Source organism: Arachis stenosperma, chromosome 2 (genome assembly GCF_014773155.1).
Source record: "Arachis stenosperma cultivar V10309 chromosome 2, arast.V10309.gnm1.PFL2, whole genome shotgun sequence".
NCBI lineage: Eukaryota > Viridiplantae > Streptophyta > Magnoliopsida > Fabales > Fabaceae > Arachis > Arachis stenosperma.
The window spans coordinates 88,769,703-88,841,791 of record NC_080378.1 but is presented as its reverse complement, the minus strand read 5'-3'; the positions used below and the strand labels follow the sequence as shown (position 1 = coordinate 88,841,791).

Sequence of the window (72,089 nt, the reverse complement as noted above, 5' to 3'; positions counted from 1 at the left end):
CTGTTGCTATGTGATGAACCAGATTTGCTTGACTCTGATTCAGTTCCTCATTCTGGCAGAATGCTCCTTTGATAGAAAGCATTGTCCAAGTTGATGAACTCTCTCAGATAAGACTTCTCAGCAAACCCTGGTTCTTTCTCCTTACCTATGTATTAAAAAAAAATTTGTTTTTGTCTATCCTTGCATGTTTCTGAGATACTCTCATCTAAGTCAACTTTTTCGAGCTGTGTGCTTCACCAACTTACCTTTCACATTCTTCCATTAATCCTCAAATTAGAGATTTCAAAGCTGGTTCTTTTTTCTTGACCAAAGACATCAAATCATCAAAGAAAAATTGTTTCTATGGTAAACCCAAATTTGAACCATTAATAATGTGCTTTAGCTCCAAGAAACTTTGTGAACCATTCATTTACAGCAGCAGAGATCAAAGACTTCTTTCTTCATTTAACCAAAAATGGTATCGCAGAAAGTTGGAGAAGGAGTGAAGAAATTAACATACATACAAATGGAAATTAATCACTTTTATCTTTTGACTTAGCTTGAAATGGTTTGATTGGGTGAATAGACCTTTGCTTTTTGGATTAGCTTTCTCTTTCTTTCTTCTATGGTGAAAAGAGCAACTGAACGAAGCTCTCTCTCTTTTGTTCTGATGCTGACCGAAGCAAGTGGAGAGAGGTAAGTTTTCAATCTTGGATAAGAAGCTTGAAGTAGTCAACTTGAATTTGGGTTGAATATGTTTTCATTCAGCCCGGCTGATTTTTGCAATATTTTTTTGGGCTTTGAGTGTTTGAGAGCCCACTAAGAGACTTGGTTATTTTTCTATCTGTTTGGGCTACTGCAACTATTTTATTTCTATGGCATGCATCACTTTATCAATCACAATTAAAAACTAATTGAATGATTAACCCAATAAAATAATGTTTGTCATCATTAATCAAAATTAGTTAATTTCTCAACTCAACAAATCAAATAACCAATTCTCATAAATAATTATCGGTTTTCATTCATTTGTTCATCATTCACAGATTCTCATTCTTTTTCTTTGTCATACCTTAACATCACCAAATAATCAATCATACCTCCACATCACCACATAATCATTCATACCTTCACATCACCATATAATCATTCACACCTCCACATCACCAAAAGGTACACTTTTAGCCATTTATCAATCATAATATCAAAACGTTTAGTTTATAAGTATTCAAACATTTTTAACGTTTAATCATGATAAATTTTCTTTTCTTAATAAATCGAACTCAAAACAAAATCTCTTTTTCAATGGATTAAATTCAAAACATAATATTTTTCTTAAAAACAAACTGAAAACTTGAATCTTTTTTAATAAATCAAAATCAAATAATATGATTCTTAAATCAAATTTTCTATTAAATAACGTTTCAAACAAAGTCTCAGAGTTTTATAAAAGTTTCGGAAGCATCTCCTCTAAAATTCGGACTTTGCCATCTTTCAAAGGTCCTAACCAAATCATTTCCAAATAGCAAATCCTTTTCAATAATCAAACAGTTTTCAAAAATCAAATCTTTTTCACTAATCAAACTGTTTTCAAATATCAAATAATTTTCAATAATCAAATCATTTTCTTTGAAGTTAAGCCACTTTCTATTTCAATAAAAATTAGCCCCATTCAAATCTTTTATTATTGAAACCAAAGGAAAATCCCTCATTCATTCAAAATTTACATGACCCTCCGACCATATTCGTTTAACATTTAATATTAACTAAAACCACCTTTTCGTATATGATTCACCCGAAAACTGTCTCTCAACAATTTTCTACCGGCAAGTGCACTGGATTATCGTCAAGTAAAAACTCACAATAGAGTGAGGTCAAATCCCACAGGGATTGGTTGGTTGAGCAAATTTAATTGGAAAATTGTTCTAGTTGAGTGAAATAAGAAATGGAATTGATGTTGTAGAATGTAAATTGGCAGGAAGCTTTGACGTTAGGATTTTTGCTAGTAAAGAATTTTATAAAAATATATTTGCGTTGTAAGTATAGATTCTAAACGAACAGAAAATCCCTTCGTACAAACATTTGGTTGTCACAAGTAACAAACCCAATAAAAATAATTAACCGAAGTATTCAAACGGGTCGTCTTCTCAAGGAATTGCAGGGAGGTGTGTTTTATTATTGGTTATGGAAAATAGTGTTTTGAGTTTTGAAAAGGGTTTTGTAGCAGAAGAATTAGATTGCAAGAATTAATAAATTAATAACTAATAAAACTCTTAGCAAGGTATGAAAATTAGAAGTCTTATCCCAGTTATCCTTATCAATGGTGATGAGAATTATATTTTTACTCCTACTTAGTTAACCTTTACTAAAGAAAGGAAGGTCAAGTGGACTAATCAGTTTTATCCTCAGGTCCTAGTCAATTCCTAAGGAAAGACTAGAGTTATTGGAATGCGATTCGATTAGTGAAAATAACAATTATCAATCACGATGAGTTTGATAACTCAAGAGTCTCTAATTAATTAACCAAAGTCAAAAGGAAAAAATAAATCATAAATAGAGCAAAACAATCCTGGGTCTGAAATACTTCAAATTATATTAAATAGAAAATTAGATTGAACATAGAATTCCATAAACCAAATTGGCAACATCAAATAATCAACTAAAGTAATAAATAAAAGTAGAAGATAAATTAAAGGAACATTAAACCTGTTGTTTGAAAAAATATTCCTAATTTCTAAAAATCCTAATCCTAATCCTAAGAGAGAGGAGAGAACCTCTCTCCCTAAAAACTACATATAATCCTCAAGCTATGTATGAATGAATCGTCCTTATGATTGGATGGACTCCTCCATTTATAATCCTTTAATCTGTGTTCTCTGGGCTTGGATCTAGGTCAAAAGGGGCTCATAAATCGCTGGAAACGAGATCTGCAAATTCTGCAGATCGCGCACGTCACGCGTCTACGTGGGTTACGCGGTCGCGTTAGTCATGCATCCGAGTCAGTTGTATTTCGCAAGTCACGCGTTTGCCTCATCCATGCGCTCGCGTTGATTCCCTTTTGCGCGAACCACACGTTCGCGTCGCCCATGTGGACGCGTCACTGCCAGTTTCTCTAAAATTCCAATTTATGCTTTCCTTCCATTTTTGTATGATTCCTTTCCATCCTTTAAGTCATTCTTGCCCTATAAAACCTGAAAGTACTCAACACACAAATCACGGCATCAAATGGTAATAAAGGGTAATTAAAATAATTACTTTTAAAGCATAGAAAACATGTATTTCACATATATCACATAATAAGGAAGGAAAAGCAAAACTCTGCAATTTCCATATGAATAAGTAGGTGAAAAGTTGATAAATCATTCAATTTAGGCACAAGATTTATCATAAAATAGTGGTTTATCAAGCTTAAATTGTAAGAAATTAAATGAACAAAAATTAAACGGCGGAATATAAAGAGCAGAAACTTAAATTGCAAGAAAGTAAATGGGAATGGGGATTGAGCATGAAATTAAAGAACAGAATATAAAGAGAATGGGGAGTTCATTGGGGTCAGGAGATGTCATAATTCTCCAAATCAAGTTTATTTTCATCTCTTCCTCAATCAATGCATTCATTGATCTCCTTGGCAATCTTAGGTAATTAGATTCCAATTCCTTGGCAATCTAATCTCTCTAAGCATGAACAAATTCCCAATTCCTTGGCAATCTAATCTCTCTAAGCATGAACAAATTCCCAATTCCTTGATTTAAGTGCTCATGGGAAGAGATGAAGTATGGTCACTGATTATACCACACATATTCATATATCAAAGTGTTGGTAGGATTACATGTCACGATATCCATCCAAACCCCAATCTAATCTAATGTGAGAAAGCATTTCTAGCATGATCTCCTCATTCCTCTTCCAAGGTTCAGAGGAGATCCAATTATTAATAGCTTCTTTCCCAAGATAACTATCCAATTGGATGAAGACCGAAAGCTTTCTAGCAAAATCAAGAGAAAAGAAAGAAGAAGATGAATGAAAACTAATATTGAACCATTGAATTACACAGAGCTCCCTAACCCAATGAAAGGAGTTTAGTTGTTCATAACTCTAAGAATAGAAAATGGAATTGAAAGATACATTGCAGAAGTGAAATTACAGAGAAAATGGAAATTGGCAGAGTTTCAAGATGAATCTCCGTCCAAGTGATCCCAAAAAATAAAAAGTAAAAGTCCCCCAAAACTTGAATTCTAAGCTATTTATACACTTTCTTTCATTCATTCTTCAGTATCTGTATTGGGCTTTTGGCCTTAATTGAATTGGGTTGAAGATGCTCTAATGGGTTTCCTTGCTGTTGAGAAGAGCTCTGCTTTGAATGTGCCAAGTCCTGATGCTTCACGTTGGAGTCCACGTTTGATGGCCAACGTTGAATCAAACGTTTCTTTTAAAATTCAGTTCTGCTTGCTGTCATCAACGTTTGACTCAACGTTGGAGTGCCAACGTTCTTCTATCCACGCGTACGCGTGCTTTGCGCATCCGCGCACTTGGGGTAAAAATGCTCATCCACGCGTGCGCGTGATGTACGCGTGCGCGTGGATGCTCAAAAGCTAACTTGCGCGTACGCGCCAAGGACGCGTGCGCGTCGTTGCGCATTTTCAAAATCAAAATTTTGAGCTCATAATCGCTTACGTTGGCCACTACGTTGGAGGTAGCGTTGTTGGTCCAACGTTACCCATCCACGCGTATGCGTCAGCTGCGCGTGCGCGTGGATTGTTAGAATTTCCAATCCACGCGTGCGCGTACAGCATGCGTGCGCGTCGCTACAAATTTTCAAAATCTCCAAAAAGCACAATTTATTACGATGTTGGAGGTAACGTTGGCTTGCCAACATTGCCTCCAACGTGTGTATCAGCAAATTATGCAAAGTATTGCTCTGCTCCTCTTTCAACGTTGGAGGCAACGTTGGTGGTCCAACTTGGCCACCAACATTGATTCTTCTTCCTCCTCTTCATGACCCTTTTTTAACCTCCTTCCTTGCATTTCTTTACCTGTCATCAACCAACATATGCATCAAAGCCTTGCTAAATCAATGAGAATTATCATCCTTCTTAGTACCCAAGTAATTATAGCATAATTCTCATGAAATTGCATCAAATTAACCATGGTTGGATGAATCTAAGCATGTATGAGTTTCTAACCCAATTGCTTACTTATAATGCAAGAAAATGCATAAAACCTACTAAAAACAAAGAAAAAGGCTAGTGAAACTAGCCTAAGATGCCTTGGCATCAGTATATTCTTACAAAAATTCGGACAGAACCTCCCCTTAAAATTAGACTTTACCACTCTTACAGGCTCCTTCATTTTCATAATTTCTTAATTTATTTTGATCTAAACCAGCACTCAATCCAGAATTAACCAAATCAATTAGTAAATCAATCAAGCAAACAATTTCATCCATCCCATACAACTGAGACCCATATACTATTCAAAATTCATACATCATTTAACCAAAGCATAAACATAATGTATTCACAGCCAAAATTCAAACAATTCTCATTATCACAACTAGCTAAGAATAAGAATTTTCAGCATTCTCGAATAATTAGAAAATTAAACACATATTCATCAAATTTAGTCCATACAATCATGAATTATTTACAATTATTCAATAGACCTTGTAGACATTCTTAAATTAAAACTGTTAATTTTAAAAACAAAACTCCCTAACTCAGTTAGTTGAAACCCACAAAGCCAAACGCGTCTAAAAATCCTTTTCTCTTGGCCCAAAATCAGCGGCATCGTGTAAAATCCGGTTAATTAATGATTAATTAGCCCATAAATGAGAATTTATTCTAGAAAGCCAAAAATGTGATTTTTATGGCTTAATATGATAGAGGATATTGAGACAAGAATTTTGATACCAATTTTATAGAAATCGGACCAATATTGAACCAAACGGGCCAACCGAACCCAAATTGGGCCCTTGTCCCAAACTATCTAAACTTAAAACCCTCATTTCAGCACTCTCTCTCCTCACTAACACTAAGAATACGCTGAAAATGGTGAAAGGAAAGGGAAGAACTCTCTCTCAAGTTCTAACCCTTGGTTGATCTTCAAACCACCATAACTTTTGATCTAGAGCTCCGATTGCCACACCGTTTGCGGCCATCTGTTCACCGCGAAGAGCTCTACAAAATCTACTACTTTATTCTTGAGGTAAGTCACGATTTTGGTTCAGTTTTTCATTCCTTAATTTCGAATTTTATGGAGAAAAGTGTTGAGATTTTGGGCTCTTTGATGTTATAGGACCCAACTCTCTTGAAAGAGAAGATTAATCTTGTGTCCTTGAACCTTGGGTGTGGTAAGATTCTCAATCCTAGTAAAATTTGTTGTTCTATGATGTTTGGGTATTGAGTTGTTGTGTTTGGGTATGATAATTGTGGCTTAGGTAGTGTGTATGTGAATATTGAAGCTTGATTGAGATTTTGAAAACCTTGGAAAAGGGCTTTGGTGTGATAAAAATATGTTCTTGGAGGTGTTGAAACCTTGAGAGCTTGTGGAAAAGTGATTTAGAAGTGCTCCGATTGAGCGAGAGAAATCGGCTAAGGTATGGTCTTAGTTTCCTGTGTCTAAAATGTAATGTGGTGTGAAAAATTAGGCTAGAGGCTTTAAGATAGGCATTGAATTATTGAAGTTGTTGAATGGTTGAGATATATTATGTGGTCATATATGTGATTATGATTATTGATGCCTTGATGGTATGATGCATGAGAGATATGCATGTTGTGATATATGCTTGATGATTGATTGAGGTTGAATTGTGGGTGAAACCATGTTGATGGTGAGTATGATATTGGTTATGTGTAATGATGGTTGATTGGAAATGGTGTTATTGAAAATTGGGATGAGGAAGGATGTATGACATGTTAATGTGTTTGTAATTTGGCCATTTGATTGAGATGGGTTAAAATGGTGGGATGGTGGTTGTGGATTTGATGAAAATGTTAATGTATGAGTTGAGGAGGCTTGAGGTTGATTTTTGGTATGTTTTGGGTTGATTTCAGAAAAGGTTAAAATTGGTATGTTTTGGTTGATTTTGAAAAGGGTTGAAATTGGTTTGTTTTGAAAATGGCACTTTGTGTTTTTTTTTTTTTAAATATAGTTTTTGGGCATACTTTGACGGAGTATAACTTAGACTCCGGATTCCTGTTTTGTGCCAAACTTATTTAGAAATAAAATTAGATCCGGGATGTTCATCCCATTCGAAGAACGGGCGAAAAATTATTTGAAACGAAAAAGTTATGTCCGTCGGAAGATTGGGGTTTGAAACTGTAAATTTTACAGCTTTTAACTTAGTAAAATTTTTGGCAGAAGGCACCCCTACGCGTAAGCGTGACTGACGCGTACGCGTTGTTTCCGCTATCTACGCGTGCGCATGGCCGACGCGTACACGTCGATGCGCTGCACCAATTGCCCAGCCTAATTCCCAAGAGTTGTGTGAGAATTGTTCCAATTCTGTGCGTGGGGCACAAACCACACCCACGCGTACGCGTGGCTGACGCGTCGCCGTCACTTGGTTGTTTTCCCATCCACGCGTGCGCGTAGGCGACGCATACGCATCGATGAACCTTTTGGCGTTCCACGCGTGTGCGTGGGCGACGCACACGCATGACCCTGTTTTCATCCCAAAGTTGATTTTTTTGTTTTAAAAGCCAAATTTCATACTTCTAAGCCTTCGATCTCACCCCTTATATCTTAAATTATTATGATATGCCTAGCAATGGAAAAGGAGCTAGGGCATGTGGTAACTTGTGAAAGAAGAAAGGAGAGAATTAATGATCAATGATGATCAAAGATAATTGTATGAGATACGGAGGATAGCGGTGGAAGTGCTTTATGTGCCATGAGCCGAAGGGTTGCATTTGTTAATGAATTGGCTAGATATGGATTGAATTATGAGCCGAATGGCTGAGTTATTTCCGAGTTACGGTGGAGCCATTATTGAATTATGACCGAGTATAATTGCATATATGCTATTGAATGAAATGTGAATATTGCACTTCCACTATCTGAGATACGAGTTTTCTTGGATGAAAGCAGTGGCTAGCCACCACGTGCTCCAGGTGGAGACTCGATACTCTACTGACCCTATGTTGTAAGTGTGGCTGGACACTGTGAAAGTTTCAGATGAGCTCGCCCCCATGGATAAACACCAGTGTGGGTGTTGTTTGATTATGATTATGATCATGATGATGATCGAGAATAACTCGAGTTGGGGATGTACGACAGAGGGACAGTCCAATTGTTAGCTACCAGGACTTGTCGGATTGACTATATAACCGACAGATGATATCATCAGCCATTAGATAGGCATTCATCATATGCATACTATGTGAATTGTTTGGAATTACCTAATTGACTGCATATTACTTGTTAATTGTCTAAATGCCGTATCTGTTTCCTATTTGTATATTTCTTGTCTGATATAACTGTGTTTGCCATATTATACTCCTGCCGGTGGTTAGGAGGTCTGAAGGATTTGGAAAGGGAAGTATTAGTTAGACTGAAGATCTTTAGTCAGTTGCCATTTATGATTTAGCCTGTTTATAAGCTTTGAATTATCTGTTGGAAGTTCTAGGATTGCCTTTGGCTTTCCCAGGACATTACATGTTAGATATGTGGACACTGTACCATACTGAGAACCTCTGGTTCTCACCTATGCAGATTTTGTGGTTTTCATATGCAGGACGTGAGGCTTCTCGCTGAAGCATGTTGGAGACTTCTGGATTAGCGAAGATCTTTGGTTCTCGAGACTCTATTTTGGGTTTATATGTTTTACTTATATATTTTTATCTCCATTGAATAATACAAACTGTGATGACTCCTCTTAGAGGTGATTTTGGAAAATAGGTTTTCTGTATTTATGTCCCTTTGGGTTTCCTTGGGGTTTCTTATTTTACTTACATGTATATATTTCTATGCTCGGGCCGGTTATCTTCACAACCGGATTTTGAGTTTTGATATTCCTGTTTTTGGCACTCCTTTGTATATATATAATCTCGCTTTAACTCATTCCTCTACTCGTTACACTATCGATCAGAGTGTTGCGCTTTTCGAGTTACGATTTTGTTTTACCCCTTTTTCTTCAAAGGCTCCTAGTTATAATCATTTTTCACACTATTATACGTACTAAATTTTATTTTAGAGGTCGTAATACCTTTCCATCTCTGAATTATCACTTAAGTATAAGACTCTGTATGGTAGGGTATTACGCATCAAATCCGACCATTTTCCACAACAGCGACAGCCATAAAAGCACCATGCAACAGTAGTATATATATATATATATATATATATATATATATATATATATATATATATATATATTATTTTTAAATTTTTTTATTTATTATCTTTTTAATTTATATTTTTTTGTCATCCTTCAAATGTTCATTAGGTACTATTTGAAAAAAATATCAAACTGTGATTAGAATTAAGATTTATTTTAAAAAAAAAGTAGAGTTTGAGTTAATTTTATAGTTATAAAATTTTTTATAGTAATATAAAAAGAGAAAGGAAATATCATTTTTAAATAATAAATATAAAAATTAATTAATTTTATTTATATAATAACATATACATTTAATTTTTAATTTTTCGATGATAAATCTTAAAATTAATTATTAGTAGGAAGCTAAACTCTATTGCATGATAACAATTAAATAAGTTAATAAATTCTTATATAAAACTTATTACTTGCTCCTCCTTGATCAAATAGATTAGACAACTTTTAATTTTAGGTATTACATCACAAACATACTTATATTACACACTCACACATTCAATAATAAAAAGTTTTATTAATTGATCTATGTCAAATTTTGAACCCGGATGCATGCAGTGTATTAAGAGGTACAAAATTTTAGTAAAATGGTCTTCTCTTAACGATATAAATATTCTTAACTGTAATCCACGAGAGCTAGACCGAAACCAAACTCATTGTTTCTAAAATACTAATTATTTAAATAATTTTCATTTGAAAACAACTAAGATCTAGCTTGCCATTATCTTTTCAAAATTTGTTTGAGGCAGGGAGCTTTTAACTTTTTGAATCCTAAATTTTATATTCAACATTTTCTGATGTGCAATATATCATAAAAGTTCTTACAAAATTAAATTGGTTGCTTTATTATCTAATGTATATTTATGAAAATATGTTGGACTCAAGAGATATATTAAAGCTTACCTAGAATAATTAATTTCAAAACAACACTTTGCTACAACGAGAAATTTTAGTTTTGTTTATATATAGTATTTTGTAGCTCTTGGTATAAGGGGAGGACAGAAATAAGCAAGTAATATCTTATAAAATCATTTGTAGAAAAATACTTAAGAAAGATTCTAAGCTTATATAAAACGTGATCTACCATAAACTCTTGTTATTGCAAGACTAAAAGGAAGAGAAGCCAATGGATAAGAATGGTGCGATTCTTGCAATTACAATGTTAGTAATTTTAGCAAGTTTTTATGCAATTTCCTCTACTACTCTAGACGTTTGTATCGATGAGTGCAAGATGCGTTTTGATCAGGATGAGATAAAGAAGAAAAATTGCATTCTGGGATGTATTATCTACGCATGCTGCGAGCACTATCCAAAAAATATAAAAAAGAGGGCCAAAAGCATTGAGACGCTTAATTCTGAGCTCAACAAATAATACCCGTATGAATATTTTGTAGTTTTGGTATTTATTTTTTTATTTTAATTTAATATGATCATGTTTAAACCTTTTTCTTTTTATTGTTGAGACCATGATTCATTGAGGAACTTTCTAAGGCATATACGATTTGATATAAAACAAAACTATTAAAACAATTTAGAGTATAAACATAAGTACACACGAAAGAATTTGAGTATATAGACAAAATACACACTAAGATTCATAAGAATTAAAGCATATTATAAAGATTATTTTTTATGAACAAAAGTACACTTCAAAGATATATAAATATCAAACTTTTACTACACGAGCATGACACTTTTATGTGTAAAAAATAATCTCTAATATGTACTTTGATATTTACGAATTTTTTGTGTATATTTTTGTCTATTCAAAAATTTTTATATGTATTTTTTTAGTCTATTTAAGCAATAATTTAATACTTTAATTATACAAATGTGTGAGACAATAGTATCAATTACAATCATATGAAGTAAAATTTCACAAAATAATTTTGGACCTATGGTTCTTATGTAGTTATGCCTCTTTAGTTAGTCACCTACATGAAACATTTCAAAATTTTAGTTTTGGTTTTTCGTTTATGGTGCTTCAACATTTTGTTTTAATTTTGGTTTCTTTGCTTTAAATAATTTAATCTGGAAGCATTGTACTATCATTATCATCAAGTTAGCGGGACAGGGAAAATAACTCATCAAATAAGTTTGTTCTTGTTCTAATATATTATATATATGTATATATTTGTTAGTTGTTACAGGGTTTCACAATGTTTGAAGTTTTAATAAATTTTCCATTGGATGGAAGAATATTCGAGCACCTTTTGAATAATAGATCAGGAAATGATTCCCCCAGCTGGTTTTGTGAGGTGTTTTAATTATTTGTTTACAACGTTTACTTTCTTGTTTTGTGCTTAAATTATCCTTCTGTTTCCAAAATGTAAATGTACTTTCATTAAGGCAAAAATTAGGGGTGTTCATGAATTGAATTCGATTTGTATATTTATGATATTTATTTGACTGATCTAAAAATTATAGATATGGATCCAATCCGCACACTAATAAGATTGGATTGCAAATTTTATGCAGGTATTTATATATTTGTAGATCTGCAAAAATAAATAAATAAATAAATAATTTTTTTATATTTTATTTCAACTAATGATTATCATATATGTTGTATTATTTTAATTTTATTATTTAAAAAAAATATGTTTACTATTATTTTAAAAGTAAACATATTTAAAAGAGTAGAAAAAATTTTTTATTAAATATGTTTACTATTATTTTAAAAGTAAACATATTTAAAAGAGTAGAAAAAAAATTTTATTGATATTTTTTAATAAAAATAAGCTTTTAAAAATATTTTGTATTTTGCGGATATATCCGATATCGATATCCGATCTGATCCGCAAATGTGCAGATCGGATCGAATCCAAACTTACAAATGGCAGATATTGGATCCGATCTGATGATTTTAGTACAGATCGTATTGAGATTTTGACCATATCCGATCTAATCCGATCTGCGTTCACTTTTGCCAAAAATTTCTACAATCAAATGAACTAAAACCATCTAAATGAAAATTATTCTAGAAATTATTTACGAAAGGCTCATCCAAGTTAAAATTTAAATTAAAATTATTCTAAGTAATTAATTAGGGTATTAACCAACTAAAACCAATAAGATAATTCGGTTATAAACAAGCAAAAATAATATAAAATATAAAATATCCAAAATCACCCCAAACTAACTTCGCTCTCCCCCTTTTCTCGCAAGTGAAGGAAAATTCCGCTATAAGAGAAAGAATGCCTTGAGAATAGCCTTTGAGCGAAAATCTAGTCGTTTTTTTCTATTAGTTTAGTTGCGATGCGGACAGGCGTTTACTTATGATATGAGATTAGTTCCTGTTCAGGTTATCCTAGAAACTTTGGACTAGATATATTAAACATATTATTATGAACCTGTATCGCTTATCAAGATCAAGAGTTAGCCTGTATATAAGGTATAGAGTTAAGCAATTCAAAACATGCAACATATAAATATAAACAGAAAGCATGTAAGTGTCATATAACGCTTGTAAGCTCAGTTTAATACACCAAATAGTTTAAAGAATATATTGATAACTTATTTATACACAACAGATATATATGCAAACTCTATGACTTCGGCTCACACAAGAGCCATCTTATTACTAAACCTTATCTAGATTATATAATTATATATAAAAGATAGTAACCTTCTAAAAGTCTATACAAGATAAGGGCAAAAGACCACTATGCTACTAATAGATGCTAACTAGAAGAACTCGTTCACTAATGTAGAAAGTCACTCAAACATGCCTATAAAACCACTGTTAAAAAAATAAATCAACATTTTAATTTAAAAATCAAATATTTTTTTACAAAAAATATCGGTTAAAAGTTCAAAAGTATGTAATTTAAAGTGCATAATAATTAGTAAAAAAAATACATAACAATTTACTTAAGTCATTATAAGTTCTGTTGCATGATTGATATTTTAAAATTAAGGTATTTATTTCTTTTATTAGATTATAAAGATAATTTAATATAATAATTTAATTATGTCTAATAAAAGAGAAAAAAAAATCACGTTATTAAATTTAACATTACTCGTATAATATAAAAAAACACAAACCGACAACGTTGTAGATTTTATTGTCAAAGTCTGTACTTTATAAAAGATATGTTTTTATTTAGCACTATAAGTCTATAACTACGTTCATTTTTTTAGGTGCTGAAATTTTTTATCTTCACCATCATAGAATTTTTCTATATTTAATAGTTAAAAGGAGTATTTTAATTTTCTTTGGGATGTTCGTAATTGACATGTTTGTTTTGAACCATTCCAAAATCCGAAATGCACTATATTTGGATTTGAAAGATTTCATTTATTTACGTATTATTTTTTGAATTGATGATGGGATTTTGAGTTGTTAATTTTGTGCATTTTAGTTTGTGGAAATTCATTAGTATATTCGCTTATTAGTTCTTATTGCCAGAGGATGGGTACAAACAAATTAAATGGCACATCGAAATTAAATAATAGTTATCTTCGGCAGCAAGTCTTTTCTTTTTTCAAAAATAACTTATTTATTAATTATAAAAGAAATAACAAATGTCATCCAACTAAGGTTTAGAAATAGAAATAGGTATTGTAAAATAAATAAAGAACAGATAATAAAATAAAATATAAATAAAAAAATATTATTATTAGTATTTATTAATATTATTATATTATTATAAAGATAATATATTAATATTATATTAGTAGTATACGAAGAGAAAAAATAAAAAAATATTTTATATTATAGTATATATAAAAACAAAGAGAGAATATTTATTTATATTATTGTTGTAACTGTGTCTATTACTTCATATCTGATTTTTTATTTATAGACATACATAAATATCATTTTCAAACTTCATTAAATATAATTCCTTTTGAAAACTTAAGCCTTATAGAAAATGGACATCCACCTCATACTATCTTATGATAACAATAAGAATCTTCCAAAAGCCACTAAACGGGTAAAGGATAAAAAAAATTAATTAAAATAAAAAATCATTTATTACTCAAAATCATTCAGCTGTTTGAACTATTCTAGAGTTATTAAGCTAGTTTCGCTGAATCAACCACTACAATTGATGCCATTATCACTTCTTTCTCAAAGATAAATCGATTTTTTACTTTCCAACAATTCCAACAAAGAATAACTATTAAGAAAAGCTTTCACCAACCTTTGACATTAGTCACTAAAGTGGAACAAGCTCTCTCCCACCAATTGAAGAAGAAACTCGAGTCATGTCTCCAAATCTGGTCCTCGATGCCATTATTGGTCCAAACTGCAGCTGAGAGTGGACATCAAATCAAGCTATATATGGAAGATTGATTCTTCATCAGTGGAGCATCTTAAGCACACGCTCGACGTCTCTGGAAAGCGGGAGTGAAGCAATTGCAAAACAGGAATCATTTCATGCAAGCACTTCCAGAGAATTAAAGATTTGGATTTTATGAGGTATCTTCATCTCTCGTAACTCCCCTCAAATTTGGTGTTGATGCATATATTATGGCCCTGAAAAATTGGAGCATGGTAAAAAGTATAAGCTATCTTGTAACCCGAAGCTACTTCATAATTACCAGATTTGTTACACAGCCATATAATACTATCATCTTCATCTGTTGGTTCAATTGACAGGATACGAAAACTAATGCCATCTAAAAAAGCTTCTGTTATCAGTGCATGGTTCCAACTTTGGTCAGCATTCAACAAGTCTTTAACATAAAACAGGGTCTGTGTTAGAAGATTTGCGACTGCAGATACAAGAACATTGAACGGGTGCGGTGGTGCAAGTCATGGGTCCTGAAAATTTTGGATATTTCTACCCAAATCAACTCTCCAAACTAGGCCTTTTTTGATCATTTTACGCCCTTTCAGAATACTTCTCCAACCCCAAGATGGTACGTTGCCTATCTCAGCATTCATAATGTTACTATAGCGAAAATACATGCCTCTGAGTATCTGGAATAGAGTAAAATTACGTTGTTTAACGATTTACCAATATTTACCTAAAAATACCAAATTAGAGCTCGTAGGTCCTTTATCCCTAATCCCCTTCCTTCTTAGCTCTTGTCATGGTATCCTATTTGATCCATGTCATTTTTCGTTCGTCGCCATGCTGTCCCCATCAAAACTGGAAGAGAATGCTGTGAATTTTATTTAGTAGCATGTCTAGTAGCCAAAAAGATGATAGGGTGTATATAGGTACAGCTTCACCCACTGCTTTGATCAGAACTTGCTTGTCACCCGAGGAAAGCAAATTTCGTTTCCAGCTACGCACCTTCTTACGAACTTTATTTTTAATTGCTCTAAATATTCCTTTTTTGGAACGCTGAACAACTGAAGAAAGCCTGAGATACTTACTTGGGCTCCGATGTGGTTGATATTGAGGGCTCCTGCAATTTTCAGTCTCATATGTTGAGGCGTGTTTTGACTGAAAAATATAGCTGACTTTTTCAAATTAACCATCTGACCACTAAAACTTTCATAATTTACCAGAAGGTCCATAATGCTTTCAGTAGTCACCAATTCCTTGGTCCAGTTAATTCACTTTGAATCGAAATTCAATTTCTCCATAATATATCACAGGAAGTGTCATTCAATTCTATCGTACGTTTTACTCATGTCAAGCTTTATAGCCATTTCAAACTCAGAGCCTCTCTTCTTGCATTTTAAATAGTGTATACATTCATGTGCAATAAGAATGTTGTTAGAAACACTACAAAAAAAAGGCCTATGGCCACGGTAAAAAACCGTGACCATAGCTAGTAAAAAGGGTGACCATAGATCTATGGTCACGGTTTTGGACCTATGGTCACGGTTTTTTACCGTGGCCTATTCTCTCGTGGCCATAGGTCTATGGTTACGGTTTTTTGAGCTATGGTCACGGTTTTTATGGTCACTATTTCAATTTTCAAAATTTGACACTTTAGGCCACGTTTTTTTACCGTGACCATAGGTTAATCTATGGTCACGGTAAAAAATCGTGACCATAGCCTTATCTATGGTCACGGCTATGGTCACCCCTCCTTAAAACCGTGACCATAGATAAGGCTATGGTCACGGTTTTCACGGTGGCCATAGCCTTTATGGTCACCCTTTATTAAAACCGTGACCATAGCCCTATCTATGGTCACGGTTTTAACCGTGGCCATAGACTCTATGGTCACCCCACCTAAAACCGTGACCATAGCCCTATCTATGGTCACAGTTTTCACTGTGGCCATAGCCTCTATGGTCACCCCTCCTTAAAACCGTGACCATAGTCCTATCTATGGTCACGGTTTTTCACCGTGGCCATAGACTCTATGGTCACCCTCCTTAAAACCGTGACCATAGCCCTATCTATGGTCACGGTTTTTCACTGTGGCCATAGCCTCTATGGTCACCCCTCCTTAAAACCGTGACCATAGCCTACTTTATTTTATGAGATTTATTTTTTTAAAGCATAATAATCACATCCAAAATTTATGATAATCAAAATAAATCTAAAATAGAAACTCAAAAATCTAAATCATAAAATTTATATTATAAACTAAATATGTTTTTAGTCCAACAACACAAATAAAAATACAGTGTAATTTATTCATTACAAGTAAAATACATAACACATCAAATATATATTATATATATATATATATATATATATATATATATATATATATATATATATATATGAGACCCATCTCATCTCATATTACTATGGAAAATGTTTTCTTCATATCATCCCCACTGTGTTCAGCACTTTGTTTAGCACATCGCAGCTAGCCTCAAAACTAAATTTGGCATCCCCACTGTGTTCAGCATATCCAATGCTTTCCTATGAGCACTCTGCAGAAATTTAGTGTTAGCATTGCTAGAAACAAAATCTAAAGCAACATTTTAAATTTAGCTTTTCACCAAAGAAGGGATAGAAGTTACACTTGTTCAGAACCAACTTATTAGTCACAAATGAAATTTTGAAGAAAATGAACTATTTCTTCAAGAGTGCTATGTAAACAACAGTTTTGACAACTATATATATACAAAAAGTAAATGAGATGTCTGTTTCAAACTTGTTATGCCGTTCCATTAAACATCTTTCAAAAACTAGTTGTTTTCGTGAAAGTTCAAAAAATATACTAATACATATAATCTAACATTCATAACAGATAATAAAAAAAGGAGATTATAGCTAAATATAAACAATAGTTTTAATCTAAGTGTTTGTTGATCCTATCTTTTATATCTTTTTAGCCATCGATCAGGTATATCATCATCGTATTAAATGTATGAAAGGAAGGCAAGGAAAGAATGAAAATACCTTCAAGCGTTCCCTTTGCCCATGTATTGATGAAAGGGTGGTTTCCCCAAGTGCAGTAGAATTCTGCAGCTCAAGCTTTGAGTTTCGAACCAATTGCATAGCTTGTGCCGCCTCGTCAAAGATCCTCAAAACATGGCTGGAATCCCCATTCTGCCACATCAAATTAATTGATAAAAGGTTAGAAAAAATTATAACTTACAAGTCTATTAAAAAATTTAACAATCAAAGATGATAATTTTAAAAAGAAAGCTCAACTCAAAGGTTCAAGTGTTTCTAGTAACATTTGAGTGAAAACCATTTATCAGAAAAAGCATTTCAGCAAGTTATTGCCCTATAAATAAGTGTTTAATTTCAGATGATAATACATTGTGCAACATCATAGTGGATTACTGTACCATATAAAAAGAGAGGGCATTCAATTGTCTTGTCCTGTTCAGTATGATAACCCTTGTAAATGACTTTTGCTCTACCAAAACCTGTCAAATTAAAATGAAGTATCACGAGACAAACTAACATTTTGCAAGGCAGTTTTCCTAGGATAATTAATATGAGTAGCTACAAGGCACTTGTCTCTAACATGCACTCTCTAATCATCATTACATTTAATTTTATTCATTCAAAACTTAAGGCTATATGGCCACTTTGATTTGCACAAATTTCCATCACGTATGCTCATAGGAACTTGATTTTAGGCAAGCTTCAACTCAATGCAAACTAATATTATACAACCTGGAAATATGCTTTAAGTTGTAAATTTAATTTAATTTCTTTCTAATTTAATTTAACTCACCTATATCAAAATTCTCTCTGCTTCTGCAGCTGCTTTTTGGTTAAGTGGTAGGCCCAGTACTGGAGCAAGCACACTATGTAGAACAAATGGACCTAAAAGAAGAAGAGCAATAAATCAAAAAGTGAGGAAGCTGGAAAACTTTTGCATCAAATTGTGTAATTGTGTACTAACGATTTAAATTGAAGGCAATAATTTCAACAAAATCAATAATAAAATAGCTAAATGATAACAAAATCAATAATGATGGTTTCAGTGGCTAAGAGAAGGGGGGGTTGAATCTTAGCCCCCTTTTCGCTTGCTAACACTTGCTGGACTTAGAGGAAACTTTTCTGTTTTTGGCTCGTCCCTAGCCACGAGACATTTTCATTTTGTCTCGTCACTTGACACGAGACATTTTTTATTTTTCATCTGAATAGTAAAAACAGAGTTGAAGTAGGAAGAGAGAGAAGATAACACCCAGATATATCCTGGTTCAGCTGCTAAGTGCAGTGCAGCCTACATCCAGTCTCCATCACAACAATGATGGAATTTCACTATAATCATCCAGATTACAACTTGTAAAGTGCTAACCCAACTTACAAGGGGATTCCCAGAATCATGAAATACAACACAGATGTACAAAGGAACTCTAAGACATCTATGGCTTTTACTTTTAATTTTGCACTCTCTACCTTTTTTCGCTCTATGGCTTTTTCATACAAACCTCACTGTTTGCCTTTTTCCATGAGACTCAAGACATGACAAAATTAAACAGAAAAATTACAAAACAGAAAACATTGAAGGAGAAGAAGAACTGCTAGCTTAGGTAGCTCTAAGAACTCTGTGCCTTGCACTCTCAAATCTTACTCCTTGAATCAAACCATGACTGTTCACTTCTTTTATAGAGAAGTGAAGCCTTCACAGTTTAATACACAAACCCGAGCTCAGCTTCTTTTCCTTCACAACAAAAACAGTTCGGCCACAAAGAGAGAAGAGGTATCTCATGCAAAAACCAACATGCAAGTACCTCTAGTCCTTCCTTGGTCATCACTCTTCATCAATCCGAGCGCTCCATCCTTGGCTTCCTCTCCAAGATGGATTTCTGGCCCTTGATGCTTCATGATGATGATGACTTCATCTGCTTCAATCTCTGCCTCAACCATCACTTCGCCACTCCAGCTACTTCCTGTGGTGGTTGAGCAGAATCAAAGACAAGCCATGCCTCCAAAGATCTTCCTTGCTGGCCGAATCTTCATCCTTCTTTTTGAGTATGAAGGATCCGAGATTACCTCACCAAATCTTACCAGATTAGGTGATAATCTCAGCCACAGCATACTTTTCTTTTTCTTTTTCGTGCCATCAACTCGATGGTCTTTAGGCTTGCTTTCCTTTCCTTTCGGTAGCTCCAAGTAGCTTCCATGGCTTCCTGTGTAATAACCGAAGAAGAGAAGCAAAGATAAGAGAGAGGAGAGATAAGTTTGAACACAATCTAATGGGTAATAACAAAGTGAAATTAAAGTCCAACTTCCCTAGCTTAGAGTGGCGTGTAGCATTATGATCACCATCATGTCAATCACACTTTCTCTCTCATGTTCCCCATGCTAGTGAATTAAATTTCAAATCCTTCAAAATAATGAAATGGAATCCGTTGGAAGCATTTAGGCTTTTCATTTGCTTCATGGATTCGGATAAAGCATGGAAACATTCACCAACATTGGGCTTGGTAGCAATAGATTTCATTTTGGCCCAATATCATTTTCCTTTCGGACCATAGCATGCATAAAACACATTGGGCTATTGAATTTTGGCCCACTAAAAGCATTTGCTTTCCTGGTAAGTTTGGTTTCGGATCAAGCACAGGAAGCTTTCATCAAAAATAAATATGGGCTCAGTTGCAATAACATTTTGTTTTCCGGCCCAATTAAGAAACTGCATCACAAAATTATCAATTAACATATGATTAATGAAGATTGAACTAATAATTTTACAATTAAATATTTTAATAATGTTTGTTCATCACAAATATTAATTTGGAGTTTTCCAAACTCATCAAATAACTCTTGTCTTATTGTCAAAATTGGACCACCAAATTTTTCAAACTCAGAACTTAAATCCAAAACCACTGTTAAGTGACTAAAGTATTCAGTACTTTGACGAATCTGATATTAATTGTAGAACTCCATTTTATTGTAGGATCTAAGATGTGATAAGTATGCAATGAACAAGAAGCAAAATAGTAAAAAGTTAGCAACCTGCCTTGAAGACTACAGAGGTTGGCAATGTCAGTGAGGTGAGTCAAGGAGGAAATGGCGGAAGGAAGTTCTTCCAGAGAGACCCTTTCCTTGAAGACGCAGCGACGGCGAGCTCGAGAAATGACAAGTATGAACGGCGGCGCCCAAGAATTCCGGCGGCGACGACAACCCCCTTTCTCTCGCTCAATCGTGTTCTGTCTCATCACTCCTCTTCCACTCGCGTACAGTGGCAGTAGCATCGACCAAGGTTTGGTGGTGGAGACACCCAAAACGGCGGTGAAACGCGGCGGCTATGAAAGCTCGGCGACGGTGGTAGGACGCGGCGTAGGCGGCGGGACAGCTCCATCGCGACCTCTGTCTCCCTCTCGTGCGTCGTCCTCTCTTCGCGTCAGGTTCTCTCTCGACTCCTCCACTGCAAGCCTCTCCCTTCTCGTGCAACGATGGCAACGGCGACGGCGGTGAGGTCTCAACCGGCGCCATTCCTTCCTCCTCCCTCTCTTCTTTTCTCCCTCATCCCCTTCAAGCTTCCCCTGTTTCTCGTTTCTTCCCCCTTTCTTTTCTTCTGTATATGTGTATTCATAGGTTTAGGGCACAAATGGGGAAATTTGGGGATATTAAGGTTTTTATTAGAAATTTTAGGATTAGAGAAAAATATATACAAGTAATATAACAATTTTATAAAATATTTGAGATAAAATAATAATTCAGAAATTAAATATAATACTATAAAGATTGCTTTTAAAATGCACAAGATTTTATTTATCAAGATATTATTGAGTTCAAATAATTATTTTTAATTTAAATTATAAAGTAAACATACTAATTACATTTTATAAAATATGGTTAAATTTAAAATATCAATTACCTAAATTAAATTATATGACCTTTCATTATTTTTCTATTTAATTATTCTTAATAAATTAATCTCTAACTCTAAAAACTCAATTTAATAAATGAACCATAATTTATTCATAATAGAAATTTCTTAAATTTAATTATATAACACTTCCATTATTAAGTTATTAAATTATTTTTTATGTTATTAAGTTTTAAATCTTTTTTTAATTTAAAATTAATAGTATTCAACTTAATTTTTTATTTATAAAATTAAATTTAAAATTTTAATATTTAAAATAAATCATATAAATTATTATTAGTTTTTAATTATTAAAATCTTTAAAAGATAAAATATTTAAAATTATAAAAAATACATAAAAATCTTAATTAATTTAAACTCAAATGATTAAAACTGTGACCATAGACCACTTTAGGTCACTCCCCAAAATCGTGACCACAGACACTTTTCGGTCACTGTAAAAAACCGTGACCATAGACCCCTTTAGGTTACCCTCAAAACCGTGATCATAGACCCTTTTAGGTCACCCTTCCAAAAAACCGTGACCATAGACCCTTTTTGGTCACTGTAAAAAACCGTGACTATAGACACCTTTAGGTCACCCCTCAAAACTGTGACTATAGACCCTTTTAGGCCACCCCCCAAAACCGTGACCATAGACCCCTTTAGGTCACCTCCCAAAACCGTGACCATAGACCCTTTTAGGTCACCTTTTTTTGAAAAACCGTGACCATAGCCCCTTTTTGGTCACTGTAAAAAACCGTGACCATAAATCCCTTTAGGTCACCCCTAAAACCGTGACCATAGACCCCTTTAGGCCCCCTAAAACCGTGACCATAGACACTTTTAGGCCACCCCCAAAACCGTGACCATAGACCCTTTTAGATCACCCTTTTTTGAAAAACCGTGACTATAGCCCCTTTTTGGTCACTGTAAAAAACCGTGACCATAGACCCCTTTAGGTCACCCCCAAAACCGTGATCATAGACCCTTTTAGGCCACCCCAAAAAACTGTGACCATAGACCCTTTTAGGTCACCCTCTTTTGAAAAACCGTGACCATAAACCCTTTTTGGTCACTGTAAAAAACCGTGACCATAGACCCCTTTAAGTCACCCCTCAAAACCGTGACCATAGACCCTTTTAGGCCACCATTTTTTAAAAAACCGTGACCATAGGTACTCTATGGTCACCCTTTCCAAAAAAACCGTGACCATAGCTTTTTTTTTTGGTCACCCTAAAAAACCGTGACCATAGAGGGTCTATGGTCACGGTTTTTTACCGTGACAAAAAAAACCGTGACCATAGACCCAAAATGTTGTAGTGAAATGAGGCGCCCTTTAAGAAAGGCATTTTGATTCGCACTAATAATCTTATTTATTATTCCTTGTAATTTATGCACCATAATTTTTGAAATTATCTTGTAAATAATTGAAGACAAGCTAATAAATCTTACTTGAATCATCTTATTTGCGTTTGAGATCTTTAGTATGAGACAAATTTAAGTGTGATTGAAGTTCTTGAGTATGGCCACTATGAAAGAAATTTTGAATTGCTGTAAACACATCTTCACCAACAACTTTTCAAAAAATTAAAAAAAATTTACTGTGAATCCATCTTTTTCTGAGATACTTTAAGCATACACGCTATGAATGTAGCTCTTCGATTTATGTTAGTTGTAATTTTAGGAGTCTTTATTGATAAGAATATCTTTAAATATATTCGAAACTAGCTTACTCTTTATTATTTTGCTTGACGAATTTTGGATGTTTTTTACTTTTTTTTTATCACAGTTATTATTCATTGATTCTTTATTGAATTTATGATTGTTTTTATGTTGAAGATAATAATTTAGGATTGAGGAGCTTTATATGTTACCACTAAGAATAGTATTAGATTGAAAATTAGAGTTTTGATGGTTTTGATTTTAAACTAATTAGTTTTTGAAATAAAAAATATCAATTAAATCATTTATGATAATAAACAATGATGAATCCATACATGTGTTATATTCTTTAGTCAATTTAGTATGTAAAATTTAATAGTTATGTTTATGTGGATTGTTAATTATCGTGACCTAAAAATAATTTAACTATTTTTTCTAAAAAAAATATTTTAAAATTAAAATTAATATAATTACTTTAACCAAACAACAAAAAATTAAAATTAAAGGAAATTTAATTACAAATTTATTTTTTTATATATTTGAAATACGCTAAATTTCAGATTATCCTACCAAGACAATCCTTTAAACTGGTTTTGGTAATACCTTTTAAATAGGTATATGTGTTTTTTCTTTTAGAAAAAAAATGCTCATTTTGTGTTTCATAAATTAAAAAAAATTATGTATTTATACATGCAATTTTTAAAAATGAGTTTTTGAAAACATTTAAGAAAGTATTTTTTAAAAAAAATTAGTTTGTACTTATTAAAATTAGGATAATTTCATATATTAATAAATATTTAAATTTATAGTTATATTTATGTTTATTATGATTTTTTTAATTTTAAAAATTATTTTATTATATAATTATTATTGGTTTTTATTAAAAAGTGTTTTTAATTTAATTTGTTAAATATAGATTTTACAACTTTTAGAAAACTGAAAACTATCTTTTAAAAGCCAATTTAATAAACTACTTGAAAAAATAATATAGTTTTATTAAAGGGGCGTGCTACACATCTATATAACCATATAAACAAGTTGGTCCAATCCCAAATAGAGTCACGTACATTAATGATGAGTGAAAACACGCGTCTGAAAATCCTTTGTTACTTCGCGCTTATTATGAAAAAACGTTACTTCTTCCTCAACACGAAACTGCTCATTCTCTTCGAATCTCTCTCAAAATCACTTAAACTTCAGTCACATTCTCTGCGAAAACCACTATTGGAGAAGAATCGCAAGAAGATTTGGCAAGGAACAACTAGAAACGAACCAAAACAGCAACAGAGATTCGCCTTCCTCCTCCTCCTCATTCTCCTCATTCTTTTTCGCGTTCCTTCTTCTTCACGTGTTTTCTCCTTATCTTTATTCTTTTGTTGTTATTGTTGCTGTATTTTTTTTTTTTTGGTCTTTTCCTCTTTTTCTCTCTGGTGAAGATGCAGTAGAAGGTGAGGAGGAGGTGTTTTGAATTGTGTAGAACAGAAATGAAGCGAAATGGCCAACTCCACTGAACCGAACATCATTCATGTGTAGTGACGGATCTAGAAAATTTTGATAGTGGGGGCAAAATTGATATAACATGATAATAATTGTTATAATAAAAATAATATGTGTATATAAAAAATTAAATATTAAATTATCTATTAACCACTATATATCTATGTATAAATACATGTATTATTTAACTTATTTTTAATGTGTATTTTATATTTTAATATATATTTACAAATAATTATTTTTTATGTACATATAGCATGATTATTGTTATGATTATATTTTGTTATTATAAAGTATGATTAGCCTTCAAAATATCTAATATACAAATTAAAACACTAAAATAGTAATTTAAATAATATATATAATTTAAAATTTTATTCTTTTAGGTTTTATATTTTTAAAAAATTAAGTAATTTTTCTCTTAATACTACCATCAAGCTTTCTCTCTTTTCATATATATTACTAAACAATTATTTAAAAATTCACTTTCCAACACAATTAGAAGCTGACTCTTATTGATATTCATAGTTAAAAAAGTTCTTTCAATTAATATAGTTACTACGCAAAAATTAAAGCTAATTTAAAAAGAAGATAAATAATATTTTTTTGAGTTAATTTTTAAAAAAGAACACTAATTTCGTTTAAATCTGAGAATTAATCATTCTAACGAATATCTAATATAAAACTTTTAAATTGACGATTAAGTACCAAAAGTTGAGTAAAAATTTATTGTGGGGTCAAATTTAATAATCTAATGAGGGCAAATAAATATTATTATCATATACTACTCAAAAAAATTCTAAATTGTAGTGGGGACGCTTGTCCCCACAGCAATATACTTGGAACCGTCCCTGTTCATGTGCTGCATAAAACGTCATAAATATTTAATCATCAAGAAAAATATTTCTACATGCACAAGGACTCAATTGAGCACACTAACAATCAAGTAAATCAAAATGAGCAACTCTACTTAATCGAGCAACATTCATGTGATGAATAAAACGTCATAAATATTCAATCATCAAGAATAGAATTTTTCCGTGCAAAAGAAGTTAACTGAACACATAACAATCAGGTGAACCAAAATGGTCAACACCACTGAACCGAACACCAATCATGTGCTGAATAAACGTGATAAGCATTCAATCAGTAAGAAAAACATTTCTGCATGCATAAGGACTCAAATGAACATATTAACAATCAAGTGAATCAAAATGAGCAACTCCACTTAACTGAGCAAAATGTTGGTGTTGTTGGAGATGATTATATCGAAGAAGAAGAAGAATCTGCGTGCGCAAAGAAAAAGAAGCAGAGGAAGAACCTATGTGCGCGAATTTAAAAAAAGAATGAAGAGGAGGAAGAGGAGGAGAAATACTATTCTTTTTTATTGAAAGTTGATAACTATTTATTCACCACATGAACATTGTTCGGTTCGGTGGTGTTTGTGATTTTGATTCACCAGATGAATATTGTTCGGTTTGGTGGCCTCCTTTTACTTTGTTCAGTGTTTAAGATTATTGTGGTAGCATGCAGCAATTATTTCCTAGCTGTCTCAACGTAATAATCTCATTCAACTGATTTGAAGTTGAATCATTCATTGTTTCCATTTTTATTATGTTGAATTTAATACAGATCAATAATGAAGAATGCGAGCAAAGAAGAAAAATGCGAACAAAGGAGAACGACAAATTTTATTAGGTTGAAAAAGAAGAAGAAAAGGATGAAGAAGGAAGAAAAAGAAGAAGGAAAACGCGAGAAGAGAACAAGGTTTACATCGAGAAAAGTTTACATTGAAAAATGTTTATCACGCAGCAAAAGGTTTACGTTATATACGTTATATAAGGCGCGTGTATAACAAACGTGTAAGAAGGTTGAGGAGGTGCGTCTGATTGAAGTTATTTGGATAACTTAAATGAAAAAATTACATGAATATAGAACTTTTAAATTAGTTTTTAATATGTACTATGTAGACATAATAACTCAACTTATCTTTCAGCGATAATTTTTCATTAATTAGAAAAAAAAGACTTAGATTTTGATAACCAAAATGGTAGGTATGTGCTCTTTATCTTTTTTACTAAATGACTATTTCAGTCTCGTCTTAAAGAATAATATTATAATAATAATAATAAATCATATTTACTTAGCTATCCATATGAACCTAAAAAATTTATACATGATTGAACTAGTCAAGACTCAAGAACCTGAATTCAAAACAGTAAGGGGAGAAATGCCACTTTGATGAGGTGAGCTCCGTAGAACCCATATATGTAGGTGATAAGAAGGTGATTATGAGGACAAATTGAAATATTAAAACAGAAAAAATATTTAAAAAATTGGAAGTCTCAGTTAATAAAAGGACAAAATTAGATGCTTTTATTAAAATATAAGTTTATATTAGTCGTTAATTTAATATTAATAAAGTGCAAATTTATTTAGAATATTTTCAACTGTATGCACCTCCTAATAATTAAAAAAACAAGTTGACAAATAATCTTCATAAATGAGAGCACACGCTTAAAAATACTACTAACGTACTAATTAAACATGCCCCAATTAAACAATAATTGACCTAAAGTTAAGTAAACGGAAAAAATAATTTAGCCTTGAAAATGTTATCTTTGAACTGCATCGATCTATCTAACTAATTTAGGTTAGTCTAATAATTAACTTACTAATTCGTTTAAGTAAATATTGATAATTTAAATTTCACTATGTATATATAATAACCTATTAATCAACTATAAATTTTTAAATTAAACACTAATCCACAACAAATTAATTCTTATTAAACGGAATTGAAAAATATACTATAGAAAAAAAAGCTTGGATACATCCAAATTAAATTGAATAAATTATATAAGCAGTTATCAAGCCGGAAACTTTGAATCATATGTATTTAGACAAAACAATAATATAATCACCTTTAATTTTCATCTTATTATGTGCAAAACGTGTATTAATAGTATGCTCTTTTTACAGGTAGTTCTTAATTAATTAATTTGAACTGGTTTGCATATTTTTATTTTGGTCAATAGTGATCTTTCCATGTGAAAATTACATTGTAAATTCTGAAATGAATTGGCATATTTAAAGTATCCTATAAGTTAACTCCTCTTCTGTATTATTTGTTATATATAACTTTTTCTTTCCGAAAAAGTCAGCAATAGAAGGTGTTCAAATATGGAGAAAGCAATTGATAGACAGAGAGTTTTGCTTAAACATCTACAACAAAATCCGTCACATTCATCTTTTCATCTTCAATCCACTCATCTCTCAGTAAGTTTATTTACCTATTATTATGTCTTAATGTTCACAAATGGAGACATGCATGTCCAAAAGGTTTCAGCTTTGAAAAAAGTTGAAATATTGCATAATAGTATATGGTAACTTATATTAATTATTTTAAGAATTAATTAACATGCATGCCAGGTTACTTTTATTTTAGAGATGATTTCCATAAACAGAAAAATAATGAATGCCGCCGGTATGCGGTGTTAAAATTTTTCAGTTTATGTACATGTTTTATTCTCATCTTCAAATAAAATTTCTCTCGTCTTCTTACACTACTCTGATCTCTTTCCTTCGACCAATTTCAAATTTCTTATTAGGCCTCAGCCTGTGTTGCTGGCAAATCTTCATATGGGAAAACTGATGCATCTGAAAATGATGATAATGATGTGGTTATCATAGCGTAAGTTTATAATGGTCTTGTTTTTTTTTTTTTTTAAACTAAGAGTAAATTTCGAACTCAAAATTTTTAGGTGAAAAAAAAAATTGTTATATGAATTATAGTTTATTGGCTTATAATGATTTTGTTGATGAGGAGGAAACGACAAAAATGAGTTAACAATAAGAGTAATGTTAGAAAAATTAACATTACAATAATCAATTTTAATCAATATTATATCAGGTTGCTAAACAAATTTAATTATGAAATCTATTAAAGATGAACTTTTGCTAAGTTTAAATTTTAAATGTTTTTATTTTTAAGAGTTTTAATTTTTTAGATATTTTCTTTCTTTGTATTGAATATTAATTGTAACGTTGATTGTAAAATATTAGTTTCAAACACTTTCTCTAATAATAATTATATATATATATACAATTATATATATACATTTAAAATTAAAAAATTATACACCTAAAACAACATTTTAGGATTAACTCAAAAAAGACATATACCCGTAAAAAATTAGATTATTTGATTGTATTAGAATTTGAATTTAATATTGAAAAGGGCATTGTTTTGAATTTTTCATTTCGGTCTTTTAATATTAAGAGAGACATTATTGATAACGACCTATATGGTTAAGGTTAATTACTAATGAGGCTATAAAAAACAATTATAAATATTAGTGCATACCGAACTGCTATTTGCAAAGCAAAGCGTGGTGGCTTCAAGGATACCCCTCCGGATGACCTACTTGCTTCAGTTTTGAAGGTAAATTCCATGCATGATCAAATAATTGTTTGCCAAAATTTAATTCTCATGCTTCATTTATAGTAGGTTTTAATAATAATAATAATAATAATTGATTCTTTTGTACATACTAAATTTTACACAAATATTTAATTATTTATGATCATATTAATAAATATATTGAGTTACTTTTTTGCTTTTACACTAATTATATAAAAAATTATTTAAAATAACAAATTTAATTAAATAATTTTGTAAAATATTTTACACAATTAATATATATAAAATCCACCTGTTAATTTCTTTATTGCTGTTTTCTTTTTGGTCCTTAATAAGAAGTCTTCTTTCACATTCTAAGCATCATTATTTCATGACATGTGAGACAGGCAGTAATAGAGAAAACAAATGTGAAGGCAAGTGAAGTTGGAGACATAGTTGTTGGAACAGTGTTGGCTCCTGGAGCTGACAAACTTGTTGAATGCAGATTGGCAGCCTTCTACGCTGGTTTCCCTGGTCTATCTTTTTATATATATAAACACAAACATATTTATTAATTTATTTTTTATTTATTAAATATATAATAATAATAATATTAGTTATAAATTATTATATATTTTAATTAAAAATTTTAAATTTTATTCTAATATTATTCATATATAATAGCCATACGTATACATAAAAAATTATATAATATATATTAGAATAAAAATATATATTAAAAATTAATTAAATTTATAATAATTAATTTGATAACTTATTTAGTATCCACGTAGATTTTTTAATAGATAAAACAGATGATTTAATTTGAGCTCCTATGTATTTAAAAAGCTTAAATTCGAGTGTAATTATTGATAATAAACGAATCCCTCCTCTAATATTGTTGCAGAGACTGTGCCCGTCCGAACTGTCAATAGAATATGTTCCTCTGGACTTCAGGCTGTTGCTGACGTGGCTGCTTATATAAAAGCAGGCTTCTATGACATTGGTAACAATTAATTATTTGATAGCAACCCAATTTGAATTTTCTTTAGCTAATAAGAAAAATATATATGGTTTTATAGTTTTTTTTTGGGTTTTATAGTTTTTTTTTGAGATATATATATATATATATATATATAAAAGATAGTTAATAAATAATTACTAATGATCTTATTCAACAACTTGACGAATGCTAAGGTGATGAATAGCGGTTTCGGCTCTAGAATTTTAAATAATTATATCTTTATATAAAATAGGGTAAAAAACTTAATTAAGCCACAAGAAGAATGGTGTAACCTAATTACGCCAAACTGAAAATTGTTTCAGAAATAAGCCAGACTCGATTTTTATGTAATTCGAACCAGGACGGTTCGAACTAGGAATTAGAATAAATCGAACCAGGGTGGTTCGAATTAGGAGTGCAGATTTCAATGTAATTCGAACCAAGGTGGTTCGAACTTCAAGTCCAACGTAATTCGAACTAGGCTAGTTCGAACTACGGCCAATTGTGCGTTGCATATAATTCGAACCAAGTTGGTTCGAATTACCCTTGGAGAGATCCTTCATAAATCGAACCAAGGTGGTTCGAATTACCATGGTTCGGCTATATAAGGAGTTCGAATCACCTCATTCGAACTATTATTCCTCCCCCCTGCCCCACAAAATCTTAGAGAAAACGACCGAGATTCTCTCCTAATAATAGCTGAACGGAATACTCTGCTCATGGGGGACGATCCGGCACGGTTATATCGCTTGGACGGAGTCATATAGCCGGGGTCATCAACGAGGAGGTTAGTATGGAAATAATTTTTATTCTAGCGGTATTTGTGGCTTAGTGGTTTTGCATGTGGGTTAGATGGTGGTTTATGTTAGTGGTTAATGTTAGTTGTTTATGTTAGTGGTTTATGTAGGTGGTTTATGTTTATGTTAGTGGTTTATGTTAGTGGTTTATGTAGGTGGTTTATGTTAGTGGTTTATGTTAGTGGTTTAAGTTAGCGGTTTAAGTTATTGGTTTATGCTAGTGGTTTAAGTTAGTGGTATCTCTTGGTGGTTTATGTTAGTGGTTTATGTTAGTGGTTTAAGTTAGCGGTTTATGCTAGTGGTTTTTGTTGGTGGTTTATGTAGATGGTTTATGTTAGTGGTTTAAGTTAGCGGTTTAAGTTAGTGGTTTATGCTAGTGGTTTACGTTAGTGGTTTATGTTGGTGGTTTGTGTTAGCGGTTTTTGCGAGTGGTTTATGCAAACGGTTTATGTTAGTGGTTTATGGTAGGTGATTTCCGTTAGTGGTTTTATGTTGGTGATTTGTTTTCCAGTTGCTTATCTTTCATGTAATGTTATGCGGTCTTATTTAGCAGAACGGTATGTTGATGATTTATCGTGCTGCTTATGGTTGTGGTTGGATTTTAAGCCGGTTCTAACTGAGCGTTTCATTTTGTGAGCAGCCCCAGCGATGCATTAGGAGCATGCGCGGCAGCAGGGCATGCGACTTGATGACAGATACGTTTCCGTACTTGCAGATGGCAGGTCTATACCATCTTGCAAGGCTGAACGACCGATGGTTCCGGCTAGACGAGGCCCTTGTTATGCTTCGTAGAGCGATGGCGTCCAGAGACGCACACGTTCCATATGCCGTTCGGAGAGTGCACCATCACACTCCAGGACGTGGCATAACCAGCTGGGTTTGCCAGTCGACGGCCGTTACGTGAGCGGGTGCTGTCCGAGTTCCATATATATCGAGGTTGGCCGTCCAGCCTGGGTCTGGTTCCAGGAGTTGCTCGGAGTTATACCTCCTCCCAGCCAGGTTCAGAAGTACGCAGTGAACTGCAGCTGGTTTCAGGAGACCTTCGGGAGTGCCCTGAGGATGCAGATGATGAGACTGTGCGCCGGTATGCCCGTGCGTACATCATGATGTTGTTGGGCACGCAGCTGTTTGCGGACAAGTCAGGGAACCGGATTCACATCAGATGGCTTCCGTACGTAGCTAGACTGGAGGAGCTGGGTACATACAGCTGGGGTTCTGCCGCACTGGCTTGGTTGTACCGGTGCATGTGCCGAGTGGCGAACAGACATGTTGTCAAGTTAGCGGGCCCGCTTCAGCTACTCCAGTCTTGGATCTTTTGGCGCTTTCCTCGGTTTAGGCCTGCAGGATATGATGAGTCGAGCTGGCCATTGGCATCCAGGTACTATACTAGGCCTTCTCTATTTCAATTTGACATACATACCTGCGTAGTCATTAATATTTCTGTTGATGTAACTGGTGCGCGAAATTGTGATCACTACAACTTCACACAACTAACCAGCAAGTGCACTGGGTCGTCCAAGTAATACCTTACGTGAGTAAGGGTCGATCCCACGGAGATTGTTGCTATTGAAGCAAGCTATGGTCATCTTGTAAATCTTAGTCAGGCAAACTCAAATGTATGATGGTGATGAACGCATAAAACATAAAAGATAAAGATAGTGATACTTATGTAATTCATTGGTAGGAACTTCAGATAAGCGCATGAAGATGCCTTCCCTTCCGTCTCTCTGCTTTCCTACTGCCTTCATCCAATCCTTTCTTACTCCTTTCCATGGCAAGCTCGTGTAGGGTTTCACCATTGTCAGTGGCTACCTCCCATCCTCTCATTGAAAGCGATTGCATATGCCCCTGTCACGGTCATAGTGGAATTCATCTGTCGGTTCTCAATCAGGCCGGAATAGAATCCTGTGATTCTTTTGCGTCTCACTAACGCCCCGCCCTCAGGAGTTTGAAAGCACGTCACAGTCATTCAGTCATTGAATCCTACTCAGAATACCACAGACAAGGTTAGACCTTCCGGATTCTCTTGAATGCTGCCATCAGTTTCTCGCCTATACCACAAAGACTCCGATTAAAGAATCCAAGAGATATTCACTAAGCCTCAGGTTCATGAGTGAGAATGGTGATGGGCGTCAATCATCACCTTCATCATGTTGAAGAACAGTGATATCTTGGACAAAGAACAGCGGAATGAATAGAAGAAGAACAATAGTAATTGCATTAATACTCGAGGTACAGCAGAGCTCCACACCTAATCTATGGTGTGTAGAAAACCCACCGTTGAAAATACATAAGAACAAGTCTAGGCATGCCGAATGGCCAGCCTCCCAAATGATCTAAGATAGCATAAATTAGAAGATAGCTACCAAGTCTACTAATACAATAGTAAAAGGTCCTACTTATAGATAACTAGTAGCCTAGGGTGTACAGAAATGAGTAAATGACAAAGATCCACTTCCGGGCCCACTTGGTGTGTGCTTGGGCTGAGCAATGAAGCAATTTCGTGTAGAGACTGTCTTGGAGTTAAACGCCAGCTTTTATGCAGTTTGGGCGTTTAACTCCCATTTGGGTGCCAGTTCCGGCGTTTAACGCTGGGATTTCTTGAGGTGACTTTGAACGCCGGTTTGGGCCATCAAATCTTGGGCAAAGTATGAACTACATATATTGCTGGAAAGCCCAGGATGTCTACTTTCCAACGCCGTTGAGAGCGCGCCAATCAGCATCTGCAGTCCTTTTTGTCTCTGAATCAGATTTTTGCTCAGGTCCCTCAATTTCAGCCAGAAACTACCTGAAATCACAGAAAAACACACAAACTCATAGTAAGTCCAGAAAAGTGAATTTTAACTAAAAAACTAAAAATATACTAAAAACTAACTAGATCACACCAAAACATACTAAAAACATGCCAAAAAGTATATAAATTATCCGCTCATCACAACACCAAACTTAAATTGTTGCTTGTCCCCAAGCAACTGAAAATCAAATAAGATAAAAGAAGAGAATATGCAATGAATTCCAAAAACATCTATGAAGATCAGTATTAATTAGATGCGGGCTTTTTGCTTTTTGCCTCTGAACAGTTTTGGCATCTCACTCTATCCTTTTCAACTCAGAATGATTGGCTTCTTTAGGAACTCAGAATCCAGATAGTGTTATTGATTCTCCTAGTTAAATATGATGATTCTTGAACACAGCTACTTATTGAGTCTTGGCCGTGGCCCAAAGCACTCTGTCTTCCAGTATTACCACCGGATACATACTGCCCACAGACATAATTGGGTGAACCTTTTCAGATTGTGACTCAGCTATGCTAAAGTCCCCAATTAGAGGTGTCCAGGGTTCTTAAGCACACTCTTATTGCCTTGGATCACAACTTTATTCCTTCTCTTTTTTTTTCTTTTCTTTTTTTTTTCGGTTTTCCTTTTTTTTTTTTCGGTTTTCTAAATTTTTTTTTTCGCTTGCTTCCTCTTTTTTTTTTGTATTCACTGCTTTTTCTTGCTTCAAGAATCATTTTTATGATTTTTCAGATCCTCAGTAACATGTCTCCTTTTTCATCATTCCTTCAAGAGCCAACATTCATGAACCACAAATTCAAAAGACATATGCACTGTTCAAGCATACATTCAAGAACAAAAGTGTGCCACCACATCAAATAATTAAACTGTTATAAAATTCAAATTCATGCAATTCTTTTCCTTTTCATTAAGCACGTTTTTATTTAAGAAAGGTGATGGATTCATAGGACATTCATAACTTTAAGGCATAGACACTAAGACACTAATGATCACAAGACACAAACATGGATAAACATAAAGCATTAAAATTCGAAAAACAGAAGAATAAAGAACAAGGAAATTAAAGAACGGGTCCACCTTAGTGATGGCGGCTCTTTCTTCCTCTTGAAGATCCTATGGAGTGCTTGAGCTCCTCAATGTCTCTTCCTTGTCTTTGTTGCTCCTCTCTCATGATTCTTTGATCTTCTCTAATTTCATGGAGGAGAATGGAGTGTTCTTGATGCTCCACCCTTAGTTGTCCCATGTTGGAACTTAGTTCTCCTAGGGAGGTGTTTACTTGCTCCCAATAGTCTTGTGGAGGAAAGTGCATCCCTTGAGGTATCTCAGGAATCTCTTGATGAGAGGGGTCTCTTGTGTGCTCCATCCTTTTCTTGGTGATGGGCTTATCCTCATCAATGGGAATGTCTCCCTCTATGTCAACTCCAACTGAATAACAGAGGTGACAAATGAGGTGAGAAAAGACTAACCTTGCTAAGGTAGAGGACTTATTCGCCACCTTGTAGAGTTCTTGGGCTATGACCTCATGAACTTCCACTTCTTCTCCAATCATGATGCTATGGATCATGATGGCCCGGTCTAGAGTAACTTCGGACCGGTTGCTAGTGGGACCGGTTGCTAGTGGGAATGATTGAGCGTTGTATGAACTCTAACCATCCTCTAGCCACGGGTTTGAGGTCATGCCTTCTCAATTGAACCGGCTTGCCTCTTGAATCTCTCTTCCATTGTGCGCCCTCTTCACATATAACTGTGAGGACTTGGTCCAACCTTTGATCAAAGTTGACCCTTCTAGTGTAAGGATGTTCATCTCCTTGCATCATAGGCAAGTTGAACGCCACCCTCACACTCTCAGGACTAAAATCCAAGTATTTCCCCCGAACCATAGTAAGATAGTTCTTTGGATCCGGGTTCATACTTTGATCATGGTTCTTGGTGATCCATGCATTGGCATAGAACTCTTGAACCATCAAGATTCCGACTTGTGAATGGGATTGGTGAGAACTTCCCAACCTCTTCTTCGGATCTCATGGCGGATCTCCGGATATTCACCTTTTGAGTGAAAAGGGGACCTCGGGGATCACCTTCTTCAAGGCCACACTTCATAGAAGTGACTTGATGAACCTTGAAATCAAGATTCCGACTTGTTGAATGGATTGGTGAAACTTCCCAACCTCTTCTTCGGATCTCATGGCGGATCTCCGGATATTCACCCCTTTTTGAGTGAAAAGGGGACCTCGGGGATCACCTTCTTCAAGGCCACAACTTCATAGAAGTGGACTTGATGCACCCTTGAGATGAATCTATCCATCTCCCATGACTCGGAGGTGGAAGCTTTTGCCTTCCCTTTCCTCCTTTTAGAGGTTTTCTCCGGCCTTGAATGCCATAATGGTTATGGAAAAATGAAAAAAGCACGCTTTTACCACACCAAACTTAAAATGTTTGCTCGTCCTCGAGCAAAAGAAGAAAGAAGAGTAGAAGAAGAAGAAATGAGGAAGAAAGGGATGGCTATGTATTCGCCAAGAGGGGGGAAGTGGTGTTTAGTTGTGTGAAAATAAGGAGTGAGAAGGGTATTATAGGGGAGGGGAGAAGGTTGTTCGGCCATATGGGTGGGTTTGGTGGAAAGTGGTTTGAATTTGAATGGTGAGGTAGGTGGGGTTTTATGAAGGATGGATGTGAGTGGTGAAGAAAAGATGGGATTTGATAGTGAAGGGTTTTTTGGGGAAGGTGAGGTGATGGTGAATGGGGAAGAAGAGAGAGAGTGGTGGTGGGTCCTGTGGGGTCCACAGATCCTGTGGTGTCAAGGAAAGGTCATCCCTGCACCAAAAGTTGCTCAAAATCACGTTTTGAGCCATTTCTGGCGTTAACGCTGGGCTGGTGCCCATTCCTGGCGTTTAACGCCAGGTTCTTGCCCTTTTCTGGCGTTTAACGCCAGTTGGTGCCCCTTTCTGGCGTTAAACGCCCAGAATGGTGCCAGACTGGGCGTTAAACACCCAACTGCTAGGCTTACTGGGTTTTAAACGCCGCACTTCTTCTCCAGGGTGTGCTGTTTTTCTTCCTGTTTTTCATTCTGTTTTTGCTTTTTTCATTGTTTTTGTGACTTCTTATGATCATCAACCTACAAAAAAGATAAAATACAAAAGAATAGTTAACTATAAAACATTGGTTGCCTCCCAACAGCTTCTTTAATGTCATTAGCTTGACAGAGGACTCTTATGGAGCCTCAGAAATGCTCAGAACCGTGTTGGAACCTCCCAACACCAAACTTAGAGTTTGAATGTGGGGTTCAACACCAAACTTAGAGTTTGGTTGTGGCCTCCCAACACCAACTTAGAGTTTGACTGTGGGGGCTCTGCTTGGCTCTGTTTGAGAGAAGCTCTTCATGCTCTTCTCATGATGACAGAGGATATCCTTGAGCCTTGAACACCAAGGATTCTTCATTCACTTGAATGATCAACTCTCCTCTATCAACATCAATCACAGCCTTTGCTGGCTAGGAAGGGTCTGCCAAGGATGATGGTTCATCCATGCACTCCCCAGTCTCTAGGACTATGAAATCAGTAGGGATGTAATGGTCTTCAATCTTAACCAAAACATTCTCTACAAGTCCATGAGCTTGTTTTCTTGAGTTGTCTGCCATCTCCAATGAGATTCTTGCAGCTTGCACCTCAAGGATCCCTAATTTCTCCATTACAGAGAGGGGCATGAGGTTTACACTTGACCCTAAGTCACACAAGGCCTTCTTGAAAGTCATGGTGCCTATGGTACAAGGTATAGAAAACTTCCCAGGATCCTGCCTCTTTTGAGGCAGTTTCTGCCTAGACAAGTCATCCAGTTCTTTGGTGAGCAAGGGAGGTTCATCTTCCCAAGTCTCATTTCCAAATAACTTGTCATTTAGCTTCATGATTGCTCCAAGATATTTAGCAATTTTCTCTTCAGTGACATACTCATCCTCTTCAGAGGAAGAATACTCATTAGAGCTCATGAAAGGCAGAAGTAAGTCCAATGGAATCTCTATGGTCTCATTTTGAGCCTCAGATTCCCATGGTTCCTCCTTGAGGAACTCAGAGGATGTCAGTGCACGCCCACTGAGGTCTTCCTTAGTGGCGTTCACCTCCTCTCTTTCCTCTCCAGATTCAGCCATGGTTATGGCTTTGCACTCTCCTTTTGGATTTTCTTCTGTATTGCTTGGAAGAGTACTTGGAGGGAGTTCAGTAATTTTCTTGCTCAGCTGACCCACTTGTCCTTCCAAATTTCTGATGGAGGACCTTGTTTCATTCATGAAACTTTGAGTGGTTTTGATTAGATCAGAGACCATGGTTGCTAAGTCAGAGGTATTCTGCTTAGAACTCTCTGTCTGTTGCTGAGAAGATGATGGAAAAGGCTTGTTATTGCCAAGCCTGTTTCTTCCACCATTATTATTATTGAAACCTTGTTGAGGTCTCTCTTGATTCTTCGATGAGAAATTTGGGTGATTTCTCCATGAAGAATTGTAGGTGTTTCCATAGGGTTCTCCTAGGTAATTCACCTCTTCCATTGAAGGATTCTCAGGATCATAAGCTTCTTCCTCAGATGAAGCTTCCTTAGTACTGCCAGGTGCATTTTGCATTCCAGACAGACTTTGAGAAATCAAATTGACTTGTTGAGTCAATATCTTGTTCTGAGCCAGTATGGCATTCAGAGTGTCAATCTCAAGAACTCCTTTCTTCTGACTCGTCCCATTGTTCACAGGATTCCTTTCAGAAGTGTACATGAATTGGTTATTTGCAACCATTTCAATTAGCTCTTGAGCCTCTGTAGGCGTCTTCTTCAGATGAAGAGATCCTCCAGCAGAGCTATCCAAAGACATCTTGGATAGTTCAGAGAGACCATCATAGAAAATACCTATGATGCTCCATTCAGAAAGCATGTCTGAGGGACATCTTCTGATTAATTGTTTGTATCTTTCCCAAGCTTCATAGAGGGATTCTCCATCCTTCTGTCTAAAGGTTTGGACTTCCACTCTAAGCTTACTCCATCTTTGTGGTGGAAAGAACTTTTCCAAGAAGGCATTGACTAGCTTTTCCCAAGAGTCCAGACTTTCTTTAGGTTGAGAATCCAACCATATTCTAGCTCTGTCTCTTACAGCAAAAGGGAATAGCATCAGTCTATAGACCTCAGGGTCTACCCCATTAGTCTTGACTGTGTCACAGATTTGCAAGAATTCAGCTAAGAACTGATGAGGATCTTCCATTGGAAGTCCATGGAACTTGCAATTCTGTTGCATTAGAGAAACTAATTGAGGCTTAAGCTCAAAGTTGTTTGCTCCAATGGCAGGGATAGAGATGCTTCTCCCATAGAAATCAGGAGTAGGTGCAGTGAAGTCACCCAGCACCTTCCTTGCATTGTTGGCATTGTTGTTGTTTTCGGCTGTCATGGGTTCTTCTTCCTTGAAGAATTCGGTCAGGTCCTCTAAAGAGAGTTGTGCCTTGGCTTCTCTTATTTTTCGCTTCAAGGTCCTTTCAGGCTCAGGGTCAGCTTCAACAAGAATGCCTTTGTCTTTGTTCCTGCTCATATGAAAGAGAAGAGAACAAGAAAATGTGGAATCCTCTATGTCACAGTATAGAGATTCCTTGAGGTGTCAGAGGAAAAGAGAAATAGAAAGAAGAAGGAGAAGATCGAACTTTAATTAGATAAGGTTCGAATTGTGCATTAAGAAGGAGTAGTACTCCATAAATAGAAGGATGTGAGAAGGAGGGAAGAGAATTTTCGAAAATTCAATTAAAAGATTTTGAAAACATTTTGAAAATTTGATTGATAATTTTCGAAAATTCAAAGTGCAAAAGAAATCAAGTGATTTTTGAAAAAGATTTTGAAATTAGAAATTAAGAAGATTTGATTGAAAACTATTTTGAAAAAGAGATGAGGTTAAAAAGATATGATTAGTTTTAAAGAGATGTGATTGAGAAGATATGATTTGAAAACAATTTTAAAAGATATGTTTTGAAAACAATTTTGAAAGATTTGATTTTGAAAATTAGTGACTTGCCTAACAAGAAAAGATATGATTCAAACATAAAACCTTCCTCAACAGAAAAGGCAAAAAAATGTTCAATCAAATCATTAATTGTTAGTAAGTATCTTTGAAAAAGGAAAGAAATTGATTTTGAAAACATTTGATTGAAAAGATATGATTTGAAAAAGATTTGATTTTGAAAAACTTTGAAAACTTGAAAAAAATTGATTTTGAAAACAAAATCTTCCCCCTAGCACCATCCTGGCGTTAAACGCCCAGAATGGTATACATTCTGGCGTTTAACGCCCAAAATGCACCCTTTTTGGGCGTTAAACGCCCAGCCAGGCACCCTGGCTGGCGTTTAAACGCCAGTCTGTCTTCTTCACTGGGCATTTTCGAATGCTCAGCTTTTTCTGTATAGTTCCTCTGCAGTATGTTCTGAATCTTCAATTCTCTGTATCATTGACTTGAAAAGACACAAATTAAAAATATTTTTGGATTTTTAATAATCAAAATGCAACCAGAATCAATTAACAATGCATGCAAGACACCAAACTTAGCAGTTTGTATACTACTGACACTATATGAGACACATAAACACTCAAGCCAAAAGAATTCAAAGATCAGAGTAAGAAATCATCAAGAATTATTTGAAGATCCTTAAGACACATGAATGAATGCATGCAATTGACACCAAACTTAAGATGAGACACTATACTTAAGCAAGAAACATCAAATATTTTTGATTTTTATGATTTTGTAAAATTTTTTTGTGTTTTTCGAAAATTAAGTGGAAAAAGATATCAAAATTCTTAATGAGAATTCCAGGAATCAGTGCAATGCTAGTCTAAGACTCCGGTCCAGGAATTAGACATGGCTTCACAGCCAGCCAAGCTTTCAAAGAAAGCTTCGGTCCAAAACACTAGACATGACCAAAGGTCAGCCAAGCCTTAGCAGATCACTGCTCCAAAAGCAAAATTGATGAAAATCAACAAGCTCTTGTGGTGATAAGTTGAAACCTCGGTCCAATCAGATTAGACATGGCTTCTCAGCCAGCCAGATTTCAACAAATCATCATGAAACTCTAGAATTCATCTTCAAGAATTTCGAAAAAAATAAATACCTAATCTAAGCAACAAGATGAACCGTCAGTTGTCCAAACTGAACAATCTCAGGCATTGTTACCAAAAGCTTGCTCAAGACTTGAACAATCCCCGGCAACGGCGCCAAAAACTTGGTGCGCGAAATTGTGATCACTACAACTTCACACAACTAACCAGCAAGTGCACTGGGTCGTCCAAGTAATACCTTACGTGAGTAAGGGTCGATCCCACGGAGATTGTTGCTATTGAAGCAAGCTATGGTCATCTTGTAAATCTTAGTCAGGCAAACTCAAATGTATGATGGTGATGAACGCATAAAACATAAAAGATAAAGATAGTGATACTTATGTAATTCATTGGTAGGAACTTCAGATAAGCGCATGAAGATGCCTTCCCTTCCGTCTCTCTGCTTTCCTACTGCCTTCATCCAATCCTTTCTTACTCCTTTCCATGGCAAGCTCGTGTAGGGTTTCACCATTGTCAGTGGCTACCTCCCATCCTCTCATTGAAAGCGATTGCATATGCCCCTGTCACGGTCATAGCGGAATTCATCTGTCGGTTCTCAATCAGGCCGGAATAGAATCCTGTGATTCTTTTGCGTCTGTCACTAACGCCCCGCCCTCAGGAGTTTGAAGCACGTCACAGTCATTCAGTCATTGAATCCTACTCAGAATACCACAGACAAGGTTAGACCTTCCGGATTCTCTTGAATGCTGCCATCAGTTCTCGCCTATACCACAAAGACTCCGATTAAAGAATCCAAGAGATATTCACTAAGCCTCAGATGCGTGTAGAACAAGAGTGGTTGTCAGTCACTTTGTTCATGAGTGAGAATGGTGATGGGCGTCAATCATCACCTTCATCATGTTGAAGAACAAGTGATATCTTGGACAAAGAACAAGCGGAATTGAATAGAAGAACAATAGTAATTGCATTAATACTCGAGGTACAGCAGAGCTCCACACCTTAATCTATGGTGTGTAGAAACTCCACCGTTGAAAATACATAAGAACAAGGTCTAGGCATGGCCGAATGGCCAGCCTCCCAAATGATCTAAGATAGCATAAAATTAGAAGATAGCTACCAAAGTCTACTAATACAATAGTAAAAGGTCCTACTTATAGATAACTAGTAGCCTAGGGTGTACAGAAATGAGTAAATGACATAAAGATCCACTTCCGGGCCCACTTGGTGTGTGCTTGGGCTGAGCAATGAAGCAATTTCGTGTAGAGACTTGTCTTGGAGTTAAACGCCAGCTTTTATGCCAGTTTGGGCGTTTAACTCCCATTTGGGTGCCAGTTCCGGCGTTTAACGCTGGGATTTCTTGAGGTGACTTTGAACGCCGGTTTGGGCCATCAAATCTTGGGCAAAGTATGGACTATCATATATTGCTGGAAAGCCCAGGATGTCTACTTTCCAACGCCGTTGAGAGCGCGCCAATTGGGCTTCTGTAGCTCCAGAAAATCCACTTCGAGTGCAGGGAGGTCAGAATCCAACAGCATCTGCAGTCCTTTTTGGTCTCTGAATCAGATTTTTGCTCAGGTCCCTCAATTTCAGCCAGAAAATACCTGAAATCACAGAAAAGCACACAAACTCATAGTAAAGTCCAGAAAAGTGAATTTTAACTAAAAACTAATAAAAATATACTAAAAACTAACTAGATCACACCAAAAACATACTAAAAACAATGCCAAAAAGTATATAAATTATCCGCTCATCAGTAACAAATGTGTATGGTGCAGATGGTCAGGTTACAACCCTTCCGGGAGCGAGAAGGGTCCTAGAGTGCAGATGTGGAGGCTCAGGATAGACCGGTTACAGGATGGGGAGGTGAGTATGCTACTTAACAAGTATCCTTTTAGAATCTAGCATTTCTAGTTGTGTGGTAAAGTTGCCCTGACAAGGGTTAGTTCCTTTTGCAGTTTCTATGGATGCCGTATAGTACTCCCGACATACTTCAGGTTGTGCATCCAGAGGTTTTGGAGCCTAGGCATATGGCGTTGTGGCGCTCTGTGACGGCGCTGATCTACTTTGCTGTGATAGAGTGGCATCAGATAGATCGTGTTCTTCCGCAGTTTGGTGGGGTTCAGCCCATTCCACATCCCGCCCTGAACATTGACTTTTTGATGTCCAAGGACGGTAGAGGCGGCGATCGATGGTTCCCGTCTACTTTGCAGAGGTGGCATCTCCTTTGGGACTCTCGTCAGGACTGTGTGCTGAGGTTCGACGTTGTAGGCGACCCCGGACCTTCGCATGCGTTCCTTGACTGGTGGCGTCAGCATGGGAAGAGGTTCTTGTCTCCGGAGTTGCAGTTGGGGGATCCTAGAGCAGTTCCTATTCCATTAGAGGCCTCACAGCGGGGTCCGGGGCGAGTTCCAGACATGGATCATCCTGAGGACGTGCCGGACAGGCGTAGGGTTGAGAGGAGGATGGGTGTGGGGACACGGAGGAGCCAGCGTGAGTGGAGGTGGCCTGACCATGCTGTGCACGATGATTACGACGCCGGTCCCGCTAGAGGCGGAGGACGAGGCCAGCGAGGTAGGGCGAGGGGTCGTGCTGACCATGGGGACGACACCGACGATCAGCATCGGCACGTTGGTGGGGGTGGTTCAGGGGCTGCTGCATCTGCTGGTACTACCACACACGATCATGGTCATGCAGGTGAGTGGTATGGTACAGGGATGGGTGCCGGGGCTGACACAGGTGACGCTGTACTTGGATCAGGCCCTCTTGGAGATTACTTCGTTGGTGTGCCAGCCGATGACCAGCCTGAGCAGGGGGGGACACCTTGGCGCATCTCCGGATCACAGTGGTCAGACTTCATTGGGTCAGACACGCTTGTTGGGGACTTTGGGAGTCCACGCTTCCTTGAGGAGATCACCGCCATCATGCAGGGGGATGCGACTCCGCGCAGTGGTGGTCAGACCTCAGGCACACAGGCCCCGTTAGATGTTGATCTGAATGAGCCTCCATCCTCATCCGCTGGTCACCAGTTCTGTCTCGGAGGTACTCCTCCATCCGCCTTCACCGCTGCATCAGAGTCTGTCGCAGGGATTTCGGCGGCACCCCTGCATGTTGCGCCACCAGCACAGCCTGCCCCACCGGATGACGGGGATGACATCGAGGATGAGGAGCCGTTTATCCGCCGAGGTCAGAGGGCACGGGTACCCCGTCGCTGTGGTACTGGGTCGCATCTGTTTAGATGATTCACGTTTCATGTATTTTTTTCTTTAAAGTTCAATCATGTATGATAGTGGTTTGTACTTTTTTTATTATGTTATACTCTGTTCACCTATGTTTTTTTTTTATTTCTCTTGTGGGACATTCACTTTGTATGATCAACGAATCTTGAAACAGTTTAGTGTTTATTTTTTCCTTATTAAATTGTGCATCTACGGATAGTGTTGCATTATTCATAAACAATCAAACCGGTCTGGTTCGAACTATGATTGGTGACATAGGCCGGGTTGGCGACATAGGCCGCACCTCTTTGGCCGATTCGGATCTGCCTCGTCCATAGATACACAGCTCAATCAGTCTCACACTAATTCAAACCGGTCTGGTTCGACCTATGATTAGTGTAATTCGAACCAGCCCGGTTCGAATTACACGGAAACCCTCTCTCTCTATAATTCGAACCACCTTGGTTCGAATTACGTTCATTCATAATTCGAACCAGGTTGGTTCGATTTATTACCAAAAAAAATAACCTAATTCGAACTAACCAGGTTCGATTTACTACCATTTTGAGTTCGAACCAAACTGGTTCGAATTATATAAAAATGCGGTCTGGCTTATTGCTGAAACGATTTTTGCTTTGGCGTATTTACGTTATTTTTTCACTCATTTGGCTTAATATGGTTTTTTACCCTATAAAATATTTGCTTAAAAAAATAAAAAATGTTATATAATGTAGTAAATTTATATGTGATTATTATTTTTTATTATATAATGAGTTTAAGTTTCAATTGTTTTACTTATTAATAATTTTTACTTAAATAATTTAACATGTACACTAAAGTCTTTATATTTTTTTAAAATTAACTTTTATATATTTATTTCTATATTTATTTTATAAAATTTTATTTGATTTTTAATAATATAAAATATTAACATATTTAATATTCATATTATTATATAAAAATTACTAATAATTTATATCTTTTTGTTTTGGTAATTATAATGTGTATTTTAGATATTTTTTATTAAAAAAATTAAATTTTTTTCTAAATTTAATATTGTCAAAAGAAAAATTTTTTAAATTACCATATCTTTTTTAATGATATCTTATTGCAATTATCATTTTACTTTAAAATTTGTATATTGTATTCTATTACTAATATCTTTGAAATAATTAATCATTTATGATTTGTCTTTAAGTTTTTAAAATTTTTAAAAGAATCAATTTCAATTATTGAGATATGTCATAAATTTTTAACTAAAAATACTTTTACAGTATTATTATTTTTTATTTTATAAAGTGTTATTAATATTGTTGTGTCTTTTTTATTAACTATCATATCAAATATGAAACTATTTAAAAAAAATTCTAACATTATTTTTATATCTCAATAAACTTTTTTTTAGTTCAATAGCTACATATCATGCATAAATTATTTTTATTAATACACAAAAATTAAAAAGTTTATATAAAATTCAGCCCTCTATTAAAGTTTTTAGATCCACTCTAACAACAGATAAACCTATATTTAAGACTTAATTTAATAAATTTTTTTAGAAAAATAGAAGTTTGTACTTTTTAAAAGCATAAATACTTTATTTTAGGTTTAATAAATAAAAAATTTATGTAATTATGTTTGTAACTTTTAAAATTAGGGGTGCTTTTAAAAGCACTTAAAAAGAGTTTTTTAAAATTAATTTGTATTTATTAAAATTAAAAAATCTAATATAATCTCATACATTAATTAATATTTAAATTTAAATCATATATTAATATTTATTATAATATTTTAAATTTTAAAAATTATTTTACCAAACACATTTGTTCGTTATTACTTATGCTTATTAAAAATTATTTTTAATTTAATTTATCAAATAATATAAATTTTAAAAAAATAATTTTTATAAACTAATTTTAAATAATAAAAAATTAACTAATTTTAAAAAATAAAAATTTATCAAACTAATTTAAGCCTAACTATACTAACTAGCCAAAAGTAATTAACACGAAACGAATTTATCGAGCACAATCATTTCAATGTGACTCAATTAGCAATGTATGTGGCGCAAGGGAAAAAGGTTCCGAATTTGATTCACATTAAAAAATAAAAACACTATTGAAAAGTGCTAAAAGTCTTAACTAACCGTGACTACGTCTCAACTTTATTCCTGTTATATGATGCAGGCATTGGAGCAGGATTGGAGTATATGACTCAAGATAGTATCATTACAACGATCCGTAACAGTAACCCAAAAGTAATAATATAATTTATCTATGATGTAGTATTGAGTCTTCGAAATTCTCACATATAACCTTCTCTACCATTTTGGATTTGAATATTTTAAATTTTGAATTTCACTTTAGAGAATAAAAAATAATCTCTTATCATTTATTTTATAGGTGAGACTAAAAAAAATATAAGAAAAATCATTCAAAAATAAAAGATCACACTTTATTTTTTAAAATAAAAATTTAAAATTTAGAGAATCAAAATTCTTTTTTTCATTATTCATCTTGGAACTTTTTATCATGTGATTTTAAATAACAGGTGGAAACCTTGGCACAAGCCCAGGATTTTCTTCTTCCAGTGGGAATTACTTCTGAGAATCTCGCACAACGTTATGGTGTCACAAGGCAGGAGCAAGACCAAGCTTCTGTAAGTAAATGTGACAAATAATAATAAAGTATAAATTTAAGAGAAATATTAGGTTGTTAACATTTTTATATTTATATTGTATTTAAATCAATACTAACAAATATTTTATTTTTTTCTTCACTAAAATTGTGTATATGTAATATAATTAAATAATTAGCAAAAAGGATATACGCTCTCTCCTACTATTCTATTTATGTTACTTGGTATTTTTTACACTTTGAATGTTTTAGTAATTAATTGCATTTAAAAAAATAAGATAGAATTTAGAATTTTTCTATGAATACCTTCAAAAAAAATTACTTTACTGCTGACATATATGCATAGCCTTAGCCCTAGATACATCTTAAACTAAAAATCAATGTAAATTAAAGATTATATGAAGGTACCTAGCTAGTTAAACCCTTTTAATTTTTGTAATAAAGGTTGAGTCTCACAAGCGTGCTGCTGCTGCAACAACAGCCGGTAAATTCAAAGAAGAAATCATTCCTCTTCCTACTAAGGTACATATAAACACACTGTCAACATGAACTAATTTCTTGTGAATTAGACAGGGGTATGTTTGTAAAGGAAACAATTTGGAACTATTGTGTTTGGAAATCCAAAGGTTACAAACACATCCTAATGGTATATGCAACCACTAAATTACTAATAATGATTTCTCTCCAAAGATTGTTGACCCAAAAACTGGAGAGGAGAAGAAAATTGTAGTGTGTGTTGATGATTGTATCCGACCAAACACAACTCTGATGGATCTTGCAAAGCTTAAGCCTTCGTTCCAAAAGAATGGATCCACCACAGCAGGTGCTAAAAGAATTTGTTAATTTTGTTACTAATTATCATACCTAGTAATATTTTTATACAAATGTCACGTTAATTAGCCACTAGTTATGTTTCTAACAAGTTTAATTTTAACAAGTAATAAAATTGAGAGTGTACGTATGTAAAAGGAACTTGTGTATTTTTTTATTTAATTAAAAATAAAAAAGAATGGCTAACTATATACATACATAAAAGTAAAATAAATTAATAGAATTTTAAATTTTAAACTATTCTAACAAATTAACAGAATTTTAAATTTTAAATTTTTTCATGTACTTTTGAAGGTGGTTGATTCAATAACAAGATTTAATCTATTATATTTTAGTAATATAAATGTTTCAGATTAAATAAATGTTGCTAAAAACTACATATATGTAAAGGAGTGTACGTGTTTCATCTCAATTTCATTCTTTTAGTATTATTATTTTGTTTTTGCAATTTAGGGAATTCTAGCCAAGTTAGTGATGGTGCTGCAGCAGTGCTGCTCATGAAGAGAAGAGTGGCTATGCAAAGGAAGCTCCCTATTCTCGGAATCTTCAGGTAATGAGGATTTGGATATATAACCCTCAATACACCATATGTACCATGCATGTAAATAGTTATTTTTTAATATTTATTTCAATAAAAAAGCTAGAGATGATTATTCAAACATGATATAAACCTCGTTTTCATTCATTATTATCTGATAATTGTTAATGTATGTGAAAATTGGAAATCATCATGGCTCAAATGATGACTGATTGAGTTCAATATTGTTGTAGGAGTTTTGCTACTGTTGGAGTAGACCCTGCTGTCAAAGGGGTTGGTCCTGTTTATGCAATTCCAGCTGCACTGGAATCTGCTGGTCTTGACCTAAGCAACATTGATTTGTTTGAAATTAATGAGGTAATAAGAATCGATTTTATTGTAATTTGTTTTATATCAATGTCCATGATACTTACGTGTAAAAATATTCTTTTTCTTTTTCTGCCTTTAACTTTCATGTATATATTTTTTTTTTCAGAAATACTACATGGCCAATAATAATTTATATTTACATTATAAAATTTGCACACAAAAATTACATAATTAGTATTTATATTTATCAAAATTTATATATATAAATTAATATAATTTGTATTTATATTTATTAAAATTTATACACATAAATTAGTTAAATTTATTTATTAAAAATAATTTAATATGTATACGGATTAAATACCGACTAAAATTGATAAAAAGTTATTGGTCTTTAAGAATTTCTGTATTTTTTAATTTATTTACACAATCAAGTATTTACTATATATACTCTTATGACCAATAATATAATGGTATATATTGTGAAGGCATTTGCGTCTCAGTTTGTTTATTGCTGCAAGAAATTGGCACTTGATCCCAAAAAGGTGAATGTCAATGGTGGCGCCATTGCTCTTGGGCATCCTCTGGGAGCTACGGGTAACATTTACAAATTTTACACTTAGAATTAATGTATTTCCGTATTCATGATGAACATAAGTTGACTTTTAATTCGTGACGCTTGCATGCTTTACAACTCTGGAATTTTCGTGCTTCAATTTTATTTTATGTTGATTATTACGTGTGTGTGTGTGTTAGGTGCACGTTGTGTTGCAACTTTACTGCATGAAATGAAGCGTCGTGGCAAGGATTGTCGCTTTGGTGTAATCTCAATGTGCATAGGTGATGATGCTGATGCTAGAATAATTAGGATTTAGTTATGTAATCTAGATTTTAAATTCATAAAATATATTCTACTAATGATATATATTAAGATTATTAATTCGATTTTTTTTAGAAAAAGTATACAAAATTTAAATTTTTAATGTATTTATTAAAATAAAAAATATTTTAATTTTATAATGTTTCCTATCGGCTAATTTTTTTTATATTGTATAAATATATGTGTAATACATTGTTATGGGAAGATTAGGTGTTTTTTTTATATGGTGTTTTATTCAAATCGGACAGTCCGATTTGTTTGAAAAAAAAAGTAAAGTACAAATCGGACCCTCCGATTTGTTTGATAAAAAAAAACTACAAATCGCATGATCCGTTTTGTATTTTTAATTTTTTTTATTTTTTGAAATAGAAGTCGGACTGTCCGATTTGAACAGTAAAAATTTTTTTATTTTCAAAAACACAAATCGGACCATCCGATTTGTGATTGTTGATTTAAAAAATGAAACAAATCGGAGGGACCGATTTGTTCACACCATAGCAATGAAAAACTCATCTCTTCCCCATCATTGTAAGATGTACTCAGCTCTCTCCCACACAAAAAATAATAAGCATTTCCTATCTCCATCCTTACTGAATATATAACATTATTTTGGCGCATCATTCAGGGACAGGTATGGGAGCTGCTGCTGTGTTTGAAAGGGGAGACACTTGAAGACGCAAGCCTAGCTAGACAGAGAACACATTTCAAATCTTTCTATTTTGAATTCAGTTTCAATTGAAAGGTTCTACAAATAAATGGACTCAACTTTAAATGCTCTAGGGAAACTTAGAACATTATATTCAATTTTCCATGTAGAGAAAAGTTAAATAAATATATATTTATGTATTCTCTTGACTCTTGTTGTAAATACTTGTTCTCCATATAACTTGTTAAAATTAAGTTATTGTGATTGGGCTCTTGGTTTGGATCAAAATAAAGAAACTGGATTTTATAACTCTCAATATTATTATCATTACTATCGTATAACAATTCACACATGGAAACAACGTGTGTCAATTTTTTTCACTTATAGTTGTTTTTATGTAAAATTTGATAATTAAAAATTATTAGATAATAATTTAGTTAAACATGTTAAATTATGTAATGCTTCTTAACTAAGAATTTCATATGAACATAAGTGCGTGTGAGTTTTCACCTTCTTTCATACTTGCGTTTAAGAAGTTTTATGATGCATGAATTTTTCAATGAAGCGCGGTAATCTTTTTATTTTGAAAAATATAACCTCTGTAGTTGATGGTCAAAGAAAATTAATGCTCATTCTCAACAATTGAGTGTATGTGGCAGACATTAAATTTTCCGGTGAAAGAGTTATCATTGGTATGAATTAAATACACACAGAAGCAATTGAAAAAGAGTTTCAGTTACAAGTGACATTTGACAAATACAAAAAAATCAAGAGAAAGAGTTGAGTGGATCTATCTCCGTCTATTATATAGTATCGGTGGTGGTGTTAAATGTCGTGTCCAGCGGTAGATGAATCTTGAGAGTAGAAAAAAGATGCAAGTAATAGAAAGTTTTGACATTTATTATCAACTATTATGATTGATGCGATTTATTGTGGCTGTTTTTTATGGTTTCCACACTAGTTACGAGACACTGAAATCTAACATGCTGACATGTGATGAACTTTTTAGTTTTGTTTGCATGTTTGACGAGTTAAATCTCAATTTAGTCTCTAAAATTTGGCTTGAGACTTAGAATAATTCCTACAATTTCATTAACTTCAATTAGAACTTTCAAGTACTACAAAAAAAAAAAAGGTATATGGCCACAGTAACCATAGCTAATAAAAAAGGTGACTATAGATTTATTGTTACGGTTTTGGACTTATGGTCACAATTTTTTATGGTGACCTATTCTGTCATGACCATAGGGTCTATGGTCATGATTTTTTTATCACGGTTTCTATGGTCACGATTATAATTTTCAAATTCTGATACTTTAGGCCACATTTTTTTTACCATAACCATAGGTTAATCTATGGCCACCCTTCCTTAAAATCGTGATCATAGCCTTATCTATAGTCACGGTTTTCACCGTGACCATACCATAGCTCTATGGTCACCCCTCCTGAAAAACTGTGACCATAGCCTCTATGGTCACCCCTCTTTAAAACCGTGCTATGGTCACCCCTTTTTAAAACCGTGACCATAGCTCTATGGTCAACCCTCTTTAAAACCGTGACCATATCTATGGTCACGGTTTTCACCATGACCATAGCTTCTATGGTCGTCCTTCCTTAAAACCGTGATCATAGTCTATCTATAGTCACCTTACCTGAAAACCGTGACTATAGCCTATTTTGTTTTATGCGATTTAATTTTTTTTTAAAGCATAATCACATCCCAAAACGATGATAATCACCAAATAAATCTAAAAATAAAAAGTTCAAAAAATCTAAAATATTAAAAGTTTCATTATAAGCTAGATATGTTTTTAGTCCAAACAACACAAATCAAAATAGAGTGTAATTTATCCATTACATGTAATACCACGTAAAATCTCGTTTCAAAAAGTACACAACACATTAAAATATTACATATAGATAACTAAAGTCATTATAAGACTCATTCCATCCCATCCAAAATACAAGTTTGAAAATAGAACAATTAGGCAGCACCCTTTTCCTTCTTCTGGATTTTCATCATATAATATTCAAGCTCCTTACCTTCCAAAATATAGCTGCAGCATTCAAGAAGGAATGAAATAAGTAACAGATCAAGAATCAAATTAGACAAATTTCAATGCAACCCAAAAGCTTTTGAATTGCTCTTTGTATGTATTGGATTGCAAACTTTACCTATAACATTAGAAATCAAACGAAATCCAAAGCAAAAACTGTAATATTTGAAGGAAGTAAAATTATAGCAGCTTCACTTGCATCAGCCCAGGCTATATCCACTGTCATGAAGATGTCAACCAGTCAGTATGATTATATATAATTAAAAAGCTAAGCAACATCAATTGGAAAACAATGTTCCATGGGTCATCCTCTAATGTCAAATCGCATGTGAATTGAAAAAATTTCCTAAGTCACCTGTTTCCATGGCAATATATTACACATGGTAGAGGTTTTAATTTTCTTTTGGACTGATTATAGGCACATAATGACTGCATTTAAGAACATCACCTCGACTATTTTTTATCTGCAGAATATCAAATATTACATAATAAGATGACAAGTTGGCAATATGAACAAAACAGACTAGGGTTTAATTGTTGGAGGGAGGGGGAGTGGAGTAAAATCAACAAGAGAAGTTCTCAGTTGAACTGGAATAAAAAAGTAGAAAGGGTAAGAAAATTAACTAGAAATATTGTACACAAAATGGATCACCAGTCATTTTAAAGATACAAATCCAACAAAAAAAAACTTCTATTAGAATTTAAATGTGAGAATTTACATCATCCTACTATAGATTTATTTTTTAAACCTTAATAATTAAGTAATTGTTTCATGCTGACATTCTAGGTAAGGAACACATTGTGTGGCATCCAAATATAATTTCAAGAGATGAAAAAGCAAGTTACAAAACTGTATATCTTTTAGCATAAAGCCATAACTCCACAATAACTACCATGTTCAAGCATATATCTACGAGTCCTAATGTCTTACAAGTTATAATATCCAATCTACGTTTAAATTTATTAGCTCTAGACTAAGTTTATAGGTTCATGATCCTCATTTAAGCCAACAATTGGTTGCCTAATCATTCACCCTTTTGCCACGACTTTTTATATTCATGGGAAATTACACAGAAGAAGAAACATATTTACATTCTCACATAGCTAACATTAAAAAGTTTTACTGAAATTATGAAATCTACCTTTTCAAGATAGAGATAGTGTTAAATTATACTCAATTATGCTTACAATAAAAGACAAAGAATTTAATACATGTTCAAGGAAAAACTCAAACACAACTATTAATGTTGCAGTAACATGTCTATGAGTCCACAGTTTTAACATTTTTCAAATAACTAATCATCTATTAGCTAAGTACAAGTTCAAATTTATCTAAACCTCAACAACTATATAAAATTTGGTGATTACAAAGTAGATTACAAAGACCGTAACCGAATGATTGTCAAGCTGAATTGCTCTCCGACAATCTTCTTCCACTCTCTCCCAATTACTACAAACAAATAAAGCAAATAATAATATAACAAAAATACCCAAACAGAAGTCAAAAACATAAAATAAAATTAAAAATCAGGAAGATATGTTATCATACTATACTTACTAGCGCTTAAGATGGCAGAAAGCATGGTTCGTCCAATACACAAGAACATTAGGGCACAAAGTAATTGCCTTGAATCGCCCAAAATAGAAAAAACAAATAATGTAATAATCCCAAGAACGTTAAATTTTTCTTTTTTTAAAGGAAATATGATTATTTATTAATTAAAAAAAGGTTAGAAAGCATACCAGGTGTAGGCATCAATGGCGGCACTGAAACAATCTTTCTTGAAGTAAGCGTTTCCATCTATTCTGAGTTGCTATGCTTGCTTCGCCACCGTTGACAAGGCACCACCACTTGGCCCTATTCTTGATTCTTCTCTTTCTCTCGATGGAACCAGGGGAAAGAAAAAAAAGGGTAGGAACACTGGAACAGAAACTAAGTTACAAACTAGAGAGAGGGAACATGTGGCTTGCAGCGGCTGCGAGGAGTGCCGGCGAACAGCGATGGCGAAGAACAACGGTGACTAGCTAGTCGGTGGCGAACAACGAGCTTTTGGAGTGATAGAGAGGAAGAGGCAGTTTTTGTTTTTGAAGAAAGGAGGCTGACGAATGTGATCTACAACATTCAGGCTTCCAAGTGTTAGGAATCAGAATGGGGTTTGGACGGAGAGAGGGTTTGGCTCCAAGGGTTGGGGTTAGGAAGGAATGGGGAATTTTGGGGGGAGGGTTTCTTTTTTCCTAAGTGAAAACGACAAAGGAATGGGAAATTTTGGGGGGTTCTTTTTTCCCGAGTGAAGAAAGGACGAGGGATTTTGGCAGGTGGATTGGGGAATTTGGGGAGGGGGGAGGCGAAATGGGGAAGGCAACGACGTCATTTTTGGTGTGGGGTGGGAGGGGGGAGGGGATTTAAAATTAAAAATTGAAAAACTGTGATCATAAATCACCTTAGGCCACTCCCAAAACTGTTACCATATATCCTTTTTTGTCACTCCCTAAAACCGTGACCATAGATACCTTTAGATCATTCTTCAAAACTGTGACTATAGATCCTTTTAGGCCACCCTCAAAACTGTGATCATAGGACCCTTTAGGTCACCCCCCAAAACCATGATCATAGATCATTTTAGGCCACCCTTTTTTGAAAAACCGTGGGCATAGACCCTTTTTGGTCACTGTAAAAAAATCGTGACCATAGACCCCTTTAAGTCACCCTCCAAAACCGTGACCGTAGACCCTTTTAGGCCACTCCCCAAAACCGTGACCATAAATCCCTTTAGGTCACCCTCCAAAACCGTGACCATAGACCCCTTTTAGGTAACCCTTTTTTGAAAAATTGTGACCATAGACCCTTTTTGGTCACTGTAAAAAACCGTGACCATAGACATCTTTAGGTCACTCCCCAAAACCGTGACCATAGACCCTTTTAGGCCACCCTTTTTTAAAAAATCGTGACCATAGGTACTCTATGGTCACTCTTTCTTTAAAAACCGTGACGATAGCTTTTTTTTTTGTCACGCTAAAAAACCGTGACCATAGAGGGTCTATGGTCACGGTTTTCTACCATGACCAAAAAATCGTGGCCATAGACCCAAAATGTTGTAGTGAAATTAGCAATTGTGGCTCCGACTTGCCCCTGCGATCATCTCCGCCACCGGAAAGCTGATCTGGCACAATGTCATGACACAGTGGACTATACTAAGACGACGGCATATGGCTTCGCGCCCAAACCCTATTGAAACTACATCATTTCACTTGTTTTGGTGGTTAAAACTCTCCCTCTTCTCACTACGACGATCATAAGTTGCAAATCTTCTTCTTCTTTTTCTTCTTCCTCATTTTTTCTGATGCATTGCTGTGAAATCCAAAGGAGCTCCTTCTAGCCATTTTGGAAACCTATGCAAACTTGGGTTTTGGCAAGAGTGAAGACGCCACAAGCACAAGTTCATATAGAGGTTAGTTACAAAACACATTGCTACCAATGTGCTATCTTCTACTTCTTTAACTTTGGTTGCTGATTTTCCCTGTATTTTGTTAATAAACTATTCTGGTTAATGTCCACATGCAATGTAGGACTTAGGGTTTGATGCTTTTTTTTTAGTTTGCTACAAAGTTAGTTTTTTTTTTATGAGTGACATATTGGTTGTTTGTGGGTCTAGGATTAATGTTGTAATGGAAAGATTTGATAATGGTGCTTTTGGGATGGTTTTCTATGAATGTCATATGCATAAAAATTAGTCTGATTTTGTTTGAAATTTCTTTGCAGATGGATCATATAACCATAGTATTTCACTATGGAGGTAGATTTGTTACCAAGGAGGATGGTAATGTAGTATATGTTAGAGACAACACTGATGAGTTGGTTGGATTAGATGAAGACACGATGGATGTATTTTCAATTAGGGACTACTACAAAGTGTTAGGATATGATAACATTGTGGAATGTTGGTGGCTGGCTCTTGGAAGACCTCTGAAGACTGGGTTAAGATCTCTTTCACGTGATTCTGAGTTATTGGAGATGTGTTTTAATGCGAAGAATAACCAAGGAATTGTACATGTTTACTTTGAACATGGAGTATCCCAACCAGAATTTGATGATGAAAAGGAGTGTCCAGACTTGTGTGAGATTTTCCCCAACCCCATTCCATTCCCACCCCAAACCCAAATACAAGCACCCCCACACTACCACCAAACAATCCACTATTGATTCAACACCCACAATCCCCATTTCTAATGCAGCCACAAAATCAAATGTTGATACTACTTCAATTACCAAACCCCTATCTAATGTATCAGCTAATGCCCCAACAAAGTTAACAACCACCAATGAAGCTAAACCAACTACATCGAAGCCCAACTCATCTAAGCTCACCACTGCCAAGCCCACTACATCCAAGCCTAACTCATCTAAGTACACCACTGCTAATCCCAATACATCCAAGCCCAACCCACCACTACGAAGCCCACTATCTCTAAGCCCAACTTATGTAAACCCACCACTGTCAAGCAAACCCAACCAAAGTCCCAGTCATCTAAGCCCATAACTAAAAAAGTCACACCAAATTCTAACAAGCCAAAAACTGCCAAAGCAACCACTGTCAAATCCACTCCTCCTGTGATCATTTAAGCTAGTATATCAGCACCTAAAGGTCAATAAAATGAACATAGCAATGAAGATGACAACAACAGTAGCAGTGATTCATACGAGAGTATTGAAGACTCTCTTTACAAGCCAGGGGCTATTGAGAGCTCAACTGAAACTGAGACTGACAGTGGAGGATTTGAAGTGACAAAGTAGAATCATAAGTTGAAACATGCATCTGGGTCTGCTTGGAGCAAGGAAAAACAAAAAATGCTATTGGAAGAATATATGCTAATGGTGAACTCTGATGAGGAGGTTGACTTGTAGAAGTGTTAGAAAATAAAATTACTGCCTAAGATGGAGAATATGATGCCTATGATCTATATTTTGCTGAGTCGGATGGAAATAACTACAGACACTCAGAAGAGATGAAAACTCTCCCAAACAGCGAAGATGAGGACACAGCAGATGATAGTGATGATGTGTTCCCACAATTTAATAAGGGAGCTAGATTTGAAGAGTGCAACCTTCAAGTAGGAATGAAGTTCAACACTAAACAAGACTTCATTGAAGCAGTTAGGAAATTCACTATACAAGAGGGGAAGCAGATCAAATTGAAAAGGAATGAGAGCTATAGGACAAGAGCAATCTGTAAGTGGAAAAAACAAGGATGTAAGTGGGTGGCTTATGCAAGCAAAGATCATGAGGAGACATGTTGGCAGATGAAGACATTTTATAATGATCATATATGTCCCAGAAAGAGCAAAAATAGAGCTGCAAATAGAAAATGGCTTGTAGGAAAATTAGTCAAGAAGTTTAGGAAGTATCCAAACCTGAAAGATGGAGAGGCAACAACATATTTCAGGAGAAGATGTGACTTGGATTTGAACAAATCATCATTGACTAAAGCCCTTAAAAATGCACGAAATGTTGTATATGGTGATGCGGCTGCACAGTATTTAAGGTTGAGGTACTATGCAGAGACTCTTCTCAAGTGTAATCCTGGATCCACTATTAAGATCGGTGTTAGTCCCCAACTTGATTCAGATCCCATTTTTGAAAAAATATATGTTTGTCTTGATGGATGTTATGAGCGGATAATTTATACGCGTTTTGGCATTATTTTTAGGTAGTTTTTAGTAAGTTCAAGCTACTTATAGGGATGTTTTCATTAGTTTTTATGATAAATTCACATTTTTAGACTTTACTATGAGTTTGTGTGTTTTTCTGTGATTTCAGGTAATTTCTGGCTGAAATTGAGGGACTTGAGCAAAACTCTGAAAAAGGCTGACAAAAGGACTGCTGATGCTGTTGGAATCTGACCTCCCTGCACTCGAAATGGATTTTCTGGAGCTACCGAACTCCAAATGGCGCTCTCTCAATGGCGTTGGAAAGTAGACATCTAGAGCTTTCCAGAAATATATAATAGTCCATACTTTATTCGGAAATTGACGACGTAACTTGGCGTTGAACGCCAAGTACATGCTGCTGTCTGGAGTTAAACGCCAGAAACACGTCATGATCCGGAGTTGAACGCCCAAAACACGTTATAACTTAGAGTTCAACTCCAAGAAAAGCCTCAGCTCGTGGATAGATCAAGCTCAGCCCAAGCATATACCAAGTGGACCCCGGAAGTGGATTTATGCATCAATTACTTACTCATGTAAACCCTAGTAGCTAGTCTAGTATATATAGGACATTTAACTATTGTATTAGACGTCTTCTGACCACGTTTCATCTTTGGTCTCAGTTTTGTTTTATTCTTCATCTTAGGAGGCCATTGAGCACATTTTAGGGGGCTGGCCATTCAGCCATGCCTGAACCTTTCACTTATGTATTTTCAACGGTGGAGTTTCTGCACACCATAGATTAAGGGTGTGGAGCTCTGCTGTACCTCAAGTTTCAATACAATTATTATTACTTTCTATTCAATTTTCTTTTATTCTTATTCCAAGATATACGCTGCACAACACTTTGATGAATGTGATGATCCGTGACACTCATCATCATTCTCACCTATGAACGCGCGTGATTGACAACCACTTCCGTTCTACCTTAGGCCGGGCGCATATCTCTTAGATTCCCCAACAGAATCTTCGTGGTATAAGCTAGATAGATGGCGGCATTCATGGGGATCCGAAAAGTCTAACCTTGTCTGTGATATTCCGAGTAGGATCCTTGGAATTCGGAAAGTCTAACCTTGTCTGTGGTATTCCGAGTAGGATTCCGGTATTGGATGACTGTGACGAGCTTTAAACTCCTGAAGGCTAGGCGTTAGTGACAAACGCAAAAGAATTAATGGATTCTACTCCAACCTGATTGAGAACCGACAGATGATTAGCCGTGCTGTGACAGAGCATTTGGACCATTTTCACTGAGAGGATGGGATGTAGCTATCAACAAGGGTGATGCCTCCAGACGATTAGCCGTGCAGTGACAGTGCATAGGACCATTTTTCCGAGAGGATTAAAAGTAGCCATTGATAATGGTGATGCCCTACATACAGCTTGCCATGGAAAGGAGTAAGAAGGATTGGATGAAAGCAATAAGAAAGTAGAGATTCGAAAGGATTCCAGCATCTCCACATGCCTATCTGAAATTCCCACTATTGATTTACATAAGTATTTCTATCCCTGTTTATTTTTATTAATCATATTTGATTTTCTAAATTCCATAATTTTATCCTCCTGACTGAGATTTGCAAGGTGACCATAGCTTGCTTCATACCAACAATCTCTGTGGGATCGACCCTTACTCACGTAAGGTATTACTTGGACGACCCAGTACACTTGCTGGTTAGTTGAACGGAGTTGTGTCCACACATAAGTGCCATAATAATGATTCCATACAACAACAAAGAATACTACATTGATGTGATCACAATTTCGTCCACCAGGATGCAAGAAGGGATTCAAGGCTGGGTGTCGACCATTAATCGGCCTAGATGGAGCATTCTTTTAAAGACACAGTTTGGAGGACAAATCCTCTCTGCAGTTGGCCAGGATGCTAAGAACCATGTTTACATCATTGCTTGGGCCATAGTGGAGATAGAGAACAAAGAGAATTGGAGGTGGTTTTTGGAGCTACTGGTTGATGATGTTGGTGAACCAAATCATAGATGGTGCATAATGTGAGACATGCAGAAGGTAAAAAAATTCATTCATTTATTTAATTTTCCAAACTTGATGAAGGGTTTAATTGAGTTCATTAAAATATTTAAGGGGTCTTATTGAGTTCATTAATATATTTTGAGGGGTCTGTTTGAATCACGATATTAAAAAAAAATTGAATGATGTAGGGGATTATACCAGCAGTATGGGAGGTAATGCCGACGGCCCACCACAGGTTCTGTGTCTGGCACTTATGGAGGAACTTTAATAAGAAATGGAAGGAGTCATAACTTAAAGGTATTTTATGTATTTTATGGGAGTGTGCTATAAAAGCTACAAGGCATGGATTTCAGCAGAAAATGGAATGGATTCAGAATCGAAGTGAAGAAGCGTGGGCTTACTTGGACAAATGGCCTAAGGCATCATGGACCAAGGCATTCTTTAGGCATGACCCAAAAATTGATAACATCACAAATAATGCATATGAGGTTTTTAACTCTAAGATTATCAGGCAAAGCCAATTATAACACTTTTAGAGGAGGTTAGGATGTTTGCAATGAGATCAATTGCAAAGAACAAAGTAAAATTAGCCAATTACATAGGCATGTTACCCCAGTTCAGCATAGCAGACTACAAAAGATCAAGAAAGAATCTGGAAAGTGGCTTCCTATTTAGAGTGGAGATGAACACTGAAAGATTTGAAATTCATGGGTGGCCGACTAACATGGCAGTTGATTTGGGAAAGAGCATCTGTACTTGCAGATTTTGGCAAATAACAGGTTCATCTTTCATTAATATATGTACTTTAAAAATTTGATCAATATATATTTATTTATGTTGTTGAGCTAACTTTAACTACTTTGGCAAATTTAATTAATATATGTATTTGTTTATGTCACTGTATAAATTTGATTAATATATATTGATTTGTTTATGTTGTTCAGCTAACTGTTACTTAGATAAATTTGATTAATATATATAGATTTGTTTATGATGGTAATTAATTATAATAGGAGTACATAAGGAGTACATAAGGAGTATCACATGAGATTTTCTTCATTGACTTTTAATACTTTAAAAATTTGATTAATATATGAGTTTGTTTATGTTTATGTTTTTGAGCTTATTGTGTAAAGTTCATTAACAAGTCACATAAAATGTAGGTATGCCATGTGCTCATGCATGTGCTACACTGTCAAGGGTAAACAAAGATCCTGAAGACTTTTGTCACAAATGGCTGACTATGGATTCTTATAGGGCTATATACTTGCACTCATTGAATCCAATTCCAGGAAAAGCACTATAGGAAAAATCTCAATACCTTAAGCCTCTAGCTCCTAAAGTAAAGAGAAAGCCTAGAACCTTGAAAAAGAAGAAAAGAAAAGATGCCGATGAGGAACCTTCAGGAAGAAAAAAAGGCAAAAACGTGCAACTAAGTTGAACAGAAAGTACAAGTAGTTTACTTGTACCTATGATGGGACAAAAGGCCACACTAAAAGAAGCTACAGTCATAGAAAGGCTGACGATGAAGCCATTGCTAAAGCTACTGCTGCTGCCAAAGCTACTACTGGTGAAGCTGCTGCTGTTGCAAATACTGGTGAAGCTGTTGCTGCAAATACTGGTGATGCTGCCACCGATGTTGGTGCTGATGGACATAATGGGAATACTGCTAGCAATGATGGACATGTTGTTGCTAATGATATTGGAAATGATGCCGGTAACAATGCTAATAATGATACTGCAGCTTCAGAGGTTGAAATCACACAACCCAGTTATTCACAACCATTGATTAATAAAGGGGTTTGACTTTCCAACTCACTCCAAAGCAATAAACAATAATTATTGCTTACACATTTCTGTAGCAGAACTGACTCATTATCTTGCAGGTTGCTCCACTTGTTCCAATTCAACCTACAAGCCAAAGAAGTTGCCCCCAAAGAGAAGATCTCCTCAACGCTCACCTGCTGCAAATATGGACCCAATGCAGGGAGAAAGTTCTGGGACAGCAGCAAGATTGGCAGGGGTCATGAGGTTTTTCCCTACACCAGGCTTCATACCTCCAAAGAAGAAGTGATGAGAAGCTTTCTGTTTTGTAGTATTTAATTATGTTAAACTTAGGTTCATCTTGATGATTGTATTTTAGAATTAGTTTATGTACAAGTTAGAAACAGTAAAACTGATATAGAATGTTTAAGTTTGGATTTGAATAGGTGGTTCTATTTTGAATGATTTTAATATTTTGTATATTGATGATACTAGATAGACATCAATGCTGATGACTGTTATAACTATCAGTGCTAGTATCACCTTATTATCAATTTGGAAATGAAAGTTGCCTATTAGTTATTATAATTATTTATCTTAAATTAGGTGTTGTTTTTAATTGCAACTTGATATGTGCACGTTGAAGAATGTGATAATATTCAACATCACTATGTTGGCCGAGTTGAAATTGAAACTTGCATATTATAATAATTTATGTTCAATTAGGTGCTATTTTTTACTGCAACTTCATACCACTACATTGCAAAAATTGATAATATTCAACATTACCATATTAGCCAACTTGAAAATAAAACTGGAAAAAAGTGATGTTTAACATATCTATTGCATTCAAGTCAATTTCAATTGTACAATCAAGAACAATTTCACATGGTTTATTTTCCTACAACTAGGCCATAACCAATACACAAAACCACAATCGAAAACACAAACAAACTTAAAATACAGTTTCATATTTTTAAAACGCTAACATCAGCTTCCAAATCCCTAATGGTCTAGCTTAAATTCATTTTTCAATGGTCAACATCTCTTGTAGAATCAACTCTCCCAACAATGGCTTCATCCTCCTCATCTGCCCATACGAAAAGCCCGAACCAACTCTTTCCTGTGATCTGCACCGATACCAGGAAAAAAATTAACATAAAATATAATTAATAAGGAGGTTCCAATAAGCTCTCATGATTCAACAACTCAGATTGTAATTTGGAAAATAAAAAAAAGTCGCTCAAGATTGGCGTCTATACCAGACCAATGAAGAACAAGGTGCATTCTGCACCTACACCATTGAGGAAGCTTCCCTGCTCTGATGCGATTGGTGGTCGTTGCTCACGTTCCATATGAACGTGACCTACTTGAGCTCCCTGAAAGTTGACTGCTGCTCCCAATTATCCCTATGAAGATGATGATGAATTATTAGTTTAGGGGTTTTGAGCCATTGTCTAGGGATGTATTTAAATCGTAGGGGCTAGATTGAGATATAAAATTCTATCTCCAAGTCATGTAACTATTAGCAATCCCACTCAGCACTTAATAGGCCACGTGTAGTCCACTGTGTCATGACACTGTGCCAGATTAGCTTTTCGGTGGCAGAGATGATCGCAGAGGCAAGCCGGAGTCATGATTGCAAATTTGGGGGTTCTAATTGAGGCTAATGAAATTGTAGGGGTCATTTTCAGTCTCAAGCCAAATTTTTTGGGCCAAATTAAGATTTAACTCCATGTTTGACATTGCTTCACAGGAATAATGGAGAACTATTAACTATGTTAATTAGATTATAGTTTTCGTTTTACTCCAATAATTTCTTTCTCGTTTGTTTTTTATTATTGTTTCTTGGGATTATTTTAGAAATTAAACAGGCATACACAAATACCAAATTAAAAAAAATATGTCTTTAAAAACATACAATTCTAACATAAATCTCTACAGTACACATAGCCGCAAAAAGTCTCTCTACTACTCTACAAAATTTATTGTTCATCTTCTTTCCCTAACTAGACCTTATTTCTCGAAAAAAAAGGAATCAGATAGGTTTTGAAAATCCAATGATAAATGCTATGGTGTCTAACACTACTAGAATTTAGATATTGACTAATATTTTTTAACTAACACTTTTTGAAAGAGCAATTTACGTATTTAAAATAATTGAAGAAAAAGCTTACTAGATTACAACATTTCAAAACACCAGACACAATTGCAATTTTTCTATTTATATGTAAGCCACGACACCCTGACGCGGATTAGAGTGCACGTAAATTGCTACACCCTGTCGCAGTTTACGTTTGGATGCTGTAAGTACATAAAACGCTACACCTTGTAGTGGTTTATAAAAGAATAAGGTGCTAAAAGATTTCGCGAGAGCCTGTAGCAGTTTATGAAGGATTGGCCTCACTATAAAAATCGTGTGAGGCTGTAGCGAGTTTCATTTGAGGAAGTTTTCAAAGTTAGATAGAGAGAGAGAGAAAGTAGTGAGAAGGTAGAGAGAAAAGGGTGGGTTTAGTTTGAGTTTCTTGGATCAATCTCTTCAAGTGGAGCCATGGCGGATGAAAGGCGCTTGTACCGGCTCAACAACGTTGCTCAAGTTGCCGGCGGCATTAATGAAAAGGTAAGTTTCTTTATTCTCTTTCGTTTCGATAATATCCGTATATTTATTTAGTATTCAGGATATATTAATTAGAAAAATGGAACTTAGTTTAGTTTAGAGTTTGAAAATTAAAATTTAAAATTTAAAAATAAATGTAGAGAATTTAAAGTTAGGTATTTAAAAATCAAGATCGGAATTTAAAATGTAGGATTTATGGCTTGTTGTTAGTTTATTATTATTTAAATTTGAAATTTTAAACTTAAATTTTTGAAGGCATAGGGTTTACTATTTGAAATTGAAGATTTACATTTTAAGTAAATTCTGTGAGGTTTGTTGACACGAAGTTGAAATTTAAGTTGTAGATGGGAAATTTGTAATTTTAGAACCTGTTATTATTATTATTGTTATTGTTATTGTTATTGTTATTATTATTAATAATATTTTTGTTGTTGTTGTTGTTCTTATTGCAATTGTTCTAATTTTGTTTAGGTGGAGTCATTGGCGCCGGCATACACGATACATATGGAAGCTTATTGTGCATTTTAGGTGAGGACTCGATGACATGGGAGTCGACGATGTAAGTTTTAACCATTTATCTTAGGCTGCTTATTTAGAATAATAATTTTACTTATCGGCCTCGTGGGTACTAATGTGCAGTTTATATGGCAGACGTATATGGGAGTGGGGGTTCCGCTTCAAACAACGGACTAATGGCATCTGTAATTGTGTCTGAGTCCAACTTGGTATGATCTTGTGAAATCGTGTCCATGATGCACGTGTATTTGTTATTGTATCTCCTGATCTCCCAACACCCCTTCTTTCGAATCAAGTTAGCTCGGATAAGCTAATCGCACCCTGTACCATAACCCTTGCATTTCGTATAGAATGTTTGCAGCTCAGACTCATAAACAGTATAATCAATTCCTCTAGAGATAGTGTAGCTTTTGATTGCAGATATCACTGAATCCCTACAACCAAATTCCATTCCGATACTAAACTCACCATCTTCCACCGCAACGTCACCTTTACCTACGACATGCGAACCACCATCAGTCAGACAAGATGGTAGTGTAACTTTAATTAATAACCATAAGATAACATATCAATATTTGCTTACTCAGGAAATTCTGATACATGCATGGCTTCGAGATCCAGAGTCCATATAAAAGATGGAACTCCAAAGGGGATCTGACTTACAATCACATTCCCCTCATTTTGTACTTCCAGATTATCTGCCAAGTCTCCATCATCGTTTTCGTTATCGACTTTATAGTTGGCTTCAAACTCCTCTTCACTGTCATTGTTATCTTCTTCCCAATCTATATCCCCGATTTTATCAACGTTGACATCATTGCGAACCGCATCCATTCCCATATGCTGTTCAAACTCAACGTACAGTTCAATCATCGGCATGTGAAATTGGGTTTGTTAATAAATACATAATATATGTTGCATACTTGCGTCGTCAGTGATGGACATTATTTAAAAATGTATCAGCCCACCAAATACTTGTACAGGCTTCTGTATAAAATGTTGCTCACCCTTTTTAAAATGTGACTTTGTATGTTATCACAAAGACCATTTTGCAAATCCACAAAACCCATGGTGCATGGAATAGCAAACGATAAGGGACATTCACAAACAAAAGTCACTCCTTCGTGTGTGTTTGGTATAATCTCACCGTTATAATACACTCACACATTTACAACACCTTCCATAACCTTAACCTCACCTAACCTGACTTTTTTGACACAGCTAATTGCCAAAAAAGCACACCACTATGGATTTTATGCAAGAAAGAGTAAGAGAAGAAGTGAAGATGGATGAAATTTTTTATTAAAATATTATTTTATGTATAAAACACAACCTGCGTTTTGGGGCCTCCAAGAAAAGCTTTCTGACACTCACAAAATGCAACTTGCGTTTGTGGGCTTTAAAAAATTTTGAATTTTGTGGCTCCAAAAACATAACCTGCATATAGTGAACACAAAAATTTAAAAAAAAAATGAAAAACTCAAAACGTAGCTTGCGTTTGGTAAGTTTCAAAAACAAAAAAAAATAAAAAACTCAAAACGTAGGTAACGTTTTGTATCTGACACCATAGCAGTAAAAATTTTTGCTACATGTCTATTTTATGGTGTTACACTTTAATTTTTTCCATAACGAACAAAATGAGCCTAAACTTAGATCAACAAAAATAAAAACAGGAAAAACTAAATAAAATAATAAATAAAGAAACTTGAAATGTCATAATTAACTATGCATATACACCACGTCACATCATTGCAATGTTTATACTATGCAGGAGTTTTTGATATTTTTTATGTAATTGTTTATTTATAAAAATAAAAAAACGAAAAAAGAAGAGAAAAGAAAAATTTGACTGATAGTGATCGTGCAATTATTACTTCAACATCTAGTTTATACCATGTATTGTTTCTTTATACCATCATCAAAGTTGAAAAAGTTGTGAAGAGAATTTTTTTTTCTGTTTGGAAAAGGACACGTGTGACGTTCAGTTTTCAAAATGGAGGAGGGTGTCAGCATTGATGTTTTGCGTAGGCTTAGATAGAGTGAGCCTAGCTGATACAGTTAACTAGTTTGAGTTGTTGAGACACAAGGTGGATGGGTGGGTGAGTCATTTTCGGTTTAGGCTTTGGCAAAAAAAAGGGATTCATGCTAAGGCCTCCCAAAACAAGTTTGTGTTAGTATGTGGGAAGGGATGCTTTATTTCCACGTTCCAGGAGGGTTATGAAAAAAGAGGATGCCCATAGGGAACCGTTGATTGTTTAGCAGTCCAGTTTATCCGTTTATGAAGGGATAATTTGGGAGTTTAAATTAAAACGGATCAAAATTTAATTGCTTAGCCAGATTAATCCAAAATGAAAATCAATCATAGTGGCACTAAATTAGATTTGAACGAGGTTTAATTTTTATTAATATTATTTTTCAATAAATACATATGGTATATAACAACATAATAAATATAAACTAATTAATTAGTTATTAAAAGAAAAATATTTACTTTAATGTGAAAATAAAAATAAAACATCTTTATTATGAAAAAATATTAGAATTTTATGTACTTCTTTAATGATAACTAAATTATAATTTATTGATTATAATTTGTTAAAACTTGATTGTTTTTAAAATATTAGTGAAGATATATATATATATATATATATATATATATATATATATATATTAATTTTAATTTTAGGTTTTAGACTATTTTATTTTTTTATTGAAGCAGGACTGTCTCTAACAGTTCAACCAGTAACTCATCGGTTGAACCAATAAACCTGTAAACTAGTGATCATTTCCTGTTCGATTACTGGTTCGGTTCTTACAACTCTGACACTGACACAGCATGACACCGGCCTAACATTCAACCAAGGTTCCACAAAGGTCCTGGCAGTCAAACTGATCGGAGCAAAAATATTAACCAACTGATCGGTTTAACAGTTCCAATATTTTGACCGTGGTTCCAATGGAAAAACCATTCACAATTTAACAATGTATAAACGACATCTAAGATACACATAAACTTCATAAACATACACTACTTGTCAGAGTAATTCATGATTGACGATAACCGAACAGGACCCATCCATTCGATCGGAAGATCGGTCGACCTAAATACGAACACGTTTGAACTGGTCTCCAAATCCCGTAGCCATAACAACCGGTCAAATCGAGCAACTACCGGTCGTGCCCCGTGAAAGACATCCAACACTCTCCGGCGTCATGCTAATTTGCAACCCGTTAGACAGCATGTTCCTCGATTTATGAGTTTGTGTCCCGATTCTCGGTCTTCTTTGTGCCCTCATACTCTTCTTGCCATTGAGCTACGTTAGTCTCACTTTTATGTTAAGTAGCGATACATTTTATTTTTCATCATTGTTAACACCTTGATGAATTTTTTTATTGATATTATTCTTTAATAAAAACAACTGGTATGTAACAGTATAACAAACATAAACTAACTATCTAGTGTTTAAAATAAAATTTATTACCTATGATATAAATATCAAACTGTAAAAGCCTTAACACCCAAAAAAAACTAATGTTTCCGATACTAAGTTCATAATAACCAGGTTAACACTGGTGCATTATAATATGTTGAACCTTCATTATTTTTAAAACATTAGTAAAAAAAACCTTCATATGTATGTTCTCTGAGTATCTCGTATCATAGAGCTTATGTCGGACTGATATTACTAGTTCAAACGGTTAAGTAGCGTTTGAATGCATGAACAAGTGAACCAACTGACTAACCGAACCTGTTCTTGCCAGCTCTCAACATTTACAACACCTGAGAGCTAACGAAATCGCATTGTTACTCATTTTTGGGTCCACTCTATGGGCCCGGTCCTCCTCACTTTGATTCTAAACCCTATACGTCCAACATAAAACGTACGATCCTGCAATAAATAGAAACACCACATCTAAACTGCATCTATCTCTATTCACTTCAACATATCTTCACGTTTCTACGTTTTGGCGATACTGCGTGAATTATACTGTTATTGTTAACGCGGCAATTCCTACTCGGTTCTTGCACAATAAGCGCTATCTTCGATGAACAACATCAAGGCAAGAGGGCAGAAGATCCATCAATAGATCCGGAAAAGGAAGTATCAACCAGTTGCTCTTAGATCATTGGAAGGTGAACATCGAGTGACGGATATGAATAGTGATTCAAAGGATGTTTACCATCCTCTCACGAATCTCGATCTAAAAAAAGCGAATTTCAACCTCTGCGGAATAATTTTCAAACCAGTTCAAACAAAAGCCCGTTTCACACTTCTATAGCAGCAGTATCACTCTCAGACTATGCAGATAAGTCGATTACCGCAACATGATAATAAATACAGCCCCATGCGAGCTATAGAGGGGCATCACATGTGCGCAGCCCTAATTTCCTAACCAAAGCCTCACCCCCTGGCAGGTTCACATTTTAGTGTAAGTTTTTTGAAATTGTAAAAAAAATTAAAAAAATACCATTTTGGTAAAAATAATTATAAAAAATAATTATAAAAATAAGCAAAAAATAATTTTAACGTTATTTTTATAAATTATTATAAATAATAGCAATAAAAAATAAAAAATAATTATAAAAAATGATTTTAGTTCAATTCACTTGTACCGAACGTTTGTGTATATCTATCATGATTTTATTATACATCGATTTTTAAATATCTTAATTCAAATTCATAACTTTTTAACCTTCTCAAGGTTAATTTTTTTTCTGGTATCTTGTTCCAAAAGTCAAATTAATCACAAAATTTGTATACTTATTTTTAAATATTTTTAATTTTTATTCAAGTCAAACATTTTTGTTGCTCGACAGGCTCATCTTTTTCCTGAAGCTATTTTTTTCTTCCTTTCTAACCATGCAAACACTCTAATTTCTTAAACCCACCAACAGCCCATAGGCCATACACCCTTGGTCCAAAATCTTTGCTCCAATGCATATACAATAACGGTTACAGGTCCACATACAAAGCCCATTACGAGCTTCCCTCACTCTTACTGCTTGGCACGGCTCCAACAATGTCCAGCCCCGACAGTGACTCCGACACCTCGACCGAGCTGCTCCCCTGCAATGATCATCATTCCACTTGTCACCACAACCTTTAATAAAAAGAAATCTCTTCAAATCTGTATACAATAACCTTTGTACGCTATAATTCTCTTAATAGTTTTTTTTTAGATTCGTCCTATTTGTTGATGTTGTTAATTTAAAATATATAAAATAACGTCTAAAATCTTATAGTAAAATTAGAAGAGTTACTGCTTCTAATCAAATAAATATCAGCATCATCGTTAAATCTACTATATATGACAATATCAACAAAAACAAGAAAGATTATATTTTGAGCATGTTATTTGCAACTCATAATACATATTTCTTGTGTAATTTCATAATTTGTTGCAAATATCAACCTAACCATCCAGTTGAATAGATGAATTGGTAACCCGTGTTTTCTCTAATTCAGTTATATGGCATAACTCTCCAAATTGAAAGCTGAATTTGGGCCGTGGTGAATCAGAACTTAACGTTTTTATCTATTTGCCATTGTTTTTAGAACTAATTACCAAATTGCCACTATTTTGAAACATATTACTTAGTTTTCACTCTTTTACCATTGTGGCAATCGATTTTTTTGTCAGTTACTGATTGGGATTCGCCATACGATGATGATGTCAATGTGAGTTTGCTAGCTGCTAATTGAAATTTGCCACCACTAATGATGTCAGCACGTAGATTTGTGCCTATTTAACAAACTAGAGTACCACCCGCGCTACGCACGGTTATATAATTTATCTATATGGCTAATCATAAAAAATTGATATTAAAGAAATAAAGAAAAAGTCTAAATTTAGACACAATGATATAAACATGTGTGATGATAAAAGTCAATCTTTCAATTTAAATATGTTAATGTATGTCAAAAAGCTTCACTTCTTTATAAATAATAAATGTCTAGTTAGTTGCATTATAATGTTACTTATTTTTTTTGTTAAATTTTTTTTAATTTCATTATTTTATTTGTTGGTGTATGATTATATTTTTCTTATCTAAATAAAGTGGAACATAGGACAATTGAAAATAATTTATAATATTGTTTAATTTGTGATTTATATTTATATAAATTATTTGATATATAATTATTTTTGTGTAAATTTTGTTCAATTAATTATATACTTAAATTATAAAAATACCATTTAACAGTGAGTGTATTATAGTTATTCATTCTTTTTATTCCAAACTTATTTAAAAACCAGGATAATGGTCCTACTAATATTTTGAACTACAAATATTCTATTGTACTAATATAGTATATAGTAAATAGTTATTTTACTATGAATTTTCTTTAATATGATAATCATCAATGTATAGTGAACTAGCTAATATAGTATATAATAATTGTAGAAATATAATAATTTTATAATAATTGTAGTAATATAATAATATAATGCCAATACAAATAGTAATATAGTATGTACTAATATAGTATATGATAATTTTAAAATACATTTGCACACAAAATGAGAATGACAATGCATGAAACTCACTTAGGTGTCAACTCTTTAATTCATTATATTTTCTTTATGTCATGTGTTACCGCAATAACAAAAAGCCCAATTAGCTTATAAAAAAAGACATTTTGACATTTTGACTGATGTCAATTATTTGTAATAAGTTTTGATAAAAGATTACACATGTCCTCCTTTCTTCTTCTAATAGATCACAGCTGTGTCTCGATTATATCATATTAGCTACTAAAACCATCTCAACCTCCCAACATTTAATGAAAATTAATTCTAACCTACCATATCACCGCATGGGTGCCACTAAATCAAGATGACCCACTATATATATATATATATATAATATATATATATAATATATATATATATATATATATATATATATATTATATATATATATATATATATATATATATATATATATATATATATATATATATATATATAATGTGTAGCTGCAGATATTTGTAATTATGATCACTTTGAAGAAATCCTTTTCTTTCCTTTGATATTGATATTTTAGAATCAATCATGTATTGTTGAATGCGATATCACTAAAGATGTTGAAAAAACTTGCTCAAGTCTGGCTTGAACATAGTTTTTGGGAAAAGCTTGTATGCATAAGGTGCGATTCAGTGATCGGCTTGAAAATCTTTTGGGATCTACATTTCCATATTATAATTGTAAAAAGTATTAACTTTTGTATGTGTGTTATGGTTTCATAATATTTGAATTTAATTATGTGTTCCAAATTGATCAGATTCGCCGAGCATAAAAAATGGTGGGGAAAAAGATCACCGAAACTTAATCAAGGTGATGTGTGATCTCTTTATTAATTTACTTGTTAGTCTTGATTATTGCTAATATATTATCGAAAACAGTATACTAGTCACCAATCCGACATAACTGATTCTGATATAAGTTGATAGTAACAATTTTTTTGTTTGTAAAAATAACCATTGAAAAAATGTTATAATTAGTACCTGCGTTGGTAAAAATTGTAATCTGATTAAGCTTCAGCTATTTTAAACTTAATTTATGGTGGTGTTACTTTTTACTTATGTGAATTGGTATGTTTGTTTGGGTGAAGAGTATTTTTGATGACTTCGTTGTCTCCGTTGTTGAAGGTTCGTTCGAGTGAAAATGGGGCTCAAAAGATGAAAAGAGATTGTGGTCTTATATCGGATCTGTGGA

General features: G+C 34.4%; 1 protein-coding gene and 1 non-coding gene across 3 annotated transcripts; both read left to right on the top strand.

Annotated features, from left to right (window-relative positions):
* Positions 1 to 14,380: 14,380 nt before the first annotated feature.
* Positions 14,381 to 49,895, top strand: LOC130959019 (3-ketoacyl CoA thiolase 1, peroxisomal-like). Of its 2 annotated transcripts, XM_057885256.1 has the most exons (16): positions 14,381 to 14,738; positions 14,919 to 15,181; positions 27,783 to 27,901; positions 28,234 to 28,316; positions 28,982 to 29,066; positions 29,432 to 29,558; positions 29,932 to 30,030; positions 46,077 to 46,147; positions 46,441 to 46,548; positions 46,971 to 47,048; positions 47,217 to 47,349; positions 47,811 to 47,907; positions 48,129 to 48,252; positions 48,693 to 48,801; positions 48,961 to 49,044; positions 49,710 to 49,895. In XM_057885256.1, the coding sequence occupies exons 3-16, from the start codon at positions 27,806 to 27,808 to the stop codon at positions 49,754 to 49,756; spliced, it is 1,341 nt and encodes a 446-aa protein (XP_057741239.1). In that variant the 5' UTR covers positions 14,381 to 14,738; positions 14,919 to 15,181; positions 27,783 to 27,805; the 3' UTR covers positions 49,757 to 49,895. The 2 variants fall into 2 exon arrangements, with proteins under 2 accessions (XP_057741239.1, XP_057741240.1); XM_057885257.1 differs by lacking the exons at positions 14,381 to 14,738; positions 14,919 to 15,181; positions 27,783 to 27,901; ... (10 more) ...; positions 48,961 to 49,044; positions 49,710 to 49,895 and adding exons at positions 42,454 to 42,541; positions 42,634 to 43,982 and having other exon boundaries at positions 29,957 to 30,030.
* Positions 38,517 to 38,624, top strand: LOC130963966 (small nucleolar RNA R71). Its single transcript, XR_009080081.1, has one exon. It is a non-coding gene; the product is annotated as a small nucleolar RNA R71 (small nucleolar RNA).
* Positions 49,896 to 72,089: the final 22,194 nt, after the last annotated feature.

Coding starts and splice junctions, on each gene's coding strand:
- LOC130959019 (XM_057885256.1), top strand. CDS start 27,806: ATGGAGAAAGCAATTGATAGACAGAGAGTTTTGCTTAAACATCTACAA. Junction 48,253..48,692: donor ATTTGTTTGAAATTAATGAG/GTAATAAGAATC, acceptor TATATTGTGAAG/GCATTTGCGTCTCAGTTTGT. Junction 49,045..49,709: donor TGTAATCTCAATGTGCATAG/GTGATGATGCTG, acceptor CGCATCATTCAG/GGACAGGTATGGGAGCTGCT.